Here is a 71,881-nt window from a genome sequence, read left to right on the forward strand (position 1 = left end):
GCTCATTAACTGCACTCCGTATCGATACGCGTGCTACAGGCCGGTGACGGCACGGGTGTGCACGCCTTCAACTTTCGTTAATTCGGTGATTTGACTACCATGGATTTATCTAACGGACGAAGAAATACTGCCAAGTAGTGGAGGTAAGTGAGTACTAGTGAACCTTGTTTTCTTGTCATATGTATTTAACGTAGCAGAGTTGCTCTCGAACTTCGGTACGCGTAAGCAGTTAGCCCTAACGATTTGAGGGACTCTCTTTGGCGTTGCGGAGATTTGTCGGTAGACCTTTGTACCTGGCTGCTGCGTTTGTAAACAGATTCAATTCTCGCGCAATTTCTAGCCCTGTGTTCGGTGAAGTGTTTGTGGTCTGTCCTGTTTTGCTAGGCGAATGTTTTGATATGAAATGAAATAAGGGAAGCGCGAGAGTGCGAATGTAAGCGCGTGTGCGAATATATGCGTGTATAGGTTACACGCACATTGTGTACTTGTAGCGTGGTATTGGTTTTTGTTTCGTTTCTGCAGATGCCATTTTTTTCGTCACAATTATTTTCGTTAAAAGAATGTGCACAATAAATTTAATTATTGCCGGGCGTGTAGCTATAAAATAAAATAATTAACCGAGTGAATTCTTAGTTTAAAATGCCATCTGGGTGCTTTTATCGCGTTTCGATTGCGTGTTGGATCTTTTCGAACGCTCAGTTCGGTCGTGAAATGTTGGAATGAACAACGTGTATGCAACCCGAATTTATTTGTAACGTCAGAACTACACGCATGTCGTAACTGGTACAGTAGTCTGAGCAGCGCTGGTTGTGCTTCGTAATCTTACTGCAGAATCGAAAACGCAAATTAACGTTTCAGAACCTAGTAAAAATATTCAAAAATGGCTGTTAAATTTCTGTCACTTATGGAATTTTCAGCTGAATGAATTTAGTGTGTAACACACCTTGGTGATAAGAGTAAAACACCATTAACGATTTCAGAGGTTTAAGGCAGAGTATGATTCTGGTGTCTGGACTGTCGCTTGCTAATAACTTACATGTTGCAGGCTGCTCACTGGTGCAACTTAGACTATGTGTGAATGTGATTGTGCTGTAAAAAATTTCTTGCACTGCTTTGATGCTTCCTGCTGTACAACGTTTACTTCAACTAAAAATATAGGCCTAGCAGGACAAGCGAACAGGACAACATGACGAGCTTTTCAGCGATGTGCTTTTTGAAGGTTTAGTTATGCATATATACCAAATAGACCACCTCGCCATTCTGCTGCAGGAAGTATACGTCCCAGGCAGTGACGATGTCCGGGTTTGTGCATGTTTCTTTTTGCCACATTTTGTGGACATGGCTTCATCCGTGTATATATTGTCACTTCAATCCACCAAGCGGTTAGGATAGACACACAAAAATATTTTACAAGTCCAAATGGGACATGTAGCTGAGCTAAAAAGTCCTCAGAGTCCCCATTCACGAAATATAGTTCCCATATATAGTGGTACCTCACATTAGCTATCAGAGTGTTAAGGTTACCTTAGTAGTAAATTATATCCGCTCCGCTCTCTTCCTGTCCCTTAATGTTACGCCCATCTTCTAGCGTTCTATTGCCTGCTAGGTCGTCCTTAATTTAAGTTAGACCGTTTTAGTTGGCCTGGAAGTTTCTGCCCCGTAGGCGAGTACCGGTAGGATGCAGCTGGCATACTGTCTTTTTCAGGGACAATGGTAGGCGGCCATTCTGTATTACACCAGTCTTAAAAAGCTGTATTAATAACACCGAGTTTCCTGTAGCCATGCCTAGATTGATGAACTGGCTTGCAAGGGAGGTTCTACTGCAACAGTCTGCAGAAGGCGCCTGCTCAAGATACTGCTGACGGTCAACTTGGCGGAGGACTTCTCCTGGTTTGGGAAACAGGGAACACGCTTTTTTCCACCTGCAAGTGGCATCCTGAATTGTGTGTAACTAGATATCTTCGTATAGTTACATCAAATTCTTTCACCAGACAATGTATAGGGCCTAGATATTTATTGTCAGTCAGATCCTGCGCAAATATCAGCTTTGTCGACAACCTGCGGCTTCTTAGTTTTTATTGCTACAAGCGGTATTAAATTTCTTTAAGCCTTTGGACCATGAAATTTTTGCTCACTTTCCAACCAATCCGGTCTGCAACTATTTTGGCAGTTTCTGGCACCACAAGGAAGAACACAAACTGTTCAAGAATCCCTACCATAACGGATGATGGAGGCATGCACTATTGAACCACCTTTGAATCATTTCCGTGCTTCCATGGGTTTTTATTTTGTGTTATTGTTCTTTGAGCGTATCACTTGGTGTGAAGCACGTAGTGATGTAAATCTGTCTTCTTGTAACTAATGTTCAATCATTTTCGTGTTCCCCGTTTTTTCGTTTGTTCCCAAATCATTTCACTTTGTGTGAAATATTGAAATAGTGTAACTTTGTTTTCCTAACCACAATTCAATAAGTTGTTTCTAAAGTGTTTTGTTGTTTTATTGTTGTCCTGCCATTTCACTAAGTGTGAATCATTTCATCGCCTAAATTTATACTGGTCTTGTAACCGCCGTACAGTCATTTCTTTATACACACCTTTTCTATAGATCATAATCATTTCCTTAGATGTTGGTTTGTTTAAGGTAGCTTAAATTTGTATGGCACTCACAACCACCACTCAACACCACTTTTGTGTTTCCTAGGATCTATCCCGCCGGTCATGAATCGCTAACCAAAGAGCAGGAGCACTGCCTCCGGCTCCTCCAAACAAATACGTTTCCTCATCTGTCAAAACTTCACTTCCTCCATCCCACTCAGTACTTCCCGCTGTGAAAATTTTGCGCTTCCCCAGGCACCCTCTACCATATGGTATGGGAGTGTTCGGCAAACCCCAAAATTCCAAGAATCGCGCACCCTTCCCGTGAGAAGTGGGAGAAGGAGCTGTCCAGCTCCGGTCTCGATTCCCAGCTTAGGCTGGTGGAAAGCGCCGTAGCGGCTGGGGTCTCCAATGGAGTCCTGGACTGAGGGCCCCACACCACAATACTATGCTCTCAATAAAGTTTATTCTCCTCTCTCGTCCAGAAGCTTTTCACTACATGTGAACTATTTAGTTTCGTAAATTTGCTGTGTTTTGATAACCACCATTCAATCATTTCTTTGTTTTCACACTTTTCTGGCGTTGTTTTTCACCCAATTATTTTAATGTGCGATATTTCAAGTTGCATAACTATCTTGTGCTTTTACCCTGGGTTTACATGTTTGCTTTTCTTCCTATTTTTTGTCAACCTTTCGGCGGTGTGTGACGTGTTTATAGTCATGAATGTTTGTACTATTCTTGTAATTGTACAATGTGTACCCTGTGGGCCAGGGCAGATAGGAATGAAAATTAAAGTGGTTGTGTTGCGAAAGCATATTACATAATTTGGAAGTCAATATAAACTGTTTTGCCTGAACTCTTTTGTGTTTTATGTGTACTTTGAAAGCGTTCTTACTACCCAGCTCCAGGTACTTACAGATAAGATGGGAGACTGTCATTTTAATTAGTTTAATTTTTTAATTGTTTCTGTGATAGTTTATTTTCAGAAGGCCTGTACAGCCGTGCTGTATGGCACAATTCGATGACGCTACTGTGGTTACCTTAGTTTCCAGGGCGCTTGTGCTGATCAGAACTGGTTTGCTGTTACTTACTGCCTCTTGTTTTCGATGCTACATTTGCTGTTAGAGCTGTGCTTCATGTGCTTCTGCGAGAGTTTGTGGTCAGCTTGGCACCACACATATGAGACTTCATGCAGTATGCAGCACTTCAAAAGTGGAAACACATTAATCTAGAAACCAGGAGTCACGTAACAGCAAACAGTGCTGAATAGCTATAGTAAAACATGTATTTGAAGTATAAATGCCCACAACACGTAGGCAACCTCGGAAAGGGGGCTGGCCAAACTTCCAAATAATGTATAAAGAATGTAAATTTCAGGCATACGGGTTCATCTTAACAATATCGCACTAACGTACACAAGTTATAAATATAACAAACTAATGCTTGTGCCAGAGACAGAAAACCAATGTAGAACAGACATCTATATAGGTCTTGCATGCGTACCACTACAATATCCATAACACGTACCAATAAGGTAACGTCCCGTAAACAGCATATAAAAGTACCATGAGACGTTTATTGTACGTTATCCTTCGTGTGATTTAGATGTGTTTTTTGCAGATGTAGGGACGTTGAATATATGTAACTCCGACTTCAACTGTACGTCTCCTGGACATCTGCAATGTCGGTTGCTGACGTCTCCGGGATATCTGCACGACGTAGCATGGTTTGCTGGGTTGTTTTTTTACCATTAGAATAGAACTATGTTCGTGACATGCAGTGCACAGAAACAATTGTCTAAGACTCTTACTTCTCATTTATAAATATTATTTTGTGAGACGTTGTGCCCACCTCTTTCGGACACGGCGGAAACCTAAATTAACGTGGCGTAGACAATAGGTGGGCTCTTAAAATCAGATGTCTGAAGATTGTTTGATGTCTGAATTAGTTTGCAACTCCAAAACCTTTCAAGTTTTCTAATTGGGCGTTGCAGCTTCTATGAGCAACCTGTCCATCAGTTGTGGTGTTGCTTACTGATGTCCTTAGGCGTGAAATAAAATCCCTGTAGCCCATGGTTAGCCCACTAGAAAGCAAGCTTGAAGTGTCGCGTCTTTATTACATATCACTTTAGTGTGGCCCAGCATGAATTCTCCGCCATCATAGGGCATTAATTTGCGCGGATTTGTTTAGCTGCTACTATCCTTACAGAATGGATCTTGTTTTTTTTTCTCGTCTAAATATGCGATTTTTGGTCCTCCAATCGTTGACACTGGCCGCTGCTGCGTCTGCAAAAGTGTATAACAAAATATTACACACCGAATTTATTGTAAATCGAACTGGGTAACGATGCCTAATTTGCAACTCTCCCCAAGAATGAGATAATGTATTCTTTGATTCGCTTTAGCAACGTTGTGGGAATTGGCGGTACGTATACACGCAACCTTGTGGCGAAAGCGAGGAGTAAATGTTCGAGAGTTGTCACCAGCCCTAACTGATGAGAACGTACCATCTTCGGTGTTTCATATTTTTTTTTGTAATTTGAAGTACTGATCTACCTGCTGTGTCCATCAGTCTTCGTTGGTTTAAATATCCTAGAATGTCTCGTGCACTAGCCAAAAATTGAATTTCGCGTTCATTTAGCAGCAATGGGTGTCTTGCGCCTCATGTTCAGGCACATTGGCGTAAATGGTCTTCGAGTGTGATCGCTGATTTGCTTGCCCTCTGCAGTTTTTACACAGGCGCTTTGTTTATACCTAAGGCTTGTTCTCGCAATGTTTGCATTAGGCGCATGACAATGCGAAACGAGTATAAGTGATATTTATACAAAACCGTATCCTGCGTGCATTTTGCATAGAATGTGTTGGGTGGCGTACTTTGTTGTGGACAACTGCGCAAAAGAATAGCAACAGTGTTCAAAAATTGTGTTTGTTGACCACAGTCATCTTTGTAACTCTTATTTTGGTCAAAGGATAAAAAAAATTATAGAGCCAGAACTACACACAGCCTATCAAAAATCAAGGGAAGGTAAAAGCGAAATTTCAGCTTTCTAACTTGTGTAACTCTGTGAGACTTGTAACTGAGGAGTGCTGTGAGAATTTGACGTCAATTAACACCGCCGTCTTTGCCGCAGTGCTTTGCTCTACGCCTTCCATTGAACTTGGACACTTAGACGATTGCCTTATATGCCCTCTCTCGCCTAGTTTTTTGTCGCCAGTGTTGAATATATACTTAGTAAGGTGTGTACACTAATTTTCTTCCGCATTATTTGCACGGCTGCCAGTATGTCTATCCGAATGTTCCCTTGAAATTTTAATGTAGTCGGCCTCTGGGCGTGGAAGCTGCTTTCGCCTCGGAAACGCTGCAAAAGCTTCAGTTACTCGGTCACACAATTGGAGACGTGTTCCCCGAAGGTGACTGGTTGAATGCAGGCCACGCACACGTCCTCTCCAGAGGTCTCAATCTTCGTATGCTTCCCGACAAGGAGTTGGGACCCCACAAGACGGGCCGGTCGCTTTGGTGTGGCATCGATCCTCGCTGCAACGGTGCCACAATAGGATATTAAAATTGGAAAGCGATACTCACAGTCGTTGTCGCTGTCGACCACTTTCTCCCAGTGCATGAACACCTGCATAAGATGGCACGTTTTTGTGCGATATTTTTGGTGTGGCAAGCCCACCAGCCTCAGTAGGCACAGGTTGGTGCTATTGTTGTTCATTTCTCTGTAATTCTTTTCTGGCCTCCAAAATAAATGCACTCCTATAGTGAGAATACTAAACACACTGATTCCACATCTCACAGTATACTGAAACTGATTTATAAAGGGCGCCCACAACACGACGAAGAACGGACTGATCGCATTTCCGCAGGCTCAAAAATTACACTTCTTCCCACTCTTTACGGGAATGCGCTCGTATCTAATAGTCACCAGGGTATAAATTTGTTTCGGGAATTCAATCTTCAATACTTGGCATCCACACCTTCTTTCTAAATGCCGCCTACTAACACCGCAAACAAGTCAGCATGCTATAGTGTCGGGGAGCGAATACCGTGATTACCTTATCTGAAAGGAGGGGAGCGATGTTTAGAACCATAAGCTTGCCCATTCATCGCTCTTCTCTACGTTCATGCACATAGCGGCCACTTGGCCAAGATGAAAATCTCAGCCCTCCTGTACTGATTGTTTTCATGGGTAGTGTTCAGTGACACACCAGGCTGCCCTCAATTACCCGCTGTCTAGTCCAAATTTACTTCAAGCACTTCTGTCTTGCACTGGCATCGTCCGTTTGTACTACTGCTCAATGTACTCATTTAAAATATTCTGAAGCAAGCTTTGCGTTTGTACATCCATAGCATCCCGGTAGAAGTCTTACCAACTCCAGATTTAAAAAAAGACGTTTGTTTGTTTCTAGTAATTCTTATCAGTTTTATATTGCATCACTTTATTACAGGCGGAGGGATAACAAGTAGGTGTAATAAAAAAGCAAAAGGACTCTGAGAGTTTGTTCGCAGTTTGAAAATATCAAGGTATATAAAGGAAAATTCCAAGACATCGATAGAAGTGCGTAAGGTCACGGGACAAAAAACGCAAACATCGGACATTTCTATCTAACAATCCGTTGGTGGGGTGGAGAAAAGTTTCAGTTCATCCGCCGTGCAAAGGCATCACTAGTGGTGGAGAAGCCAACATACTGGCCATGACTGCGTGCGATCCGTGCCCGAATGCAGCTTTTATGAAGTGCCTAAATGATGGGGCGTTCGTCTCGTCTTCCTGTTCAGTTTCCTTCCTTTTCCCCTCAGCCGGTGAAACAGCTCATCCTTGGTCCCTCTCACTGACTGCTTCAGACTGTTTCGCAGTGCATCCTTCAAAGTTGTGTCGCCGTTCACCTGCCACGCACCTGACCGCTCCCGGAAATTATTTTACGACCCACATAGGGCGCGCCTTTTGCGTACAACAGGAGAAATTCGAGAAAAAGTATCGCCAAAGAGTCCCAAAAGAACTTGGAACAGGGCGCACCAACGTAGCGCGGTAATTCTTGATTTCATTCACTAAAGTGTGCGATGCCGCAAGGTAGCGGCTGAAGGTCGTACGTTGCTCTTTCTTGAAATGCGACACCACCGACACTCTACCCTAGGCCGCTATAAAGGGCAACGGTTCGACGCCCTCATTCAACAGTTCAATAAAAATGGCGCCAATTCATCGCCACAAACATCGCTTAGATAAATATTTCTGAAACAAGTACGATATCAGCTCGTGTCTGTTCACAATACGCATCGGAAGCACGCGCAGAGGACTGCTTTCATGTTGGCCACATGCCCTTCGACGACAATATATGTGTACACAAACAGGTACTGAAGAGACAAGAAGAGGCTTACATCGCGCCCTGCTTCGGTAAGTACAATGAATGCTGTCTGCTCTCGAAATTAGTGTAAGAAGGCTGGGGGTGTATTAAGACACATCGCTCGACAAACAGCTCTAGGATTACGGCCTTTGTGTCCGGGGTGTAGTTGAGAAGTTTATGATGCGCTGCCTCTACACATGCGTTATTGATGACATTCACTAATTGAGAGTTCGATTCCTAGTATCCGGTTCGAATATAAAAGTTCCCCTGGCCCATTACGAAACGATGTCAGGTTAGTTTTCCCTCCATCTCAGGGTAAAAAACGCTGATAATGACGCCCCTTACTTCTACATCGCTTCCATGGAAGCTGCTTGGCACTCCCTACAGCTTTGAAAGGTCTTCGGAAAATTCGCTGGCTACACAGCGCTTCACGGCAGGTGCAAAATGATCGTCATAAAAAACAGAGGCAATCTGCTTGTCCAGTCAGTCTCGAGAGCACAACGTTCAGCGGTTCAAAAACGGACTGTTTTGCCGCGAGAGTGAGCTGTTGTTCGCCCGAAGGCTGGCCATTATCCTCAGCTTTCAGGAAATCGACAAACATTCATTTTGTGCTTTATGTTTTGAATTGCGAAAGGCAACAACAATTCTGCCACCGCCACATCCCAATCATCGTGAAAACGCATCGTCTGCGACATTTTGACGCGGCAGTTGCTCAAAGTGTTCCTGGGAAACACAGACATGGACGAATTCGACAACAAACCGACCAAAAATTGATCCATCCTTACTGCGCTCTCTTCGTGACGACCTTCATCTATGGTATAAGGAAACATATCCTACGCTAGGTGGTCACGTTTGCACTGTTTCCGTAAGCGACCTTCATCGATGGCATAAGGAAACTTATATCCTACGCTAGGTGATCATGTTTTGTGCATTCCTCAGCTTGGGCCAATTACGTTTACCGCCGGCTCCGGCTTGAGCCAATCGCAAGGATATCATTTTCGCTTTCTGTTGCTGAACGTATTCATGTTAAATGCAAGGGCATCCCATTTCCCGGCACGCATGTAGTCCATGGCAACGATCGGTAAACAAGAACACCTGTCGGCAACGATCACAGAATTCAACCTCAGCAATTTAACATTACCCGCTCATCTCCCGGCAACCAGCGCTGCTCATGGTCTAAACAGTACAAGTGTCTGCATCGGTGTCAAAACCCAAGCTCCGCCATTTACAAATGGGCGCTCATATCTCAGCATGCAGCGCGGAGTAACAACGGTAGCGTCTATGACAACGACGCTGCCCTAAACAGTAACGTGTATGCAACGCCACCCCACAACTTTCGAATCAGCATCTCATTTCCAGCATGCAGCACCGCCCGGGCAGTGCGCAGCGCAATAATTACCTCCAACTCTTGGCAACTCTTGATGCACTAGCAAGAGACCCCCGGGTGTTTTTCTACATTTCAATAAACGTTGAAAAAAAAAACTCTTTGCATAATAATGAGAACCTTACTATGTGGAGCAACTGTATAGACGCCAGACTCGTAACCCAAGTGTGCCTGGTTGGATCCCGGCCCAGCGGGGAAGCAATTTCCTTTTCACAGCCTCTGCTCGCGCTGAGCAGGCCTACTACTTCATAGGTCACGTGAACGGACAAGTAATGAGTTAATCACAAACTGAAGCCGGGCGCCACTTTGACAGGGGGCGCCACTTCCACCGAAAGAGGGCGCTACGGTCATTGAGACTCTCCCACTCGTTCATAGATGGCGCCAACAGAAACTGATGAAAATGATTGGCCGCGTCCTTATTTGAAATTTTCCGTGCACCTCCCGCATGCAGCGCGCGCTACCCAGGTTTCAAATTTCCCCCGCTGGTCCCCGCATGCACCATGCAAGGTCGATGATAATGGCTGATGCGACGTAGGAGTTCAAGAGGTGCTCAATTATGGATCACTTTCCACTACTGTCGACAAAGGGAACTCTCCGAGCGCAAATTTCACTAGCAAGTGCCATTTGCGAGGGCAATTTTGTATGGACGACGAACGTCTGTTTTGTTTGTGAGCCGTGAAAAGCATCTTCATCGGACGCGTTACAACGACGGTAACCTTTTAGAAGCGTAGGGGTGTGGCATACAGGGGGAAATTGATTTTTTTATTATGAGATTTTATGCACCGACGCCACAGGCGACGAGGCGCGCCGTAGTGGGGGACATAGGATTATTTGGAGAACATAGGAATCTTTATGTGCGCCGACATCTCGAACACATGGGTGTTTTCACCTTTTGTTTCCATCAGAAAAGTGGCCACCACGGCCGGGAATCGAACCCGCATCCTTGGGCTCACCAGAAAGTGGTAATTGGGATGGATAAAAGCTAAAGCTCTCTACCACAACCCTATACGAAAAGAGAAGACGGAGATGGACAAGCATTTTGAGAAGTTTGTCGCAACAAGGGTCCAATTCCCTTTCAAATAACACATCCTCTTGACCAGCTATAGCGGAGCTGTCGTGGAAGACAGAGCAAGCTTGCATGGCTTTAAATAAAAATTCAGATATTCCGGAATGTTGAGCAAAGAGTGACATATGCTGTGTCATTACAATGCTGTTTACTCTTTTTTATCTCAGATGTACGACATGCGCCTGCTTTTTTTGCTGTAGATTTAAAGCGCTCTGTCAACTCTGTAATGCCAGTGGTCCCGTGGCTTCGCGAGCAACACGCCGAAAGGCGGCGGGAAAGTCATTGTCTGACAAAGAATTGAGTGCAAGGGAACAGCGCAACTGTTAATTCCCGGCTAACTTCATAGTTTGAAATTGCGTACTTTTTTTCGTGGAAGAGTGTTGTAGAAGATAAAGTTCTTATCAAGATACCTCGTAACGTTAATAGGCGTGTTTTGGTGATTGAGCATTTTTCTATTGTGTTGTCATTTACGTGTTCAAACACACTTTTGTATTTAGGCCATTCTCTGTGTGCTGAAAACAAAGCTTTTGCATTTTACATTGAAATGGTCGCAGAGAAAACGAAGAAATTAGAGCCCAATGCGTTTTTTCGACACTTCTGAAGTAAAATAAAATATGGGATGTGCGCCTAATAACACCTCCCAAGCACAGTTTTAAATACCACTACAACACTTCTATACCTTACCTAAAAGAGCTTAAAAATACTCTAAATACAGCTGAACGGTACTCCGTACACGTCTCCTGGAAACTTCTAGTGGGAGAAAATAATATACTCCCATTGCTCCCTATGCAAACTCCCATTTTATTGGCAGTGAAACCCTAGTCCTGCATGTCACTAAATAAACTCCGAAAATTATGGGAGTAAGTGGATACTCCCACTGGAAGGAGTCTGCCATACTCAGACTTGGCATTCAGTTTGTGCCCCAAGCCGTTTACTCGAATTTTCGGTTATTTGTATTCTGTGTGAAGATGTAACAGGCACTGTCATTTTCACCAAATATTCTACCTGAATTTTTATATAATGCTCCCGTTCAGCTTCGCTTTATCCCGTGGTTTCGTTATTGTTCACCTTTGCGACGTTCCAGGCGGCGTCACAATCGTTCTAAATGGAGCTGCGTGTACCTGTTGCCGAAGTTTTTAGAGTCGAGTTGAACTGAACTCCCCTCCGCTTTCTTGGGTATTTTTGTTTCGGTAATTGTTTCCTGCGCTTGGGGGTTGTAGCCACTGCCACGTCGACATCTCAAGGGGAAGGGGGCCTTCTTTTTAACCTCCGGTCAGTGACTCAGGCGTCTACGACGTGTCGCAAGCGGACGACCAGCCTTGAACCCTCATAAGCTACCTATGGCATCAAGGCTACCCTCCTCGCCGACCTCACCATGCATGTAGCGAATCAAAACTGGAAAGGAAATGAGCGACTTGTAAAAGAAACACAGACCCAAAGGGCAGCCGCCAACAACCCCAAGGAAGCCAAAGAGAAAGGTGTCATCCGTTTTTTCAAATATTTGGTACGTTTTGTTTTCTAATGAAAGATATAAATTGAAAAAAAACATGCTCTCCCGGTGGGAGTAGGACAGAGGAAATATAGAATACCGGTCGCCCCAATGCGCCATGACCTCGCTGCTCATGTACGGCTATGTGATTATGACAGTGGTTGTACAAGTGAAACTTTATACACCGCTGCGTACTAAAGTACCTGCTGATAAAAAAAATTACAGCCTTTTCACTCAACGTGAAAGCATTCGGTAGCACAGAGCAATGATTCGACATAACGGGCTGTGGTGCCTTTATCCGCTCCATGGTACCACACATCACGCTTTTCCTCTCCCTGTCCCACTCCTCTCTTGATGAACTGAAGAGAGCTTTGTCCAGTGCAATTCAAATTTCCCGCCCTCGCAGGGCTCGCGCGCCCCCCGCCTAGAACAGCGCGAGCGGGGGTTCTTTTTTTTTCTTGCTTTCATGTTGCACGCGCAGACGCCTTACTGGGCACTTTGAAACACGCGTTTTTTGGCTGCCACTTTTGTCGCTTACTATCTTAAAAACGAGCGCAACGAGCGTTCCTGACTGAATGAACGCGGGGGGTGCTGGTTAATCATATTTATTTGACATGGAGGAAAGAAAAGGTTAGGGGAGGCCCTGACGTCACATTTGTGTTGCCGAGTCCCGCCATGACTTGAGCCCACGGAGCCCAGCACTCTATCCCATCATCCTTTGCTGTCTCCGGTTTGATTTGATTAACATGGCGTCGCCCTGCCCTCCTGCTTCGAAGCGAAAACAGCTTCGTCGCTAATTCCTCGGTGCGATACCATGTTCTAAGCTGTTGATTTCGCCTTCAATTTGCCCATTCTAACCCTCACCCAAAGTTTCAATCGAAAAACGGCCTTCGTTTTTGAGATAGAAGGGCTATTTTTCAGCTCTTAAGCCTGGCAAAGAAGCGTTTGTCGTCGTCATAGAAACAGGCTCGTGGTGTGGCGAACACAGACGACGGAAGCATTGTTTGGGGTGGTACATCACTGCGGTCTTTGCGCGCTACGTCTCAGCAGCGATAAATTTCACTTCACTTCACTACGAAGAAACACACAGTGAGCAAAGAACGAACTGTGGCTCTCGCCAACGCTGAGCGAAGGGGATTTTCCCGGCGGGTCGCCGGCGGCGGCAGCGGCTCGCTCTGCCGATCTCGACGCGACGTAAACGCCGTTGCGGCCTGGGTATGAGCTAAGGCCGCCTCCGACGGCGGAGTTTTCAAACTGGCCTAATCTAAAAACGTTTGTCGTAGCGACTGCGCTGGTTTGCAAGCGTAGCGAGGCAGCCACGTACCAAGCGCCTTAAAAAATTTGTCCGTTCTATTCGCCCAAATTTGGCCGCCGCAGTTGTAAACAAGTAAGCAACATTGGCCATGGGCTCAAGAAAAATGACGTCACTTCCTCCACACTTTGCGCAATGCATTGGGATGCTAGGGGCCTCTCCTGAGTATTCTTTCCTCCATGATATTTTAGATGCGACTGCATCTCATTCACTCGCCTTGTCCCTGCATCCGGCGTCGGCGTTGTTGTCGGTGTCTGCCCCTCCCCCATTCTGCTCGCCGCGTGAGCTGCGCTCTCCGCCGCTCACCCCTCTCCTCTCCGATAGCGAACACTCTCTCGCGAGGGGCATTGGATTCGATTGGATTGGCTTGGATTGGCTTGGCTTGACTTGACTTGGCTTGGCCTGGCCTGGATTTGGATTGGATTGGATTAAAGTTCATTGTGTTGGATTGCGTTGCGTCATAGCCGCGGCAGACGCACTGGCGCCGGCGCGTCCCCTCACCGTTATGCGCGCTATAAAACGCGGCGCCTGCGCCGCTCCGCTCCATCGTTCAAGCGCCGTTTCTCCGCTGTCCAACGCTGCAACGTGAACCCCCTATGCGTCGCATCTACACAGGGGTTCCCGCGAGGGGAGGTGGGATTTTTTTGCCTTAAATGCACCTGCTGTTTTCTTTTTTCTTTCAGCTAAACAACGGAGAGATGTATTAGAAGTACCAGCGGTTTACCAGTTTTGAACGGTTATGACTTTATAAACCGCTTGTTTTTCGAAGCTTGCGTGATGCGCCGTTAAGGTTGCGCCATGTGGCTGTACTTCGGTCCGTAATCTCGCGGCGCGCCTGATTCCGTCAGTCGCTTGACATCCAACAGCGTGACAGCGAACGAGCTACGACGACAAGGCGAGCCCTTAAAGTGGTGTACACTTGAAAAGATTTTCCGGCTGGCTCTGCTCGCACAGCTTCAGATGCCGTCGAAGACGATAGCCTTCTGCAGCCCCTGCTACGTAACTGCCTCTTCTCTCTTCCCCGCCCTCTGCACACACTATTTCTCTCCTGAGCCATTCCTACCATGATGAACGCCATGCAGTTTTAGTGAATTCAATTCAATTCGCCGCCATACAAACTACTGGCACGCTATCTTTTGGTACATTTTCTTTCAGTTGTTCTTGGCGCTCTCGTCACGAGCTGCAGGCTTGGAGGCTAGCACGTTTCAGATTTATGGTTAAAATAATTTTTTAACGCGTTGTCTGTGTCCGCTACCGCAAAAATTACGCAAACGCCTATCTTTATTATACCAACACTGCTAGTATCAGTATGTATACACGCCTGGCTTCAAATATGATAATTTTCTCGTCTTTCTGAGCAAGGTTGAGAAGTATAAGGATGCTACTATACGCAATAATTTGCAAATGCTTTGCCTATATAGACCGCTCGCTAGACAACTGTTATAACTTGTGGATGAGCGGCTCAATTGAGGACAGATCGACAAAAACAGACAGACCACAATGTTTGTGTTTAAGAAGACCAAGACATGCCATCGTCTTTAAAGAAGCATACATGGTCACCCTGTGCTCAATATGGGTTTCTTTAGGATAAAAGCCGCTCTGCACAATCGCGTTCCCTTGTCTACTTCGTTTAGCACTAATAGACCACTCCTTTATGCTTTCACGCTTTGTTCCTGGTACTCAGCGAAAATGTGCATTTGTTGACAAGTTGGCCCCACAATGCCTCTGCAGACCGGTAAAGGTATGCGCACAGGTTTGAGAGTATTCATTTAACTGTTCTTCAAACAGCTCGCACACTTGCATGAATCAAATAAGTGATTTGACTGGCGCTCTCCCAAGGGGGAAAATGCTCGCGCGGGCAGCGTGGGTGCGGCACCTACCAACAGTAGAAAGAGTAAAAGTGAGCTCCAGGATATGCGCCTAGAAAACTCGTGCTGCCAGCTTTCTGCACGAGGCGATTGCCTGGCGCAGCCGTTATGGAGGAAATAGCTCATTGTGGATACATCAGTCATGCCCGAACAAGCTGAAGCATGATAAATGGCCTCGCATTTGCTTGCTTCACTCCGTATGACCTCGCGAAGTATTTTGAGGCGTAGGCTTGCGCGATCCAATCCGCCGCTTTCGTCTGTAATCGATCCGCACTCAGGAGCTGTTGTGAGCACGCCGGACACTGTTTTGGACGCAGCGCGCCGGTTTTACGTTGACCTATACACGGCGGAAGATGAGTCTTCTAATGGCGAATTCCATTGAGAGAACAGGAGCAGTGACGTCGTGCAGTGAGGAGTAGGGGAAGAACACTTGGGAGCAGGCGAGATCAGGGCCACTGCACCTGCCATTCGAATGCGGCATGCACCCGGCGAGCAGGTGGGAGAGGGGAAAACGACGAGGGGAAAACACGGTCCCGACCCCACTGCCTAGGCTTGTGTCCCTGAGATGTGCATGCACGACAGCTTTTACCAGGCTAAATATGGGCAATCCGGCTACATTGTAGTAATATCAATATGGGGCCCGTCTGCATGTTCGACGAGTGAGGAACAGGCGGCACCACTACGACGGCCTCTCAAATACAACAAGCAGCACCCAGCCCGATGTATTGAGAGCCCAGTATAAGACGTTGCATTTTGCACATATGCGCCATCTCTCGGGGTATAGTAGAGGTTAAAATGCCGGTTCGTGGCCTCCGCGATTTGCTGCCGGCGGCGCGCCGCCGGTAGCGCATCGCGGAGGCCACGGCCGGTTTCATGTTCTTGTCGTCCCTGGTTCGAATCTTTGCGGGCCATTTGTTTGCGGGCCGTTTGTTTGAGGCCGAGTTTTGCCCGGCCGTCACAACAAAAAACCTCGAAGACTCAAGAAAAAAATCCCGGGCCATCTCTACTAACGTGAAACCAGGGTAGGGGCGAAGCATAGAGTGCATAAGCGTGTTCTTACTGGCGCCTTGGCGTTTTCGCCAACGGAGATAAAACTGTTGGGGGTAGAGGTATACATCCTTGCTGTAAACGCCTCTTGTGTTTGAGGCACGAAGCTCTCTAGCGCGAGTCGTAAACGAGTGTTCCGGTGTTCTTGAGTACGCGCTACGTTCAAGCCCGAGGCTTGAACGAGTCTGCCAGAGTTTTTGTACCGTGACTACATGAGACGACGATTACGACGATTAACACAGGAGGCGCCAAAAGCCCAGCCCCCAAGGGGCTTCGCCCCTAAAAATATAGTATAGGAGGTCGCGGGATTCGAACCCAGATATTTCTTTTTATTGCCATAATCTGACAGAAAAGAAGCACACAAAGCAAGGAAAACAGGTGCCCAATGCAGAAACATGCGCAGATAAAACTGCTAACAGTCTTTTGCTAGCAGAAAAGGGCTAAAACTCTTTAATTTTTCTGAATGACTCCATTACTGGAAGCCATTTCGGGGTGTCAGGCTGAGTCATTCAAACCGCTACAATCAAACGAAGAGACTCACCAAAGTTTTCCTTGGAACACTTCGGCTCAATATCGCGGTGGCGTGTTGCCATGCGGTGTTTCTAAACACCGTGCCGAGCCAGAACCACCATCAGATCGTACGGAAACGAGCGTCATTCTCGATGGGTATAAACCGAATACCGTGTGCGTTTAAAAGGAATTCTTTTTTTAACTCCGGTGAAGCACGTCCCAAAAAAAAAGACCCCATGCCAACCCTCTACAAGCACCTATTCTACTGTCTCCGGATTTTCCCACGGGCAACAGTCGACCCCCCATGAAACCTGCAATCCTTTCTCTTTTTGCCATGTTTTGAATGATAGGACGCCAGCGTGGGGTTTTTAAAAAACAACGTTTTAACCCACGGCGGTACGGCCATAGATTTCACGCGTCTAAGCACCTCCTGTCCTTGCCATGCGCGGTACATTGACTGGTACAGTGAAACTGTAATTGAGATGGCAAGATCATCGTACAACTTTCTCCAGCGTGAACCGGGCACGTAAAAACTTGGTCGCTTGAACAACTTCGCGGAGTAGCCCTTCATTTTCAAGACAGGAAATGTGCTAACGCTATTACAAAACAGGGTAACACTGCAGACAACTTCGTCTTGCAACGAGTACGCAAAAAAGTGTCCCACATCCCGGAGGAAGAAAAAACGATTGACGACCTGTAGCAAAAACAAACGAAAAAAACAAAGGCCCCCGCGACGCACCCGCCGAAACAAGTTCATTGGACTCGTTTTTCTCCACGTGGACTCCCGAATAAACACTGCGAACACGCGATGCTAGGACTGCACATGTGCACGCGAACAATGCAACACTTGGAGGACGTACCACATTTTACTTATCAAGAATACAGTACACACTGAGGCTGTAGGAAAAATGGAGAGCTTAGCGCCGCGATATCTTCCTGCTTTATCGCGCAATTCAGCTGTCTGTCTGCGCCAAGACGGATCACTGTCCTCATAGTTTTCGAGAGGCACCCCTAAGTATCCCCTAAGAGTGCCATCGTCTGTCCGCTTATGTTTTCAAACACATTCAGCCCGTCATCCCATCAGCCGTGCCAAAACTCTAAACATTTGTGCCAGTTTACGCTGCTGGTACTGTATTTACCGAATGCTTTTGATGTCTTTACAGCAACACTTATGCTGCTTTTATCAACAAAGAAAAGTGCAATGTCGTCAGCATAAGCCAACACAAACACCTCACACGACTGGGGTCGAAAGCCGTCTATGCTTTTGCTTCCAACAATACTCAAACAAAACGCTTCTATATATACACAGAAAATCAATGGAGACAACGGACAACCCTGACGTACGCCAAGGTGAACCTGCACTACTTTGCTGAGTGACTTGTTCACAACAAGGCTAGTTGAACACCCACTATACGCCAAGCGCACTCCCTCAAGAATAAGAGCCTCTACATTTATGTGATCTAACATGGCTATAAGAAGATCGTGTGATACCTGATCGAATGCCTTCTCCAGGTCTACCTGGAGCATTGCTAGAGAACCTTCAGTGCTTTCGCAACACTCAAGAATACTTAGAGCAGTATGAATGTTCGTTACTATCGACCGCCCATTTCTCCCTTAAACACAAACCGACAAGACGCCACCAATCAAAAGCACTAATTTCGCACTACGCGAGAACGAACACATTCAAATTTTTATTTTCCCACGCACTATATCAGATTGGAACCAGGTAACCGAATCACGTCCTTCCGATACTGCGTAACTGTGCATTGCTTCTTGTGTCAGTGGTGTTGTTTTGTTCTTTGCATTGTACCACACCCTCCTGCTTGGGCCGAAGTCTGGTCCGCAGTATGCATTAAATAAATAAATAACAGGAAAGAGCAAAGACAATAGAAACGAATCCAAATTCAAAATGGAGAACGTTAAGTTTATATAATGAGCGTCTGTTTAACGAGGGTCTAGCCGTAAAAATCACCCCACATGCCGAAACTTCCGGTAAGGGGGGGGGGGGGGTCGGCCCCGCTGTCGTCTCCCCCCTCCGCCTGTGTACGCCAGTGGTGCTTGCCGCCCAGTGTTTGACAAATGCTACGTGATATTCAGATAGAAGAACCGCCTAACTAGGGAAATACTATAAAACCAGGAAATACTCAGAGTGCGTAAAACAGCTGCATCAGCGTGCCATCTTCGCACCTATCAGGCAAAGAAATTGAATTTATTGGGTTTGCTAGCGCACGGTTGATGACGGGTGTGCCTGAGCTTGAAAACATCATCTCACGTGACCACATTTTGTTTCCCCTTCTGTTGCTTTTTCATGGCTTTGTACAGTTTTATCCGTTCATGGCGTCGTTATAAAGCAAGTGTCTTTGAAATAAACCTCAGTTGTAGCAGCGCTTTCGTGCCGTGCCCTGTTACAGACCCCGACTATTTCTTGCGCTCAACTGTTCGGAACAATGGTTAAATATCCCCCCAGATTTGTCTCGTGGCTAAATAGAGTGACATGCAAATATTCATGTTTCGATAGCCCAAGAATGCCTACCGACTATAAATGTTTTTTCGGGCGCTTGTTTTCAATCACCCTTCGTGTATACGCCACTACGGGTGCTAGCGGGAGCAACGCTACCCCGGTCGGTCCGAATTCGCCGCCTAACTCGGGCGCTCTCGCCCGGTGAACTTGGCCTTTGGCGTAATCGCATAGGGCGGCGGCCGACATTCCGGTTTCGCAGCGAGCGGAGAAGACGAGCCGAGCGAAGCGGAGAGCAGTTCGTACTGTCTGCATTCTTTCATGAGGATGTTCTCGCGCCGTAGTTGTGTGCAGTGGAATGAAACGTCCCGTCCTGTCTCGCTCTCCCCCACTGGAATTACCCCATTCAAACCATATCGTTAGCGCCTGTTTAAATGTTCGTTTTTATTCACCGGTGTTCCCGCGTTTATTTACGCGAACGGTAAGTAAATCGGAACAATCTTAGTGTCGTGCCGCCCCCTTTAATTGCGTGCAGTGGTGAAACACACTGTTGGCCATTGGTTGCTTGTCAGTTACCTAATTCGCTCGCATGACGGGCCTCGTTTTCGCCTATACTAGAAGGTGTTTCAGTGGAAAAAAGAATCTTCAATCGTCTGGGGGCATGCGTTCTTGGGTGTCCCGTTGTACATAAATTGACTGACTGCGTTGCACAAACGACCTCGCGTCACTCCGCGGCACGTTCAAGGACGACGTCTAGCGGAGCCAGGGGGACTCTCTCCCAACCTTCTCACACTAAAACTGTCGTAGAAGGCAAGTGAACGGAAAGCCGGGCGGCCACTTAGAGGAGTCGCGTCGCACATTCAGATAGCAGGCACTCGTGTGTCAGGAGTGCTCAAGATGCCTTACGTTCTGTACAACGTGTACGGCAGCCCACCGTGCGGTTTGGTTCGTATGCTCGCAAAACACTTGGGGATCGAGCTCGAGCTCAAAAATGTCGACTTGTTCAAGAAGGAAAATTTGACACCGGAGTACCTTAAGGTAACGTTCTTTTTGAAAATATGCGGGTGTTGTTTTCCTTGTTGTGTCGCCCACTGTAACGATGAGTTCACCCACAGTTGTGCGAAATGTGCGCGATATTTGACGACAGTATTGTACCTTCGTTTCTTATACTGTTTTTAAGGCTCTTGAAGTAGGAACCAGGCTCTGTCGCGAAATGGAATTTAAAAATTGTGCCTTTGTTGGAAGCTTTAAGGGACAATTTTATTTTGGGAAATTGTCTTAAGAGATTGGTTGAGTACGATACGGAAAAAAGAGACACGCAAAGCGCAAAGATGCCATCAAATGTATTGGGTCACAGTGGGAAAATTTTAAACTGCACCGCCGTCGACTCCGCACAAGTGCATGTTAGGAAAAGATATAATAAGCCTGGGCGGCCGCCACCAAAAAAAACAATTCGGTTGGCGGCGGTTTCATCTGGCATTTAATGTATATTGACAGCACTTACACGCACGAAGAATGCTCATTAAGTATGTAATTTTCACTCTGTGGTGCAATACATTTCCCTTATTCTTGAGCTGTCGCTGTTTGTTGTTTCTGTCGTGTGTACCTGTTCCAGCTCGATAGTGTTCAAGTAATGAAATGTCAATGCGTTCATAATGCTTTTCTTGTTAACATTGGACGTTTAACGCGAGAAGCTAATTTAGGAATTAAATTGGAGATGCCGTAGGCCTGACTTTCATAGTGCTTTTATTCGTAATTCTATTCTAAATGTTATCGCCCGTCTCAAGAAAACGTTAGAAACTTCTAATGGGTTCCAGTTCACTTTATTAGCAACCAAAGCAGTGCAAAAAAAATTTGCCCGCAAAGTTAAGCATTACATATCAGTAAATTGTTTCTCGAGAAAGAAAACCAAAGGGTCCGAAAGCGAGAAATGCATGAAGGAAAGAGGCCCGCCATGATTCCAACGGTTTCTTGCGAAGCCGTAAAGAACTTGCGGTTTTTCTCATCCAGCGTGTCGGCAAAAATATCACGCCGCCAATATCGGCGAAGACACAACACTTCAAATATCTACGTCGGTCTGCCCACAGTGGCCTTGAAGATACGGTAGGCACGATAAGTAGGCACTGTAAAAGGTAAGCACAAGTGACGGTTGGTTTGAGCGGCGAAATACTGATGGAGCCGAAGAAATCAAGAAAGTTGGACCGTTACCATTTTTAAAGGTGGTGCTGTTAACGGGACACTGAAGTCAAAACCTTAGTTGTTCTAAATAGATAGGTTGGTATCCCCAGAAAACAAATATACCACTCTCTCGCGCAGTACCTTGAAAATATTCCTTACGTACTCAAAACGTGCCCAGCCGAGATGACATAAACGGCGACTGAGCCGATGTGCCAAGAGTCACATGACGATCAGCACAGCGAGATACAAGCTTTTTAAAAAAACACGTAAAATCTTATTTGCACGTTACCTATTAATAGACATACACAACTGTAAATGTACAGACATAGTTCAAGCCTTGCGGACAGTCACAAGCTGCCAAGACGCGGAAGCAGTGGCGGTTGCGGTTGTTATTGCAGGTTAGGTTTAGTCGCATGTTTGTTATCTCCTTGTCTACACCACAGCGGCAAGTATCGCGGCAGATTTCCACTGCTCCGCTGTTCTGTGGACAGCAATTTGCGTCTGATAGCCCAAGTTCCTTGCTCCCTCAAGTAGCGCCGTCTGCCCGAACGAACTTTTACCCCCAGCATGGCGGGGGCCAGAATTGTGTGTGTGTTGTTGAGATGCGACCGAGGGCTCTCAAGAATGGACTGTGCTTACTATCTTGGCATTATCACTGGCGGCGACTCAACCCGCATCGGCCTTGTAGAGTGTGCGTCATTTTTTTTACACCTTATCGCCCTGCGGCAGAGTGAACTGACTTGTTCGGCGCTCTAAATCGCCACAGGCGAGTATACCATAACGACAAACTAGAGGCAGTCAATCGCCTGTTAATTTTGTGCATCGGCACGAACGCCCATGCCGGGGCGATGTGTTTGTTGGTAAGTATTTGTTGATTGTCTTGAAATGAAATAAAATGTGTGCGGCTAAGCGGGTTTTCCATTCAGGGCATTGTGTTCTGCTGTGCTCCCACTACGGTGTATAGTTCGGAAATATTATTTGTATCATGTTATGCACGTTCTTTATTCCGCACTGGCGCGCCAAGGCGTTTGTTCGTAGTGGTTTGGGCCTTGTAAAACTGGTAGGCACACACATCTGGCAGATGGGTTAATAGGTAACTCGCTTTGAAAACCTTCAACAGATGCCGCAATAATGGCTGCAATACCGCGGTGGAAAACTGACGAACGTTTCTACTAAACCTCACGTCACAATTGCGCACAGTAACTGAAAACAAGCCGGTTGGGGAGTTTAATTGACTGTATGCTCCGGTAAATCCTCCAGTAGTGCAACCTTTACTGCGTACTGCGGATTGTATAAAGCACTATATACGCCTAAACACTCCGTCAACCAAGTGACGGTGTAAATACGAAGCGATAACAAACCATTGCTCCGACCAAGGACGTAGTTAAGCACATAACCTCCAAAAAACTCAGGCTGAGAAGATTCACGCCGGGAAAAGCGCCGTCTATGAGCTGATTTATCTCGGCGTCAACGACAGGGCAGTCGATAAGATGGCCGCTGCTCCCGGTGGACGTGCAAGGAGACAGCGAGCTCCGATATAGGACACATGGCCTGTACCGTGAATTTTCCGAAAATTGACGACCTTGCCGCCTAAAAGGCATACAACCGTACAATCAGCACGATCAACCAAGACTGTTCCCGACACATTGTGTGGTGGGCGCTATCGCTTCCCGTTCGTAGAATGCGGCGATGTGTGCGTGCGGGATCACGAGCAGGACACTTCAAGTGGCGATAGGATCCACGACCAGTGTAGGACTCGTCCACGCATAAAAGTGTTTTTTAAGTGCGAATGCACTTCTTAAGCGACCCTGAATCACGCGTCCACCGCCGTCCGTCCATCCGCACCACATACCAACTTAGGGCGATTGGCCAAGAAGAGTTCCTAATTTCTTTAGCACATACCCACTTAGGGCGATTGGCCAAGAAGAATTCTTTCGCATCACCCGTGCATTCCCACTTCCCCATCGACGACTGCTGCTTCGCCAGGAGCGGAAGTCGGGGCGAGTACTGCGGCGTCTACCTCGTCGGTCACGTCTACGCGAACCTCGTGTCGCACGCCGTGTCCACCTCTCCGGTCAGGGACGAGTCGCCGTACAGTGCCGTCTACACCGACGCGTACTCGGGCGACGGAATCGTGGTCGTCACCCTCTACCTCGCGCCAAACATCTCGCGCGACGACGTCGTCGAATACGTGGACGCGGCGATGGAGAGTGTGGCCAGGCGCGTAAAGCCCTCGGACCCGGTCGTGGTGTGTGTGTGATCTCCTCGAACATACACTTTAATTCACCAAGATTTCCAGAGAACGACTAACGGGGTGTGTGAATCCCCACTTGATCACGCGGGGGTGTTAAATGCAACTAACGGGCGAATGCCAACACAGTTCAACATAACTGCCCCTCATAGCATCACCCGTGCATTCGCACTTCCCCATGCTCCCCTTCGGGGAAATGCGGGTGAATTTTTAGCCGTCGCCCCTCCCCCTACCCCATGATTTAAAAAAAAAACATGAAACCTGAAAACGAACAACACTAAGTATAACTGGTATAGTGCTGTTATTTGATGTACGGAAGCGAATCGTTAGAGCTCGCCCTCTCCATTTAGTGTGTGTTTGGTTTTGTCAGTAGTGTAATCAGATATGCGCGGTGGAAGCAACCAAGACTCGCTATGGCAGCCTGTACTGAATGCGCGTGGCGTCATCATGCGCGCTTTGAATAATGTCGGAAGTATTATAAATGAAAATAAAATTCTCGGCACGTTAAACGACTGCGGGGATGGCTGCTCAGCATAAACTGATGGTTGCCTGCTTCTCGTTACAGATAAACCCGTTTCACAAGGTACCCTCATTTTCTGACGATGGTTTTATTATCTATGAAAGGTAAGGCGTTCATGGGAGAAATATTGTAGTTAGAGTTATTTTCCAGGAAAATCTTGTGTTTATGTGTTTAACAAAGGTCTAGCATAGCTATTATGTCAAAGGCGGTCCTGGCTCTCTTAACTTTTTTGTCTGACACGGGTTTAATCGAGGTTCGTTTACATTAGCATTCTCAGATTTTTGTTTCCTGGTCCTGGACGTTTTTTTCTACGTTCCAAGCTGATTTTATTTTATTTTCCCTATAATTCAGTGTTGCTGCGCACGTCTTCCCCTTTTCTATTCTTTTTTCACCTCACTATGTTCACCCCCACTTGAAGTACAAGCCCACCATTTGTGGGGCTAACCTCTTCAGTATTCATTAAAGCTTTCTCCCTCTCACTCTCTCTTAGTTTCGGGCGTGTTATGGCGTGGAAACGTACAATAATCACTACAGCAATCTGCACAACGCTCAGACAATCTGTGTACACAATGGAACTTCGAAATTTGTTTGGAATGATGTGATTTGAAACCAGTAATATGCCGTACGCTTCTGCCGTGTAAATGCTGTTGTGAAAATTTACGGTTTTAGTGACACTAATGTTTGGTCCGTGTGCCGCTCAAGGGACAGTGGAAGCAGTTTTTGAGGCATCGCTGTAAATTCGGCGCACTTGCATTGTCCTGCAGAAAGAGGAATTGCTGCTAGGGGTGTGCGAATATTCGAAAACTTCGAATATTACTTGAATAGGAAATATGTTATATCCGCACTCGCTTCTACAACTATGTATTCGAAACATTTCGAATATTTGAAAGGATTCGAATAATCGGATGTTGTCGAAAATTTGGATAGATTAATGTAATTATTGTGGACACTCGTTAAACGGAATCACTAGGGACCGGGAAAATATTTTCCGTTTATCAAAAGTTTCTTTTAGAGAGAGAATGGGTTCAGCATCGCACAATGGTATTCACGACGTTTGGTCCCGAAGTGAAGTGAAGTGAAGAGGCTACCCTTCACCGCATGCGAAGCCGTCTATGCCGAGGTGAAGGACGAATTCTCCTTTCACACGAATGAGTGGCCCGCTTATGGGGATGTTCTCACTGCGAGCTCTCCATAGCCAAACTACTAAGCGCTTCTTAAAATCTTCCGTGTCAGACACACGCACTCTTTTCTGTTTAGGACCAAAGCCTCCCGCAGCTTGTTCTTGTCCTTTAATATTCTCGTCAGGCTACTCTGAGGGACACCGTACTTCGTCGCGAGCGTCGGTTTTGTGAAGCGGCCACTCTCGAAGTCGTTGATTACCTCCATCTTCCTGGACAACGAAAGCGCATGCGCGGTCATTTTTGCGCTGCCATCATATGCTGGCTTCGCGACGAAGTGTCGCATACGACACCGCACGAAGTCATAAACTGCCGCAAAAAGTCAGAGAAACCGCACAAAGTCAGAGAAAATCGAACGCCGGAGACAGGAACCGGAAAATATCCGGGGCTATGGGGGGACAGTGATGCATACCGCCATTGCGCTGCTCTTGCCCAAATATTTGCGGTTTTGAGTCAGTTTTCGGTTCCGTTTATGCGGTGGTCGGAAAATTGGAGTTCCGATTAACGAAATTTTTTTTACATTGACTTAATACAAAAATAACCAAGTATAAAACGTTTGTTCCGTTTAGACGGTAGTTCCGTTTAATAGATTTCCGTTTATCGAGATTCCACTGTATTCGATATACGATTCGATATTCGAAGCTAGATATTCGTATTCGCTTCGTATTTGAAAAATGTGATATTCGCACACCTCTAATTTCTGCATAATCGCACTCCTGGGTACCCTGCTTTTTTCTACTTGCGTTCATATGACAGGTCGCATGATATACGACGTAGATGTCATGGTGGAAGAAAGTTATGTATGGGTGTCTTGTGCGTGTGTGAAAGGGGGACCTTGAATTTAGAAGCCTCCTACCTGACTTTAAGAGAGAACTGTAAGGAAATAGATGGTCTGTTTAAAAAAGTTGTAATTTTCATGTGTCATTAATGTTAGGATTTGAAGTATGGTTTGTGAGAGAAACAATATTAGATGCATGCAGCAAGTGAACATATAAAGCTGATGCTCTAGGCACCGTTTTTCACACTCTTCATGCAGGCTGTCGACAGAAATAGTACGGAAATCGTCGCATGAAAGGCGAAGGCCAAGATGCAGCACTGGGCCGAGCATTTTTAAGGCAGTTTTTGTTCCTGACTCGTATGCAATAATGCGATACTCGAGCCGGGATCCTATCAAGGCAGTATGGAGACGCAAAAGCAGCTGTTCGCCTGCACTGTAGGATTAGTGCGAGAGGACGTTTGTAACGGTCATTGTTTTTAAGAATTTTCGTTTAAGCAGTTTTAAGTGGGGGATGAATGCCAGACTGTTATGGAATAATATACTTAAGAACTGGTGTTCCTCATTAGCGGGAACTGACACTCCATTTATAGTGATGTGAGGGTCCAGATGGATCCCGCGAATCCGGATGAACACAACGCAAGTACTTGATTAAGGGTTCAGTTTGAAACCTTGTGTGTCCTCCCAGCCAGCAAGTTTCTTCACCCCGAGCATTACTTGACCCTTACAGATTGACATATTACGTTATTACAAAAATATTTGAACGTCATCTGAATACACTGAACCGGAAATTGTTTGTGCAATGCCTTCCGGAGCGAGTTCATCTTAACTATGGAGAGTGTGCAACTCAGAGCACCGCATTGAGGCACGCCATTTTCCTGAACATATACATTGGAAGGTGCATTACCAATTATTACACGGAAAGTTCGTTCATACATGAAGCTGGCAAGGGTGTTCAGCACGTTAAGATAATTTGGAGAAACGGGAGTTAGCAATATGCGCATGACTAGTGCTTATAAGACGTAGGAGCTGGGATAAATAATCACCATGCCGCAAATTCTGCGTGAAGGCCCGGAAGCATGGAAATGTGAACGCTCGACGAGCAAACGCGAGCGTTCTGAGCAGAACAACGTTCAGACGTGTGCAAGATTTGATGCAGTTCCCCAAGGAATGCGGCATTCCTTCAAAAGTAAGAAATGCTATCACTCTTCTTGCAAGTACGTGACGTACGATGTTGTAACCCGCCCTATAAGGCTTGTCGTAACGGTTTCTGCGCTCTTACGCAGTAGCCAATGTACACCGGCTGTGGAAATAATTGATTGGTCTCGTTAATAACTTTTAATAATCTATGCCATATTTCGACTGCCCTCATAATGTCGACGTTCTACTTCTGGACCTATATGTCCTGTCTACAGGCGCCAGGAACAAACTTGTTTGTTACCTTTCTTCACGTCTCAGAATAATTGCTGACGCAAAGGGTAAGTGTTACGCACAGCATCTGTGTGTACCAAGTTTAAAAGTTGGAGCTCCCCACAATGTGCCCCCTTCTCTGTTTGTTCTGAGTTCACCTGGCTAAGTTTTTTGTAGCATTTAATTGTTCTCTACCCACCGCAGCTCAGCGATCTGCTACTACCTCCTGAGGAAACACGCACCGGACTCTGAACTCTATCCCAACTGTCCCAAAACGAGGGCGCGCATCGACCAAGCTCTCGCTACTGTCACCAGCACCATTCAACCATTGTACTTTGATTTTATGGTACGTGAGCGCCATCTTTTCTTCTAATGCCGGAAAGCTTGTTTGAAGTCAAAATGTGGCTTTTGACGCCGTTATTCTTCTATTTGCTGTTGAAGAGGCTAGTGGCACGAGCTCGCTTGCTGAAGCACAGAGGAGTACAGCTGCAACCATGCCTCGAGGCTAACACAGAATGAGCCCTTCATGTGTTCACCATATCACATCATCGTAATGATGTTGAAAGGCCAGTTGAGGTCACCGGTCGCCCGGAAAGAGCTAGTGTCGTCAGGTGCCATCTATACAAAAACACCACGTTAATCAAATTGGCGCTCTCGATGCCCTTATTCATGCAGGTTTTTTTTGTGATGTAAGCGCACTCGTCATTTTATTTGGGTTACTCGCAACGGTCCTCAAAAAAAGCTTTCATACCACTTGCTTGAGGGTGCATGTACTGAGAGGTTTATAAAAAAACAACGAATTTATGGGTTTCTACAAAGCGGTCGCCTAACAATCTTCTTTTTCACAGTTTTTCCCTAGACCATGCATCCTCATTTCTGCAGACCAAGGAGGCCTCTACGAAATTTGAGGGTCATATAAAGAAATTCGCAGTGGTCATTATTACAGACCTGTTTTGTGGGGATTTAAACGTTGATTGAGGCCTATCGAGGGAATACATGCTTCACATAAGGAACTGTTGGAAGGTTCTTGTTTATTTCTTTATTTAAATCGAGAGTACTGTACAATAGAGCCCAGGTGGCGGGTTCTTCAAATAAATTTCGCCTTATACAGCCGGAGTGTCGCACTATTACTTTACAGCAATCACTCAACCACATTCTATTTTCTAGCGGGATTTCTGTCGTTCGTGTATAAAAACCACTGTGAATATTATTTCAAGCACCAAAAATCCCTCGTTGGTTTCACGCGCCCATTTCTATCTGCTCTGTATGTTACGGTGCTAATTGCAAGCAGTATTAGGTTATACTGTACTAGCCGCAGGCTGTTTTTTTTTAAATGTCTTTTCGTAATTTTCTGCCTGGAACGAAAAGTCAGCAGAAGGAAATAATAACATCTCTAAAGTATAATAATATCCGCTTGGATGGCTCAAATGCGCGATTACCACTCACTCACTCACTCACTCACTCACTCACTCACTCACTCACTCACTTACTCACTCACTCTCCCTGACTCACTCACACACACGCACGCCAACACGCGCGCGCGCACGCGCCACAGTTGCGCATCTGATTTCCACATGCCACGGGTTCCACCTTACGAAAGAAAAGCTCTCTTTCAGTGCTCCGTAGAAGACCCCTGTTTCCGCCAGTTCTCAACTGAGCGGCGCCGGTTACAGTGGCGGCGGCAGCGGCTGGGGCTCAGCTGATAAGTAGTCGACTATCCCATCAGCTTCGTTGCCCCGCAGATGCTGGCGCACGCCTGCGCCGACTCCTTCCTTCCCGCTGCCGCTGCCACTGGCGCGGTGTTCCGGCGGCGGCTCCTACACGCGTCACGGGTGGGCTTCTGCAGGTTTTTAGAAATCAACATGGCCGATAGACGCGCAACTCTGCGCCCTGCCCCCCCCCCCCCCCCCCCCCCCTTCAACCCACTAGAGCATACAGAAACTCTACCTCGGGGGTGCCATGAGCGATCACTTGCCGCCCCGTGATATTCACTTGACAGTCTGCAGGCTCTCTTGCTACAGAGGCAACTGCTTCTGGCGTTTTGTAGCTCTCTCGATGTGTAATAGACCAGTAACAGTAGTTTTAACCACAACGGGGACAGTGTTTCAAACGCTTCGCTGCCCGTCACCCTCACGTGACTTGTATTGTCTCACTCTCCGGGCTATGTTATTGAGCAACATTTAAAAGGAACCCGCCGTTCTGCCCCTGTGGCCTCGAGGTGTTTTGCCGCTAACGGCCTGGGTTCCAGCTCCAGAGCGTTTAACTCTTTTTGGCATTTTAGTGCGTTCTGTACGATCAATTCTACGCGTTATTTTTCTCAACAATGTTTATTTAGTATTTTTAGGAAGAATGGCATTTGAAGCACAGCCTACGACCATGTTTAGCAGTGCGCGGCGCTCGTCTCTGTACTTGTCTTCTATCAGTGCGGCTGCTTTATCTGGTTCTGCTACTGCCAGTTATTGTGGTCCACTCATGAAGTGGCACCTTAGCGTCCTCATAGTTTTTAACATTCGAACGGAGAATGGCGCAGATGTGCCGTTGAAGGGCTTGTTGTTATTTTCCTAAGTGGGGAAGTTGTCTATAAAGGGTCATGAAAACAACCAATACGGAGCGATGTTTCGGAGGATCCTATTTCCTGACGCTAACTTTACTACTTTGCGAACAATTAATCATTGCTGTAAAACCTTCGGCCAGGAGATGGCCTACGTTTTTTTATGATGCGTTGAATTTAATTTAGAGACCTGTACCGTCTATCCATGGTAAGTGTAGTGTAGTGTCCTGGACAATCCGCTGAGCAGATGGCAGCGCGCTTGCAGAAGAGAAAAAGTCAGCAAGAAAGAAAACAAGCAAGAAGGAGTTCGGAAGCGGTCGTTCAAGATGACAGCAGGACGGCGCCCTCGCGGTGTAGGCCCCAGGTCCGTCGCCGGCGCTGCCTTCCAAGTTATCATCCGTCGCGGCGTAGGCCCGACGACAGCCCTGGAAGCCACCGGGAGAAGCCGGTGTCCTGCACGGCCCACGTGTGAGGGGTGTGCCGGTGACGCGGAGCGCGGGCATCGAGGCCTCGTTTCGGGCCTAAACTCTCTCCTCCTGCCGCTAGTCATCGGCACCGCCCCGTTCTTCGCGGTGGGACCATAAGGCCGGTTTGGAGCTCCTCGGCGCACAGAGCTCAGCAGCCTCGCGGACAGCGCCGCCTCGCATCGACTCGCCCAAGCCACTGCCCCCGTCTCTTCGTCTCCGCTTCATCCACTGTGCCAGCCCCATCGGGCTACAGTACGTCAATGCCTCGCTAGTTCTCCCTGAGCCTTGTAAATAGATTTTTCCCGATTCCCGTTCCTAATCATTGGATTGTCTGTTGAATAGAATGCGTGTGTTTGTGTTGAAGGAGTGGCACGGCTCATGGGCCTCCGCGCCATCCTGCCCATTCCTTCATAACACTAAGATTATATTTGGGAAAAGCAACCAATCCCAAGCTGATCGTTATGAAGAACGAAGTGGCGTTTTGGGATTTGCAGAGGCCCCGTTTCTACCAATTGAAGAAGCCAACCACCGAGGAGCTGGCCTTTTTTGAGGAGAAGGTTGTCACGGGATTCGAGCATGTTATCGGAGACGGCAAGTTTGTGCTTGGAGACAAGCTATCCCTGGCCGACCTGAGCGTCGTCGCCCATCTAACGCTGGCCTTGGAGGTACGTATAGCTGCTATCATTTGCAGTACACTGCGTTCGATTAAATCAGTGCTATGAAAAAGTATTCAGTGTGGCAGTCAGGCCGAGCAAGGGCTTGTTTTCTGGGTCTAGGAAGTTCGGAAGCTTATCTACGCCCCCCCCCCTCTTACGCCCCCCCAAAAAATACTCTTTTTAACGTGCGGAGCACTTCGGGTCCAGGCTTGTTGTCATAGCTAGTTCGCCGCCACGTTATCTGGCCACCGCAGTCACGCATCCAAACAGGGTCTTCGAAAAGATATCCGTCTATGCTTCCATTCAGCCTCCCGGCTGAAAGGTAGGAGAAAATTGAGCAAGAGATTTGTATTGGCAGAACCATTCGAAACTCCTGGAACTTCTGGCACTGGTCATAAATGTCCCAATTATTCAGCGCAAAGAAGACTGCAGACACAGTTGAGTCCCCGCGTTCATTTAGTTATAATGCTCCATGGGTTGGTTTTTACGACAGCAAGCAAAAAAAGTGGTGTCGGAAGAAAAAAAAACGCCCCGTTCAAATGGAGCCGAGAGGCTCCAGGACGGGCGAGATGAAAGCAAGCGCAAAAAGAATAGAATTCCTGCTGGTGGTGTCCAAGCACAACAAGAAACAAAAGATAAAGATGGGGATACCGGCTGTCCCATTAGAAGGCGCGCGAGCTATGTGAAGGCGGAAAGATTGAATTGCATTGAACCAACCTCCGTTCAATTCATCAAGAGAGGAGCGAGACAAGGCGGGGAAGAGCGTAAGTGTTGGTAGCAAAGACCGGAGGACGGGTTATATGCCAGAGGCTCCAGACAACTACCGTCTTTCTACGATATTTGCAGGGAAGCCAGCAAATACGCGGGCAACAGAGGTTTAACAAAACCACCGGTTCCCCTGGTCGGCATGGAAGATGGGTGTCTCGCGTTACGAAGCCGATGTCAATCCCATTGTTCCACAGACCCACACGTTCCTTATATAAGCAAAGTGTCACGACTGGTCTTTGCGCTGCTCTGTTGCCACGGAGTCTGCCGTTGGTACTCCAAAAAAGGTACACAATGATATATAATAACGAAAAAATCACGATCTAACTGATAAGTCGCCGCAACACAATACAAATTCAATTCGCTGTCTCTTTATAGGCGTTTTGAGCGGCTGCGGTGCCTTCTCGTGACTTCTTTCGGTATCAACGCCAAACTGATACCGAAGCCAGTCAAGAAAGGGCGCCACAACCCCTCTGACGAATCACTGCTCCGCACCTCCTAGCTTTGACGTTGAGTGAAACTGCTTCAACGTTTACGTACTTCATCGTTTGATTCATGGCACTTTGTTACAAATAATCTAATCTCATTTTTTATATATACACTTCCGCCAATTACGCAGACTATACTTAATGCTGGTGGTGCCTTGTACACGATTCGACAGTTATATAAGCGTTATTAAACATTGCACTCGGGAGCAGCGAGTCGGACCTAAATGTTAATTGTTCCGGTTTCTGTTTCTTTCCATAAATAAAACTGCCGTTTCGGTTCCGGTCCAGAACGAAATATGACTCGTAACGGTCCACAGCGGTTTGTGTTCGCGATTAAAAAATGATTTTTATTAAATTATGTCAAAACATAGCGTAATATAAAATTACGGTAAAAAGACGAAATGATCTTTACTAACGTTTTGTAAAAATATCCGTTAAATAACTCAACTTCACAAAAAAAAAAATCCGAACACATTTGAGCACTCCTTGTCGTATTCCTCTGGATGGTACAGCTACAAATGAAGCTCCAACATTACACCGTGGTCCCCGGAAACTACTTGACGGCAGCCCTCAACCTAACACCAAGGTTTAATCTAAGAGGCTGTCATAGATGAAACATCGTGGAGCGCTATTGGTTTTGCGGAACCCCGTTGGGGTGAAGTACAATGTTTAGGTGCGAAAACTCCCAGCGCGCTGAAAATAGCCTGCCCTACGCGTAAGCTATGTTCTTTAGTTTTGCCGCCTTTATCTGGAACCAGAACATGAAAATTCTTAGAAGTAAATTTGAGGCAATTCAAACTCCTGCTCTGCGCTTTATTACTAACTCGTGATGTTATAGTTAAAGTTTAAAACAGTCTGTCTCATGGAACACTATAAACGCCAACTCCTGTGTTTAATGTTGAAAGAGATTATGTGAGAGGAAGTAACAATAGACCAACATTAGTACCTTTCGCCCAAACGTGTACATCGAGACAAATGGATAACAGACAAACATTGGTGAATATTCATGCCGCACCTCCGCACTGGATAGGTATTTTTCTAAAAAAAATATATTGAGGAATGCGTTTACTGACACCATTGCGTCCGCTCCTTATGAAATGTTTTCCGCTGTGCTCTGGAAGCACTTGCGTACAAGTGAAATATGACTTGTAGCTGTTTGCATTGAGTGTGTGGCTGTAATTTGTAGTTCTCGCTGCTAGTTCTGTATGCTAGTGTTCACGCCAATGATTGTAGTGCTTCTTTTTTTATTTTTATCTTGTGTTATAGAATATTCCTGTTTCCTCATGTATCGCCCCCCCCCCCCTACAACAATGCCGTAAGATTTATGCGGGTATTTTCGCTAAATAAATAAATACATAAGGCCGCGACGTCCGCATCGCAGTCTGATGCACGTGGGGATCACGCGGAGAGCTCAGCACGGCGCCTATTGACAGAGACGGAGAAAGCATGGAAGCAGCCTGCCGCAGAAGATAGGGCGCCGCGTGACGAAAGGCGATTTTATGCCGGCGGATCTACGGCAATCTCCAGCCTCGCAACATGACAATTGAAATGAATCGTGGCCTGAAATATATGAAAATGCCGCTGAAACTGAAAACTGAAATGCCATTTAACGGTTTCGCTCTTGAACGAAATAATAAATATTGTTACGTTTTCGTTGGTGTTCCATCCAAAACTATAGTTTTTTTTGTTGGTTTTCGTTTCTGGTTTTCATTTAGGTCCGATACCCTGCTCGTGAGCATCATAACAAGGGCATCATAACGAGGGGCCGGAATAGTTATGAGCATGATAACGATTCCGGCCGCAGCAACCGTTTTCCTATACAGCCGGAAAACAAGAATGCTGTCTTTCTTGACATTTGGGGGTAATGTTTACCGTACCGTGTGTTAGAAAGCAACCTAAGTACCTTCATGTTTGCCACATAAAAAAATGTAATCAGCAATGCAGAACAACAAGTATGACAAGAAAGAACAGAAAACCGCTCTCGCGTTAGGCTCTTTCTATTCGTCCTTCTGGTTCTGCTCTGTAAACTTTTGTCTGGACTAACCTGCAAGCTCTAACGATCTTATTGTCCTATGCCGTCAGAGTGGCGAAGGTGTGTATGGAACGCGCAAGTCGGACGTAATTGAGAAAAATAATCATTACGCCGTACCTAAAAAAAGAACATTGTTTGGATTGACCCTCTTTCACGACCACCAGTGAGCTGCCGAGAGAAGAGATATCAGCAGCGTGCTCTGATATTCCGATTGATGAGGCCTTCATATTATGCCTAAATATGCTAGCCATGTTTTCTGTAATTTGGGACTGTGGTTGTTGAGAAAGAAGAACAAAAAATTGGCGCACCTTGCACTAGTGGTGCATAGCTGGAGAAACAGCAGAGGGGGAGGTCGACGTAGCTCTGATATCGGATCCCAGAAGAAAGGGAACAGCCGGGCCCCAGAAGGGCAAAGCCGTAGTGGATGGCACTGTAAAGCAAATGCCATTCAGTAGCAATCATTGTCACTCCTTTCGTCTTCGTATTCCAACGGCACAGCCGTGCAAGGCAATTCCTTTTGTAGCACTTCCTCGCCTTGGTAGAGCTCCACTTCTTCCTCAACTGATGCGGTGGCCATTTCTATGTGCGAATTGTGAAGGCAAGGCTAGACAGATTCGTCGTCATTGTCTTCGCGCTGCGGACCTGTGGTGCGCCGGTTGCTACACCATGACGACGAAGGCTGGAGCTTTCCTTGGAGCGGAAGCCCATGCACACGCCTGAACGACGACGAACGTTTGCCGCATGGAACGCGCTCACGTGCTCTCGGGGTTTTCGGTCTACACCGGACGGATTTTTGTCTGCCTAAACGGCTCTGCTGTTAAAAAGAAGAAAGTGGTCAACACTGATTGCTCTACGTTTCTGCGGATCCGGAGCAAATCACGTACGGCCGTCCAGTTGCATTGCTGTTTTCTAAAAAGTAGCCGCCGTGTGCTGCTCAGTGGTTGCGGTGTTTCACTACTCTTAAGGACGACGTGGTGCTGTCGCGGCCACGCCGGCATTTGTAGTCATTCAGGCAAAAATTGAACACGTCTTTGCGCCAAGTTTTTATAGCTGCCTAAATATGTGCAAAGGTTTCAGGAGCCTCGTAATTGCGGCTCGCCCTTCATTGCAGTCATAAGCATCTTACAAACAACTTGGGTATGTCACCGCAATACTGCGCACAAGGCCATATTTGGCACTTTGTAGCTTCAAAACATCAAGAATAGTGCAACATGATGTGGGTGAAAGAGAGCAACCTTGGCTTGAATTTGTGAAACTTTGGAAAAATATCGAAGTTGCTTTTCTCATAGTGAAGCGTCTTGACCACATAAACTAACATGGCGACGAAGATTGAACAAAGATAGAAGAATAACACTAAAAAATTACAACACCGTATACCTTCTTTAGATACCGAGAAAAAAAGCCTCACCTTTGGGCAATGTTCAAAATTTTTGCCAATTCGGGAATTTTTGTTAAAAGGAATTTGCTTGGGAAGCCCAAGACGAATACGATAAATCAGTTAAGAGTATGCTCAGTCTTCATATAAAGAGAACCAGGGCAATCGCGGCAGCCGTTTTTGTTTTGCAGCGGTAAAAGTTTCCAATTCTCCGCTGGCCGATCAGCGCGCCAGTGACCCGGTCGGCTTTGGGAATTTTTTTGAGCAAGGGAAAAGTTTTTTACACACACACAAAAAAAACTTCACACATGTTTTCCCCTGTGCACAAGAAAAATTTTCGTCAAAAAAAAGATGTCGACCGGACGGGCCTGTTTGATCTCTAGTGAAACCCCGTTGTAGCAGAAGGGTAATAGGATTTAGTGTTCATTCAAAGTTGCATATTATCAGACCGCCAAGGAAAATCTTCATAGCGAAAATAATAATACCTGTCCTGAATTTTCGCTTTACTGGTAGGTGTAAGCACTGGCACCGATTGAATTGAAGTTTGCTATCACATTGTTTGATTTCGCTTTCTTTATGAACAAAGACGTTGCAATAGAAATAGTTCGGTGTAGTGTTTAGAATATTGCGTTAGCGCACATAACAGAAACAAATTATTTGATGCGGCGTCTATGCGTTTAAAAGAATTGCAAGGTGTTAACATAGCTCATAGAGGTGGTATGATACAGACGGAAATTTTCTATGGTGAAACACGCAAAACACTGTTCTAAAAAATTTGTAACAAGGAGGTGAATTCTATTTTTGCCTGAGTGGTTGTGAGTACTCTTGATGAGAAAGGTGGTATTTCTTGCAACCCTTAGTGACTCATTGTGTATGCGATTTTATTTGTGGCAAATCGTCTGGCTTCCAATGATTTTGCCCGCAAATTTCTTCGCATGAAAACTTTCTCAAACAGTTTCAGCCAACTTCCATTCTTTAATAAGGTTTGATCTCTTCCACAGGATCAGAGAAATTTGGCAGAGTTAAGTCACACACAAAAAAATTCGGCAATCCTCTTGACACCGCTTTGATTTTTTGGTAGTTTGAAGTAGTTTAAGACGGCAAATAACGTGTTCAGTAAAGCATGACGTAACGCAAAATTTCATTCATTTAAAAGTGAATTCTTTCAGCTGGTATGTTTTGGTTTAAACTGCTTTTTTCCGTTCAGGCCCCTTTCCTGGATGCTGGCAAATACCCGAAGCTAAAGTCTTACTACGAAAGAGTCAAGGCCCAACTGCCTTACTTCAACGAAATCAACGAACCAGGCATCGAAGCCCTTGCTAAGCTTGCAGCCGAATTGAAGTAGACGGAAGAGTCACAAGCTTCTCTCCTGGGGTGCTCCCTTGGACAAGAATAAAGTCTCTTAACATCTGAACAGTTCACAATTTTTGAGCACTCATAGTTCTTCCTTGTGGAGTATCCGCGTCTGGAGTAGTTACAGAGCCACTGAAAAGCTAAACGATAAAACTTCAGCGCGAAGTTGTAATTTTTTTTATTGTGTAAACAATTTCAATGTCAAGTGTGTGCGACGTCCATTTTTCGCGGTAAACGTAGCTGTAAGCAACGTATACGCAAACCAAACAATTTCTGTAACGACGTTCATACAAATGACTTAGAATAGAAAATGGAGGGTCATGATGCCATTGAAGTCGAGAATGGAGAAGGTAATCCCCGATGAGTAAGAAGGCACGGATGAAAAGAAGCAGACAATAACGGTCGTTAATTTGGGGCGCAATGTGTTGCTGGGGTAGGGTTCCTCACGGGACACCCAATGAAGCACAATTAATTACTACCCATTACCGCTTCTCCTGCCGTAGATACGCTCCCGCCCATACAAAACTCTGGTATTCCTAAGAACACGCGCGGCGTTTTCTCCAGACGAACACGTTCCGAAATCCCGCAAAACTAAGCCTTATCTAACCATCACTATAGCCCTACACGGAATGCCTTGCATGAGGTGACCTCGCTACCCTTCCTCACATCATGTAGGGATGTCCTAAAAACCCCTTTTACTCAAATTTCTAGTGAAGAGCAAGGGGAAGAGGTGTTGGGGAGCTCAAACACAGAGGTGCAAACCGCCTTAGTGAATAGAGCTAACCAAGTTGCCACACGGAAAAAGCGTGTGGCCACTACAGCCCCTTAGGCAAAAAAACGTTCAATAAATAGTTTTTCCTTCCCTCTCTCTGAAGGTAAACTTACCGAAATGGTTGGGGCCTTCAACATCAAAACGTGTGATAGGGACATGGACTCCCAACTGCAGTACAATCTTAGGAATGGTTATTTCGCAAGTAACAATTCGAGTGCGTAGCGATGCACGTTCCTGCTTGTTGCGCAGTTGTAAGGCTTAGAAAAGTGATCCCCCGCGCTGGCTCAGTGGCCAAGGCTTTGTGCTGCTGAGCGTGAGGACGTGGGTTGGATTCCCAGCCGCGCCGGCCGCTTTTGTAAAAGAGGCGAAAAGCAAACTCGCCCGTGTGTACGAGCTTTCGGCGCACGTTAAAGATGTCCAGGTGGTCAAAATTAATCTGGAGCCCTGCACTTCGGCGCGCCTCGTCACCTGCGTTGCGCCGGCGCGTTGAACCCTACAATCAGGCTCAGGAAAGCGGTTAGACAAGCCTCTTAGTCGTAGTAACCGAAACAGGAAGAAAGCATGGCAAGGAAAGGAGTGCCAGTTTTAATAAGCGGACACTTGCTTACCACTGAACATGTGCCACTTTCGGCACCACGTCATTACCGTGTGTAGAATAAATTCGCGGTCTTTCACGTGGCACTTGTTCCAAATATTTCATCAGTTCAGTGTATGTAGTGATGGACTGAATCATTCACTTAAACACCAGTTGTAAATCACGGCGGCGCATGCGATACCGACATCCTATTTTACAATTACACGCTAGTCTGTTCGCATTCACAGCGCCCGAACGAGATTATTATTTGTGTTGCGTTTTCTATTCATCTGGAATACGCGGACCGTTCTATCTCGCCGATTCGCGCGTTCGGACACTCTGCCTTCAGAAGCGAAATTCACGTCCTATTTATCAAAATTAATCGTTTGCAGATATAGCAGGCGATGATTGTGTGTACCAATAGAACGCTCCAAACAACACACACCCATTCATTCCGGTGTCGTTTTGTGGATATTACTAATCAAAGAAGCACAGCCTTCGAAGGTGTTAAAGCTATTGTCTGTGCGGTATCTTCACAGCCGTCCGGCTAGAAACCCCAGGATTAACCTTGTGCACGACAGGTGGAGATGCAAGTATGTTTTAATGCGTAGCATTCCTTGCCGAGTACCCCCCCAGCCAAAACAGTGTAATGCCCTGAATTTCTACAAAAATGCTGATGGCGCGGAAGTTCCACCTGTAATCACTATAATGGCGTAAATGAAGATAACTATTGGCGCAAAATTTTGAAAAATAAACAGAAATTAAGAACAATATAAAAAGGACCGAAAATGGCGAAACACTCCTGCATTTCAACAATAATGCTCATTTCGTGAAAGTTAAACCTGCAGTCGTTATAGTAGCGCGAATTGACATAATTGGTCGAAAGAAATTGGGAAACATTAAAAAAAAACGAGAAAGATATAAATAATTACGGAAAATGGTGAACCGTGTAACGCCCTGCATTTCCACAATAATGTAGATTTCGGGAAAGTTTGAAATGTGAACGTTGCAATAACGTAAATGGAGATAACAGGTCAAACGAAATTTTTAAAAACTAAAAAATAAGAAAAATATGCAATAATTACGGAAAAGGATGAACCGTGTAACGCCCTCCATTTCCAGAATAATGCAGATTTTTCGAAAGTTCCACTTGTAGTCGTTAATATAGCGTAAAGGGAGATACTTGCTTAAAGAAAATTTTGAAAAAATCCCGCCATCTCCATGAAGTGAATGATGATGAGAGGGGCGCAGCTAAAATGCTGATCGGTGAAACCATGAAACGTTGTATAGGTCTTCTTGACGGCGCGCACTATCTGAATGAGGGAAGGACATAAGGCGGGTTCCCTGCTCGCGCCTCGGTTTGTAGCGCAGTGGGAATTGCGCCACGTACCTCTCGTCGCGGCGAGAGTCGTGGGATCGAAACCGGGCGCCGCCGCGTCAAGACCACCACTGCTTTCTCGCAAAGCTTGAGACTTCCCACCGCAGCGCTCCGTTGACAAGCCCGTCGACGACGTCCAGGTTTGTGGTGATTATGTAGGGCTTGTTTGGGACGATGAGAATCGGTGTGTGACATTTTAGCCACCTTGGCCGTCACCTTCTGCAGAGCGTGTTGTGTCGCGTACCCCCGGTACGTGTCTTGAGCTCGTAGGAGATGTATGACAACCTCTTCTTCTTCCTCTCCTCCTTGTTGGGTAGCAACGAACGCGTTGAACTGTTTGACCTCTTCGGCCAATCTTTGGTTGGCCAATCCCTAGGGGGATCGTGCCGCAATCATCATCGTGGTGCCGTGCAGCAACGAGCAGCAACGAGGGACGGGACAGGGCCCGAGCAAGAGGAGCTTCGCCCCTAAAAAATGTAAACAACAAAAATGTGAAAGATTACGAAAAATGGCAAATCGTATAACGACCTGCATGTCCACAATAATGCAGATTTTGCGGACGTTTCACGTATTATGGGTATATTAGCGTAAATGAAATAATTGGTAGAAAGAAATTTTGAAACACTAAAAAAATTTAAAGAATGTAAAAAAAGTTCGGAAAATGACGGCCGGTATAACGCCTAAATTTTCACAATATTGCATACTTCGCGAATGTTCCAATTTTAATTGTTATAATAGCGTAAATGGAGATAATTGCTCCGACAGGATTAAGAAAAACCCGAAAAAAATTTGTCTCGAAAAAACTCACAACAAAGACAAGCGGCTTAAGAATGCTACACATTAGTAGATAATTCTCTGAATTTCTGCAGAATTTTTTGCTGCAGTAGATGGGCACGAAGCCTTGTTTCTAGAACTTTGGCGAGTAGTCCGCCTAGAGCTTTGAGAGGAAATCAACAGCGACTTGTTACTCGGCGGGGAGAGGGGAACGAATAAGAGAAAAAACCGTATAGGTAACAGGACAAAAGAAAGTCGACTAAAGACGAAGAAACGAAATCCCCGGGGCACTTCAGTCCGCTCACGTGCTTGGAAGGCGAAAGCCTGCCAATACTTCTTTACTTCTACTGCGCCCGTTTCTTCGCTTTCGTTTCGTTGACTTTTCAAGCCAATCACTTCTACCGGCTAGTTTTCTGCTACAGCTTCCTCTAGTCTGTGTCTCGGCTTTCGTTTCATCGTCCTACTTCGCGAATTACATCAGCAAGCTGATCGGTACACGCCATAGCCTGGCTAGAACCAGTGTTCTGCGCTGCTGGTGTGCAGCTGTATTACTCACGTGTCATGACGTTTAGGAGCCACGCGGCACGCAGTATAATGCAACCTTTTCGTTACCTGCTTACAGTTTGGTGAATTTCGTAAGCGTACAAATTAACCCCTCCCTGCACTGCCCCCCCCCCCTCCCAAAAAAAAAGCTGTCGATCATGAGCCAATCCCCAAGGTTGCAGGTTGTATTGAGAAATGAACAACATACTTTGTTCTACTTCTTGAAGGGTTCTGTGATAGTACGATAGTCACACAGTAGCAAGGGACAACAATGTTCTATATGATCGTTTTTTAACTAGCCTTCAATAGTCTATACGAACTAGGATGACGGACTGTCATGCTGAGCTTTCCCGCTCAAAGAAAAGCCGATTTCAAGACGAGATTGCCCTAGTGCGCAGTGTCTATTAACATTCAAGCGATTTTCTTGACTGTTTTAAGTGTTTAAGTGATTAAACCGCTGCCTGTAAATGTCAGACATTTAATGTGATTTATTGTGGTATTATGACTTTTGCTGCAGCTAGAGTTTTGTTGTACTACGTTTGCTCTATTGTTTGCCGCGTTTGATATGCGCTTATACTTCGCCTGCTTCTCACTGGGGTTGCTCGAGTTACAATATCTTCAAAGTAGCGAAAAAGTTCTGTGATAGCCCTGTCGGTACAGCATCGCGCTGCCACTGCTTTGGCCCGGGTTCGAATCAAACCTGATGACATACGTGTGTATTGGATGTTATAAAATTAGTCTTCTCTATGAAAAACCAGGCCATGACGTTGTGGATGGCTCCTCTATTTTTACGAAAACCGTGTGTAGTGGTTTGTATCGGTATCATCAGCACTTGTGCACCAGCAAAAAAAAAAAACAATTCTGCGTGTAACACCACCAAAAGGTACTTCGTGTTCGGCTGCAGTGAAAGGGGCGATAAGAAACTAAAGAAAATTTAAGTAGAAGGTTTGAGATCTTCAGTTTTTTTCGTTAAAGTTAAATCTCAGAGTTCGTTTTGCAAATTTGCTCACCTAAAAGTCCAGGCGAGCCCAGCGGGGAGGACAGCAGTTGCGTACTGTCTGCATTCTTTCTCGAGGCTGTTCTCGCGCTGTAGTTGTGTGCAGTGGAGTAAATCGCCCCATTCATCTCGCCATCTCACCCGCTTCACGGACCATATTCGACGCATACCTTCCATGCATATTTTAAACTTCTTTTTTCATTCATCCCTTGTTCTTTGTTTTCTTTGATTGGTGGTGTGGAAGCTCGAACAGCCTTCAAGTTACGCCCCTCAAATAAATGGTGTGCAGTGACTGTTTGCAAAATATATACCTTCTCGGCTGCGTAAACGGCTAGCAAGCCGGGCCTGACGTACACGTCTAATATGCTATGCTTCAGTGACGAAGAGCGTCTGATATCGTCCACAGGCGTCCGCTCTTCAGTGTTGCGTCGTATCTAAATTGACTGTCTGCGTTGCACGAACGACCTCGCGTTGCGCGGAACGTTCAGGGTCAACGCCGTGGAAAGGGAGCGCCAGGGATACTCTTTCCTATCCTTCTTACACCCAAGCTGTAGGCGAAGCCGAGCGAACGCCAAGGCTCGCGGCCACTTGGAAGAGCGGACCTTCATAGCAAAGACGCGCCCGTCTCTCTCTCGGCAGTGCTCAAGATGCCTTACGTTTTGTACAACCTGTACGGCAGCCCACCATGCGGCGTGGTTCGAATGCTCGCAAAACACTTGGGGATCGAGCTGGAGCTCAAGACTGTTGACACCTTCAAGAAGGAGCACTTGACACCAGAGTACCTGAAGGTAAGAGTTGATTTTGAAAATATGGGTGTGGTTTTCTTTGTCCGCTCGGCCGGTAACGATGGTTTTGAAAATATGGGTGTGGTTTTTTCTCTTCGCTCGGCCGCTCGCACTTGTGCGGATTTTCCACTATATTTAGCGAATCCGCCGGATGTTCATTTCTTATGCTGTATATAACACAATGGCATAACAGGAACGGGAAGTTAGAATATGTCCCTTTCGTCTGTATTCGAAACCTTGGGTTACAATATCAGCCGAAAGGCCGGTGTGTTGGCGTGTTTGCATGCAATGTTGTGCTTTTGTGCAGGTTGGTGCATTTCAAACGAAAGGGCAGTCTCGTCATTACGACGGATATGACATGTGCTTAGTTTTTCTTGTTTTTTAAATAACGTAGCTGCTCAAAAGGCTACCCACGGCCCCTGTAATTATTTATTAATTCTTATTGTTTTATGTGTACAGTCTTATTTGTGAGTAAATGTACAATTAACGATAACTTTGTCAGAAATGCTTGCACACCTATGGCCACACATTATTTCATGGTCTACCGTGAAAAAAAATTCATTCGCAGCAGGTTAGCGTCAACGGATCTCCCACAAATATGTAACATTGAACCATGCCGCGGCTCTATTTTATACCTTTTTCACATCACAGACATTAAATCTTTACTCCCTATCGTCCTGCATGGATGTCCAAATTTAAGCCTACCCTGAGGTGTATATAACGAGAGAAAAAGCTTTGAGCGCTTTTATGAAATCTCTTATTTTGTCGTTGTTTGGAAAGTCATTTTACCTCGGAGCCCTGTTTATCTAAATCCAGCTTTCATTTATTGTTATTCCAGGAAACTGCTCATGTAACCCAATATGTTTTTAGTATTCTGCGAGACTAGCGAGAGAATGCAAATGATTTGTATTTGTATACAAATACAAATCATTTGTCCTCACAAGATTACAGTCTTGTTTCCTAGCGAAGAAATATTTGAGTTTTTTTATTTCTCAGTCAGGTAATTTGTAACTTATCTGTTGGTAACGTCATCACCACCGCGACAACTAAATAACCACCCTTTAAATATTGCCATTTGTGTGCTTGGTATTTTGTACTCTTCCTGGCCGTTACTGATTACGCCGAAGTTTATTAATTTATACAAAGAAGGCACGCCACCACTGGGTATATAACACATAGGCTTGGTGAAAACTAGGAGCTGCCACTCAAGATCCTAACCACAACCTGAAAAGTTAGAGCGTTCGCTGAATACCCGGTACACGTCTTTTCGGAATTACCAGTTCACTCAGGCAAGAGCAGCACCTAGGTGGCCCTGTCGTAAATGACCATTGACTCCATCAATAAGGATCTCTACAACTCAGTGAAGTAATTTCTCTGCCTTTTGTTTCGGCTTGGAAATATGCAACTGTTTGAAAGCGACAAACACGCGGCGGTTATAGGCCCACCATGACTGTAACCGATTTCTTGCGAGCCACAAACTAACAAAATTGAACTACTTTCACCCAACTTCATCGCCAAAATACTACGGCGGCAATAATCGCGCAACCATAATGGCTGCGATAGTTATGTCGCAGCACGTTTTAATGACACGGTCATCACAACAACTGAAAAGCACAGGTGGCTGTCGGGCTCAGAGGCAATGTGCACATGTGCACTCAGCAACAAAATGGCTCGTTAACATTTTTTTAAAACCTAGGAACCATTAGGACAAAGGTTAATTTCTTCGAGCAGCCCTCTTGTTTTTTGCCTAGCATCACCTAGATGATAGAAGGGGAGCATGCTTGTTCTGAAAAGCACTCAGTGCACGAGCGCGCATTTGACACGCTGTTATCTTGCCTATCACGTAAAGGTATTAATGTGGGGAACAAATGCAGTTGATGTAAATGTGGTAGTCTTTCTTGGGTTATCTAAATGCGAAAATTGTGGTAGTTCTGTAACCCCTCTCAGCCACACGCGAGACCGACTGACAACAACGCAGCTTTGCCGATATGCCAACTGGCAGCAGGAGAGGTTGAAGGTAGGAAGCGTTGAGTCATCGGAAGCTTAGCACCGAGAGAAAGAGCGAGGGGGAGAGCGAAAGACTGAGAGCGAGCTGTAATTCAGCGAAATCAAAACTATCTCCGTCTTCCTCGCGCAACACAGGTCCTATTGTACGACCTCTGCGCTCCGCGCCAGAGACGCACAGGACACGGATCCTCTGGGATTGAGCTTGAGAGTGTGGCTTCCCATGGCTTACCATTTTTGTTGAATGTTGGGCAGGCCGATAGCGTGCGATCAAATGATGACTGCGTTTACCTAGAGCACAGAAGTTTGGAGAAAAGGGGTGCACTAGGTTTAGTGAGCTTCAGTTACGAAAAATGTTTCGGGGATCGGACATCTAACATCTGCCTCGTTGTTGAAAGATTTGTGAGGAGGTTGTTAGGAAGGTGGAGGGATTAGGCAGGGAGCTGGAGGATCAACTTGCGGGATAATGGTGTCGCTCAGAAGAGGCTTTGGTCATTATTATGATCCTAACTAGCATTTTGAGGCAGCAAACCTAATTTTGCAGTACCACTGCTTGCCGTGCGTCAGGATGAGTTTGAAATTCTGTCTACTGAGTGGTCGTCTTCCAGCCGCATAAAACACCGTAGCAGCCGGTTTACTACGCTCTAGCACGTATTAACTTATTGCAGTACTAAGCCGACAAGGCACAACCTAAATAAAAACTAAAAACAAGCGCCATTTACAATTGCATTTACCGCAAACATCTAACCTCCTAAAAAGACCTTTATGCGGACATTTTCATGACCGTGGTGGTCGGAGCAACGGCAGTACAGAAACAGCGAGATGCAAGAACGAAAAGTTCTTTCGTGCACGTACAGAAAGTACACACCTGCAGTAAAGATAGATAGTCTGAGCAATCACCATAAATTATGAATTACTTGTGTTGGCGCTGCCATTTGAAGACTAGAAAGCGCAACATTTCAAATCTGCATTTGTGGGGAAGATCAATATTGCTTTCGCACCAAGTATAGGCGAAGTAAACGCGTTTGAAATATTCAAGACTTCTAGAGGAATCGTACACCTATTGTGTACCGCTTCGTGGAGCATGCTTTAAAGAAATCATGAAATATTACAAAGCGCGACAAATGCTGCTCCGCACGTTAAATCACTATCGCAATCGCTCCCCAAGAGCACACACTGATTGTTGCCTGCTTTTCATTTCAGATAAATCCCTTTCACAAGATACCAACGTTCTCAGACGACGGTTTCATTATCTATGAAAGGTAAGTCGTACGTCGACTGCGCACCATGCGTAGCAACATCGGACCAGCACATGCACAGTTTTGAAGTTAGGCACCCTTGAAGATGGTGTCACTTTTGCGGCAATCGCAAATGACACTTCACAGACACGGCTGCGAGTTGATTAAGATTTCTTGGAATGAATACTACCAGTTACCTATCCTGAAAAGTTTGTTAAGCAGCGCAGAAGTGGCGCAATACTGCTTTTAAACTTTGAGCAACATTTTACATGGTGCGGATAGCAACGAAGAAACATGATCGCGCTGGTCCCACAATCTGTGTCGTGCAGTTCCGTGTGTCTTTTTGTTGCGCCTCGCACTGCGATATTTAAACACACAGAACTCAAAAATGTCGGCTTGAAACTCGGAAATCGGTGTACATTTTTCCTAGAAAAAGAAGATGCGGATCGTCTGAATAGGCGGGAGGGCTTAGGCTGGCTTTTGCCCAGGCTCTGAAAGTCACGGCTGAAAATTGGGCCACCCACTTGTGCGCACTCTTTATAAGGCATATTTGCGGGTAAATTAAAGCTCCATCTTTCTTAGTGAGACCAATGACGTCCTGTCAATAAAGTAATGCGTTTTCCCATGTATCGGTTGGGAGACCTAAAAGCTTTCATATATGTACACGCGGCGTGTGCGTACCGCGGGGCTTCTACTCTGTCAGAACAGTCACTTAAAAGTCGCGAAAAGGCAGCGGTTCTGTGTAAGAAAATACAGGCATAGATCATGAAAACGAACTCAAATAGTATAGCTTGATCTGATAAACCACGTATCGTTACACATTTAGACCCAGATGCGTTTACTTAGTGCTAGCAAAATCTTCGCATGGGCTCGTTCTTCGTTTATGATTTGCGTTTCTGAATGGACGATTGATTGGAAGCACTATAAGCAAAGGTTGAAGACAGTTTTAGCGAAGGTTTTGACGCACTTTAGACGCATTTTTGCTGGGAGAAATGTTTCACGCTTCTTTTAACTTTCCTTAGGAAGGTATGGTAACCAGGTATAGTCTTTTTCATTTTCAACCGTCGCCTACACTTTGTAGCTCGGCCATCTGCTACTACCTCTTGAGGAAACATGCGCCCGAGTCCGAGCTCTACCCCAACTGCAACAAGACCAGGGCACGCATCGACCAGGCGCTTGCTACTGTCACAAGCACCATCCAACCAAACTACTTCGCATTCATGGTAAGTGGGCGCATTTTCCTATCGTATTCGCGGGATTTAATGGTGACAATGTTGCTTAGAGCCGGAACGCGATATATAGGCCACTGTTCCGGCGTTTGTAATCGAAGAAGGTTGTGGCACAAGCTTGCTGCAGCCGAGCGCAGAGGGGAGTAAAACTGCAGATGGTTTAAAGCAGGGGACTACACGGACGTGCGCTGTTGCTGCGTTTGCCATAGCACAGAAGCTTTCTGCCATCGAAATTTCCGTTGGAGGAGCCGTTTCTTGGAATGTGGTGGCGTTTTCATTCCATATGCTTCCAAAAAAGCAAGTAAAGATACGCAAGGCGCTTCGGATAATCGGCTTTGCGCATGGTTCTGTATTATGACTTCACTCCGCCTTTGTAATCCCGTTTGGAACTTTATTAGTGCGTTGGCAGCATCACTCAGTGTTTCTCTTCATTTTTATTGCTTTATAGAGCGTACTGTAATAAAGGTACACCAGTGCAGTTCTGCAAAATGCCCGATCAATTTGTGCCATTGCACTGTTTAGTCGTTATGTAGAGAAGCACTCATTTTTCTAGCGGGTCGATCTCAAGTGGAACCCAACATGTTTATCCGGATAAGCAACACTGAACTGTAAGTCTTTGACCACAATATATGCAAAACTAATTCCAGGAAGTCACGTTTATGCTTTTGAAGGATTGCCGTTTATGGTGAATACACAGAGTGCTTACATTAGGCGACAATAAAAAGAAAGAGTAACTTTTATTTTACGGCTGTTTTTACATGAGATAAAGCTCAAACGCGAGCGAAAGTTCTTCCCCATAGGTTACGTTCCTCTATGTGCGTCTAGTTTCTGCTGGTCTGTGAGCACATTCTTTTGTCGGCTCATTTCGGACGCTTTAATTTGCGCATAGAAAGCCCTCTCATAATTCAGAAACCTTTCCTGAGTTTCCCTCTGATACGAGTGTCGAGGATCAGACATGAGGATCAGAGTGACGAGCACCTGGTGAGGATCAGATAACAGCAGACCTCTTGAAGGATGGCGGAGAAATTGTACTTGAAAAACTGGCAAACCTGTATACGCAATGCCTAATCACCGCAATAGTACCGGAATCTTGGAAGAACGCGAACATCATCCTAATTAATAAGAAAGGCGACATGAAGAACTTGACAAATTACAGGCCGATCAGCTTACTGTCAGTTGTCTACAAGGTACTTACCAAGGTAATCGCTAACAGAATTTTTGCAACCTTAGATTTCAGTCAACCTAAAGAACCAGCAGGGTTCCGTAAAGGTTATTCAACAATGGACCATATTGGCACGATCAATCAGGTGATAGAGAAGTGGGCTGAGTATACTGAACCCCTATATATAGCCTTCATAGATTATGAGAAAGCATTTGACTCGGTCGAAACCCTAGCAGTCATTCAGGCATTACGGAACCAGGGGGTAGATGAGCATTATGTAAGAATACTAGAGGATATCTACAATGGATCCACAGCTACCATCATCATACATAAGGAGAGCAGTAAAATACCTATAAGGAAGGGTGTCGTACAAGAAGATAGAATCTCTCCAATGTTATTTACAGCATGTTTACAAGAAGTATTCAGAACGTCGGATTGGGAACAGGTGGGAGTAAGGGTTAATGGAGAATACCTCAGTAACCTCAGATTTGCTGATGACATTGCCTTGCTAAGTAACTCGGGGGACGAATTGCAAAGCATGCTTTCCGCACAGGACGAACAGAATAGAACCGTGGGCCTGAAAATAATATGCAAAAAACTTAAGTAATGATCAATAACCTCGGGACAGCACAGCGGTTTGAGATAGGCGGCGAGGCAGTGGAAGTGGTAAGCGAATATATCTACTTAGGCCAAGTTGTGACCCCAGATCCCAACCATGAGGCAGAGATAATTAGAAGGATCAGAATGGGGTGGGGTGCATATGGCAGGCATTCTCTGATAGTGAATAGCAGCCTACCATTGTCGCTGAAGAAGAAAGTGTATGACAGCTGCATCTTACCGGTACCTACCTACGGGGCAGAAACTTGGAGGCTCACTACGAGGGTTCAACTTAAATTGAGAACGACTCAGCGGGCAATGCAGCGTAAAATGATAGGTGTAACATTAACGGACAAGAAGAGAGCGGAGTGGGTCAGGGAACAAACACGTGTTAAGGACATATTAGTAGAGATTAAGAAGAAGAAATGGACGTGGGCAGGACATGTAATGCGAAGGCAAGATAACCGCTGGTAATTAAGGGTAACAGAGTGGATCCCTAGACAAGGCAGGCTTTGCAGGGGGCGGCATAAAGTTAGATGGGCAGATGAGATTAAGAAGTTTGCGGGGATAAACTGGTCACAGTTGGCACAGGACCGAGGTAATTGGAGAATAATGGGAGAGGCCTTTGCCCTGCAGTGGGCGTAGATAGGCTGATGATGATAATGATGGTGACGAGTGTCTATTTCACATTTACATGAGGTCATGCTCGGCTATCGTGTTTTGCTACAGACGGCGTTGCTTAAGTGTTCTTAACGTTCTTGACGGTTGTGCAAGCTGACCGCCGCACTTAAGTTGCCAATAATTTGTTTCTAGTTAATACTTAGGAGAGTTCTCAAAATAAGGACCATTGTTAGCAGTCCCGGTGGAGGGGTGTATTCTGTGCACGCCGAGCTGCTCCGGTAACTTCTTCTGTTTAGCGACGCCTTTATTACGGCAGTCAAAGATCCAGCTGGAAACGGGCTACAGTTTCTGTATGACCCAACAACGTTACGAAAATAACCATCTGCACTTTCATAGCATTCGCAAAAGGACAAATGCTCATGTTAATCACTGCAAAATACAGAATGACATTCTCTTACTCGCAGATGAAACGTTTCTACGATTTGAAGAAGCCCACACCCGAGGACCTGGACTTCTTGGATGAGAAAGTGATCAAGGGTTTTGAGCACGTTATCGGAGACGGCAAATTTGTCCTTGGAGACAAGCTGTCACTCGCTGACCTGAGCGTCGCTGCCCATCTCACCTTGATCCTCGAGGTATGGTATAGGCGATGAGAATTGCCGTGTACTGGTACTATTGCATGCGGCGCAACAGGTACATTTTCTGGGTGGCAGTCAGACCAGCAAAGAGCTTGGCTTTTAAGTTCAGAGCACTTTAGGGGCTCGCTTTGTAGTCGTAGCTTACTCGCTGGACCCCAGTAGAGCCACACGGCGTTCCGTCGTATTGGCTGTCGTCGCGGCGTAACCTAGGTGCTTCGAAAGCCAAGCGGTTTATATAGTCATAAGCGTTCGAAACTCGTAAACCGTTGGGAGTTGTCATACATCTCCCCATTGTTTAGCGAAAGAAAACTAAAGGTACATTTGAGGCACAACATACGTAATTAACCGGCAGCACCCGCGTTCATTTAGTTAGGAACGCTCGTTGGGTTCGTGTTTACTATAGTTAGCGAAAAAAGTGGCAGTGCAACACTGCAAGCAGCGGGAGGAAAAGCAAGCACAAAAAGAACAGAACTTCTGCTTGCGCAGTGTCAGGCGGGGGGGCGCGAGCACTGCAAAGCGGGAAATTTGAATTGCATTGGTTGGTAGCAGTGAGCGGATAACAGAGCTGCACCCCACTATGGCGAAACACTGCTCTGCCCTTCCTACAGCTTTCATATTGAGTGGAACGGTATATGTTTTTGCCATAGGTAGCTGGGGCGCTTGTATATTGCTGAAAGAGAGTTATGTACTCACTTTTCTTTAAGTTTGGCGCGGGGTCCTTCGCTGTAAAGTAACTAAACCTCGACTTTTTTAAATATTCGTCCGCGCAATAGCCAAACGTTGATTAGTACGCTCCAGGATGATTTAGTACAGCGCAGAGAAGATATATGTTGTATGATAATTACTTTGAGAGCATGCTAACGTGACTTTGGTTCCGGTGGTTGCGATAGTTTTACAGATTAGGTAAAAAACAAACACCGCACTTTCGTTGAGATTTCGGCGCATGGAAATGTAACTAGGCACGACTGACCTCATTTCTGAGGTTTAGGTTCGGCTCTTGCGACGCAAATATTTTGTTGGAATTCGCGATAAATGGGCAGAGGAGATAGAAAAGTGCAGGTTTGGTAAACTTGGAGTCCAAACTCTGCAAACAATAAATCGCCCATAATTTCTCCGAACACCTGTGAAATTGCCCTTCCCATTATAATTGCAAATGAAGGCGTGTATTAGGGGACTCTACATTGGCTTTCAGTTTTGAGATGTTTTCTTGTTACTACCTTGTTGGCCAAACAATCTTGTCTTTTCGCATGCTTGAAAACGAATGTTTATTGAGCAACTCACAAGAACCACCAACAAATTTACCCACGATGCCGTGCCAGTGTAAGCGCAACCCGATGTCCTTTGGGGTAAAAGAGCACTAAATTTGAGCCTACAGTGCCACCGGACTCATTCCGGAATTTTCGTGGCCACTAGCCATCCGCTACCAACCGCGCTCATTCGAGCCTCCGGAGAAACCCGTCATCCCCGCAACTGACGCTGGCGGCAAGATGTAATTAAACTAAAAACATAGTTGCTAACAATAACGCTGGGCTCTCAAAAATCAACGGAAAGCCCACACTACCTGCACAAACCAAGCGAAACATTCCTTATTTCTAAACCTGACCGCCGAAAAGTAGCGTTTAATTATACACTTGTCGTTTCGTTTACAAATGTCTCACGGGGTGGTTTGTGTCGTAAGCGGTCTGGGGCAATGCATGAATTCCGCCACATTACTTATCAAAAAAAAAAGGGAATTGCCAAAAAAGTATTTCTAGGCTATCAAAAACCATCAGAAAGCCTATTCTACGAACATAAAGAAACTAAGCTTTTAACAAGTAAAATGAATTGACCAACAGGATCTAATTCAACGAATTGGCAAAGTTTTTTTTACAAATTTCTCGCGGCATATAGTCGCCACAAGCTCCCTTTGGAAAACGATACATGACGCATCGTGGACAGGCACCGGCGAAAGGTCACGTCGTAAACCCTGAGAACCACCACGAAGCTACAGCCAACACTGTGAAAAATGGAACTGCCGCCTTCTCCCATAAACTGACCTATATCATTTTGCCGCATGATTTCACGCTATCGGAAGCGACGCAAGCGCTGATGCTATTTGTCTTTCCAGTGACAGGGCGTATAAAAACGTTGCGGTTAGTCTCGCTCCATCAGCCCGCATTCAATGCTTGAGGACCATGAATGCTGAATGCAGCCGACGCGTTGGGAAGTGCTCCATGGACGATGTAATAATGCCATCGCGTCTTCCATATTAAGTTCGAGACGTAGATTTGACCTATAATAAAATAACAGGAACGAAAAATTGATAAGGCCTTTATGCCATGTGAGTAAAAATCTGTCGGCGGCCAGCCGCAAGGTACAGTATCGAAGAGCCTCACAAAGCGCTGCGCCTGATGACCAGTGAAGAGAATAAGTGTGCTTGGTGGCACAAGGACCACTAAATCTAGTCTTTATTGAGGCGAGTTGTCGATAACCTGCTTCTTTAAATACATCATGCCGCGCCCCGGGTCTTAGATTTGCAGCTTTTCAGTACGGAGTTGCAAATTTTTCTCGTGTGGTAACCAATAAGAAAAATAAACGCAGTGAACCAGGGAACTCAAACACAATCGTGAACTAAATATAGCTCAGAAAGCCCTAATATCTTCTCACAAAAATCACATAAGAAGACGTATATTTACCGAGTATGTATTTCCTTCTCGCTTCGATTAGCTCGGCTGACGGCCTTCTATTACGTCTCTAACCTTCCGATCTGTCGTCTCACCTCGCCCCGATGGCTAAGCAACCACGAAGAACCAAAGTGGTGGCTTGTAGAATACAGAATATGAATAGAGGCTTCTTTTAGTTCGAAAGCCATACTAAATTACAAACGTCGCTGCTGTCTACGTCTCTATCAGTCCTTTTCTCAGCTAGCTGGTACGTCTTCGTGGGAACACCGAAATAATATTCTTAGAGTAACAGCTTTGATAGTCTTGCTATCTCGATATAAATCTGCTTAAGTTGCAACCGGAAAACAGCTTCACAGCAAAGCCTTAATGTATAGTAGTGCAGCCAACTTCAGTAGGCTCATTGTAGCTTGATGGACCGATTGTTCACTGCATTTTCTTTGCAACAGTTTTGTGACAGTTGTAATCGCAGCACAAAGGCTGCAATATGTGTGTGTATGAAGGGGGGTGCGTTGTGCTGATGATTTATTTTAGAGCTGCTACTTTGACAGGATCGAATTAATTTTATCTTGTTTACAGGTGGTAGCTATCCTCTCCTACATTATTCTTCATGCTCTCCGTTCATCACCATTTCAACCGTTCTATTCTCAACGCTACACCCGTATAGTTATTTTCTGGGAATTACATTCAAACCTGAGGTCTTCGGGAATGCGAATACCTCCGCCATATATACTTGAATCACAATCATATTCTAACGGAATGTGCTCAGATATTTTCGTTGTCCATCTTCAGAACACACATACCCGCCGTTTGGCATATACTTCCCAACAAATCTCTTTGTTCTCAGGCACCGTGTTCTTGCCTCGAGAACCAAAGCACGTCCCTTGTAATTACAGAGGGGTCTTTCAGCCCGATACCAAATTTCACTGCCTGCACATTTAAAACAACGTTTCGATTGAATTTTTTTGAATTTATTACTTTAGGTACGCCTTGCGTTTTTGTTGTATTTTTTTCTTATTCCCCAGGGTTTGCTAGTTATTTTATCCTTACCCTTCTAGTCGCTCTCGAGAGGTGCCTAAACATTTTAGCTTTCCATTTATGTAGATCCCCTCCGAATAACGTCTTGTGAAAACACATTCTACTGTGAGCTTCATTGAAAGGATACTTCGCTCATAACTCTCGGCACTGATTTGTTCTTTTACTGTGCGAACCCAAAGCCAAACAAAAATGTGAGGCGCGGAACCATCACGTCAGTATCCATGGTTCATTCCCCTATGTCGAACATTTTACGAAGCGTCGCCGTAAAGTATCTCAATAGAAATTTCAAGAATTTGGCTCAAATTTGGCGTTCAAGAGGAGCCTGAGAAGCGTATTATCTCTCTTAGGTATCACGTGGTTTGTACTTCGCTTTCAGTATGCACCGAATCTTTAAACACAAGCAGGGCGCAAGCTTTAAAGCAGAATGCGTTAGTGCACTGACCCCACTCTGAGCAAAACCAATCATTTTATGTAGTGCTTAGTCGATGAGCATACCCTCGAAATTCAATCAACCGTCGTGGAACGCTCGTATTTCGATTGAAAATTGTTGATTAGCGTTTGTTTTCACCATTCATGAGCGTTTGTCTTCAGCGCATATTATTCATTCTTTACCTCAAATTCGCGACAGAGTCTTCCTCAGAGAAGGGGTAAACTTTGGAACACTCACCAATTTATTGCGTAGGTTAAATCATATATTAAACATAGTTACCGCTTCTAAATGTTTCGTGGCTTCAGTGTCGTAAAGGTTTTCATCATCATCATCACCAGCCTATCTACGCCCACTGCAGGGCAAAGGCCTCTCCCATTAGTCTTCAATTACCCGTGTCCTGTGCTAACCGCGACCAATTTATTCCCGCAAACTTCTTGATCTCATCTCCCCATCTAACTTCCTGCCGCCCCCTGCAACGCTTGCCTTCTCTAGGGATCCACTCTTTTACCCTTAATGACCAAAGTTTTCATACAAAAATTAAATTGGTAGTATGTTCTGTTCTCCTGTAGTTTGTTTAACTAGATTTGTGTTTCAACAAGTTTGGAACCAGTGCAGAAGAATTGACAGTACGTGTTGAGCCAGCTTGTTGAAAAAGTTTACACTGACATTTCATTAGCTACCGTAAGAACTAATTTGTGAAGCAACACATCCCGCACAGCGTAGGGAAAGGCACAAGGGTTTCTATCATAAATGAAAGAAAAGCTTTGGGGCGGCCTTATTGGCCCCCAGCGGAGTGGTAGAAGTGTGGCGGAAATAACACGATTTTTTCGTGGCCATCAAAGGCCACTGCAACCGCGTCCTAATAACGGCGCCGAAGTCCGGCCCACCGATGCACGACGGCACTGCGCGACCCAGACGGTAGCGAATGGTCGCAGGCCGAGGCAAAGCAGACGGCAGGGGCGCAAGTGAAGGGGGAGGAGATACAAGCAAAAAAAGGGCGGTGTCCGAAAATACCCTTTCCAGCGTCATTGCAGGTTACTTCAGGGCCTGTGCTAAGTTTTTCTTTCTATCATGGTTTCCACAAAAGCAATTCGCTTCACTTCCTGTTCATAATTTTGATGTCCTTTCTTCCGTCAGGCCCCTTACCTGGATGCCGGCAAATACCCAAAACTGAAGTCTTACTACGAACGAGTGAAGGCCGAACTTCCATACTTCGACGAGATCAACGAACCAGGCATAAAAGCTCTGGGCAAGCGCGTTGCCGAAATGAAGTAGCGAGATGGAGTGACAGCCCTCATTTCTGTGAAGCTACTTCGGGCAAGAATAAACACCCAAGAAATACACGAATGTCGGCAATTGCTGTGCAAACATATCTACTTCTTTGTTAAAGAGCTGACGCCACGAAATTTTGGGGGCCCCGAAAAAAAGATCTCTTTCAACAAAAATATCAGGTCTTGAACTTTGCAGAGCGTTGCATTGTGTAATCGATGTGATTTTGATTTTTGGGGAAAAACGCAGGCAGGAGTTGTTTTGGCGGGTGAAATTGAGCTTCATTATGTCGATGACGGCAAAGCCATTTGAAAGCAAACCAACGGTAAACACGTGTTTCCGGGTGGCATTAGCGGATGAAAGTTCTTGTTAATCAGAAGGGACGGAACAATCAGAAGCGGAGAAAAATCTGGTTGAATTCGGTCACCGGCGAAGGAAGCTTCAACCGACGTCTTGACGCATTCCTTTCAGTGATGCGAGCTAGGCATACGACGCCTAAAAGCGGCGATCCCGATTCAAAAAGAAAGCCTAATAGTCTACATGCCACAACGTTTAATGCTGGGCATGAAATGCTGGACAGAATTCTCGACAGAAAATTTATTAGAATACATGCATTGCTTTCGGATGTTCCTCAAGTGACTGGGTGGTGGACATCAGTGAGGCCTCATGCGCTTAGTACTATCTTTGCCACAGTTAGGGTGAACACGGGAGCACGTGTCATTCCGTGTGCGGGAGCCGTCTGTCGGCGTTCCGGGTAACTTCGCACGCATGCGCAGTTCATTTGCAACGAGGCTAGTGATGCGCGTGCGAAGTTACCCGGAACGCCGACAGGCGGCTCCCGCTCACGAAATGACACGCGCTCCCGTGTTCACCCTAACTGTGACAAAGATAGTACAAGAAAACGCTGCGGGGGCACGGCATTTGTTGGAAAAGACTAAGCGCATAAACATGGAGGCGATTCCCTCGCTGCTGCCTGTTGTCACGCTTGTGTTATTGCTAGATCGTGGAACATAGTGCAACTGTTGTATGGCCCTCTCCTCGCCTGATTTTATATACGACTTTATACGACTTTTATTTTATACGACTTCGGAACGTGACTCTGTAGGTTGAAAGGCTTTTATTGTTGCGCATCCCTTACTGCACTCCAGCGAATCTGTGCCGTATTCTTTGTGTAGAATGGACGAAATGTCTAATCTAGCTGTCCCAGTGTTTGGCAGCAGTGACTTCGGGAGGGAGAACCGCAGCACTGCAGTCAAATTTAGCGTTTCCAGATGCAAACAGGGTGAAGAATGCGTGCATTTGCAAAAGAATTCCTAACGACTATTATTTCTTCAGTATTTGACTAAACTGAAGAGAAACTGCTTCGAAAAGGTCAACCCCATCAGTGGTTTAAACCCTTCTGTCCTGAGGGCTATAAGACCCAAGAGTAGGCTTACACACAACGAGAGAACGCGATGATCTGTTAATTGCAGCAATTCGCCTACACATAGTCCCCTTTTTGAAGTGGTGGTAAATAGGTAAATATGCTATGCGGAAAAGTGAGAAATGTCTATTCGAACAGTCGAACGGTCCATTTCTACTGTAAGTGCACAGCAAACAAGGCTTCCGTATGGACACCCAAACGTCATTTTTAATAAACCTTTGGCCGCGGCCGCACGTTTTTTACCATAAGGCCAATATATTTTATGTCTTCAAACATTCGGCGCAGAGCATATTTCTTGACCTTACAGTATTAGTTCTGCAACAACACGTCAGAAAGGTGTCTGACCCCGAAAAGGTGCCAAACCGCCAAAAAAAGGTGCTATACCTGTCAAACGACCCCAATATTTCAAAGTATCAAAGAATAGATATGCACAACGCTACCCGGTATATTTTGTGCTAGAAAGAAGCAGCTTGACTATAACCAAAGTACCACAGTTAAGTACAGAACTGTTCAAACAGCTTACCCACATATTACTGTTTTTGGGAATATATTCTACTTTACAGAAGGCACGTACAGTACTTCCGATTAAAGCTGTCGAAAAGCTTCCACGAATAGCACGTATTGCCTTTACCTCTACGACTTTAACGCTTCTTCAAATCGAGTCTAAATTCCCCTGTGCTTCGCGGTTGTTCATTTGCATTATTCCTACACTTACAGCTTACTAGGAGTAATTTGATGCCTCGCCATGCCAATATTCTACTAAAAAATACGAACGATGTATATTGAGGTGCACGCTAACAGTAGTTTTCGAATAGATATTGTGGTGCCTTTTCAGATGCCTCTTCAGACTCTTCAGATGCCTTTTTTTCCTCCAAAAGGCATTTAACTTATGATATCACTCCGCAACTTCCGAGCGTTGCGTCCGATTTATGCACGAGCGGCATACAAAATGTGGCAATCATTTGGACACAGGTTGTCATTGGTGCGTGCTTAGGGCAACGGCTCAAAAATTGCGCGGAGCCGCGCGGAGGTCTAGCGCCACGCCGCCGTGTATTTACCCCGTGGCTGCAGCTGAAATGTATTACGAAGAAATGAAAGAGAAATTCTCAAATATAATATGTTGCTGCTATCAGCCGTTTGTCACATAGCTTGGGTAATGAAGTAGCTACCGTCGCCTAAACACCGCTGATAACGCTTAAGGTTGCAATAACATATATTCTTGCACAAAGTTGAATATGATCTCCGGGATTATGGACACGTTTTTAACATGAAAGATATATCTAGACAGTATTTGATATAAATGTGTTTCCCTGTAGTACACACGAGCGACACAGGGAATTTGCTCTAATTAAGGCCTCAGCTAATTGAGGAACGTTAGCCTAGCTACGGACTATCCGTTTGCCTTGGCCGCTGCCTAAGGCATCAGCAAGCGCACTCTAAGTGTGCGAGTAAACTTTATCACTATTTACGCCGGCTGGGAGTTTTCTGAAAAGAGTTTGTTCGAAAACAAGACTCATGATTAAGAGAAAGCCACCAGTGTATCAAGTGCTCGAGACGTCCATTTTCGCGTGGTATGGAGGCGGCGACAAACTATCGCGCATTTGTGCCACTTGAGACTATGTAAAGGCGGCCACGTCAAGGTAAACCGTCGCAACAAACTGATGCCACGCCGTTTGAATAAAAGCGTTTATTCCGAAAGACTGGGTGTCAAAACCGCCTAGATTTTGCAATTCTCGGCTGCGTGAAATGGCCCACAACAGGTCTATTTAGCTTTATCTGAAAAAAAAAAAACACTTATAGGCAGTGTTGCACTTTCGAAAGTTCCAATAGGCCTGTCTATCTAAGAATGAATATCCACAGTCAAAATAGCTACACAGCGTTGCAGACGGTACCAAGCGACAAAACAAGGGAAAGGGATTCTATTCAAGGTACTTGCTCTCCACTGATGGGCATCTTTCCAAGAAGACTGATTTTTAAGGCAGCCACACAGGGATGAATAAACAAATGCTTCATGAGCGCACTTTAAAAATTGAACTTAAGTACTCCGCAAACTTAAACAATCGCAGAAAAGGCGCCGTCATGATTTATGTTCTCCCGGTTATTGTTGCACTGGTACCATAGGAAGAGTTTGAATAAATTCGCCAAAGTAATGGTGTACTCTGCTGAGGGACACAGATGCTTAACGTTCTGTGCACCGCTGAAGCAGCCAGCTTTGCGCCAAATTTGCATACTACCAAAGCTAGTTGTGGTTGAACAGGAAATAAAAGAGGTCGCCACTTTCAAACAGGAGGATTTTGCGCCCAAATTCCCCAAGGTGAGTTTTCGAGTCTGTTTTCGTGCATTCCAAATGGGCTTTTGTGCTCTTCGCCACTACCTCTTGATGGCAAAGTCTAAACGTGTTTTTTTCAGCCGCCACGTCCTTCGTGGAAGCAGCATAACTTATTTCCTACACGTAATGTCTGCGTTTAAGGTATAGTACGAAATTTTTCGAGGCAGCTTACCCCGTGTCGATGGTTTACACTAAACTGGTGAACTATTTTAAAAAGTGATGAAACTCCTCATTGAATCTCCACGTTGAAATTGGCGCAACAAGTTTATTTTGTGTTAATTGCCGCGCTTCCCGTTGGCCCAGCACGTATTCTGCCAGGGCCCAAAGACCCCGAAACGCATTTTGGAAAGCCTTACTTGTGCAAAATCCAGCCTTGCTAAAATCAAATAGTTTACGTAATAGTAATCGGCTGGGTACTGTTAACCAGTCCAATGCGGGTGTGTGCGTAACTGTTGGGCCTATGCATAGTCTATCACACGCAGATGGTTTTGTAGTCTGCTACGGAGTGAATGTAGGACGATAAAGCGGACATGTGTTTTAACAAAAAAGTGAAGTCGGCTTTGCGGGGAGTAGGCGGTTCAAAGTGCAATTTGGTTCCCAAATGCTATTGACAATAAGTGCAGTGAAAGGTGCAGAGGGTATCAAATCACGTTTTAATGAGACGAGAAGGCCAAGGCGTTTCATTTGGTTATTATATGCCGATGGGTCTGGTGCAATGTCGCGGCTAAGCCTGTCGCGGCTAAGCTTTCTGGACCAACTGCGGCTATTTCTTTTAGCATCCCTAACTCTGCTGCGGCAATAATTCCAATTGATACTGCAGCCCAGTGCGTGCGATCACTAAATGTCGTTCTTGCGGTTTGTTGTTTTTTCTGACGCATGCTCTATCCATCTGTGCTATACATTTTACGGCGATACTTCGCCAAAGCACTGCCTCGGTGGTTCTGGGTGTCTACGACTGCTGCCCATTCGGTTTGGTCATGTAATTATCACGTGAGGTTCGGCTCCCGCATGCGTAAAAAGCTACCTGAACATATCTTTCGACGACATCCTTTGAGCTGGCACTCGCTCTCACCGGCCACATAACTGTGCTTTCTCTCTAAGAAACATCTGTAACAACAATGTCCAAGTGCAGTGATGCGTTATATTAGGAGACGACACCACCACCCCCGCGTTTTCTTCGAAGACTCTACCTGCGCTCCAGGCCTGAACAGATGTGAACAGCAAGGGTGTTTCACTGTCGATTACCAAGAATCCACGCTTTCTCTCTTCTTTCCTCCCCACAGAGTGCCTGACAGCCAGTGGACGAGCTTATTTTCATTGTGTAATATTTTTAATGCACCATATTGCGCAATAAATCGTGTTCCAGTCAGTGCGAAGCACGTGCTTTCAGAGAGTTGCGGCGGAAAGTGTTGGTGCTATTTTAAGTTACGTCGAATGAGGTCACGTGATCTTAGGACACAACTTTGGTGAACCGACTTGGTAAGTGCCAGCTGGCAACGCGCTTTTGCGATGAAAATCAAGTCGTGATTTCGCAGCCAAGTAGCCCACAAAGTACGTTTTTGTTGTCTGTTCTGGTTTTAACATCAGAGCTGTTTAAGCTAGAGCTTGTCCGGTGGCGTTCGCAAAATATTCCAAAAAGAACTACGGAACGCATGTGAGCGCGCGCCTTGTGAGGCGCGCCAGTGTTCGTCCAGGCTTCCGTGTTGGCTTGTGCCACGTAAGGAGCTCGCAAAAATACCTTTAATAATGGCCCCGGATCCACTCCTTTCGCTGCAAATGTCGGCGAAAGACGACTGTCGACAGGCAATACTGCCAAGTTAATGCCTCCATTCTCTTTCCCTCTCGCCGCTCATGCTGTTACTCTCCCGTCCCGTTCCTGTAAAAATAACACGCTACATGTTTGCTCAAGACAATTTAAGTTTACCGCGTTCCACTGCTCCAAGTCGGGTGCATTGATGCCAGCGCTGCCAAACGGCGGAGATGCGCGTGAATCAAGCCACCCAACTACAGTGTTTTTAGAACCACGCTGCACCACTCCACGAACATTCCAAGCGAAACGTGGAACCTATCTAGTGGAACCTTTCGTTGCTGTTGCCGTTTGATTTGTTGAATGCAGCCAGGAGCTATAGCAGCGCGGGAAACAGCACGCCGCAGTTTCGTGCAGCTTTTGTAGTATTTCATTTGCTATTCCAAAAACAAAGCATCCGTGGACTTTCAATAAAGAAACAGTGCGAATATCACTTATGTATTTATTTTCTGCATTATATTTGCGTAATGTCTCGTTCTTGTTCACCAATGTTGACGAGTAAGAACCTTAACGCCGGAATTAGAAGTTTAGAAACGTACTGCGCAGCTTCTGTTTAAGTTTGGCCGGGTGGCTCAATCGAGTCAAAGACAGACAGACAAACAGGTACAAAGACAGATCAAAATTTCTACGTTTAATTAGGCCAAGATATACTATCATCCTTAATACCGAGCGTACATGACTGTGAGCCTCATGAGTAGCGCAAGGCTTCGTCCACATCAACTTTCAAGAACACTCTGCCAAGTTTTTGTGACCTGATCTGTCACGTCATCTGCTCCTCGCCAGTTTAAGTGATTTCGCGCCTGAAGTAGGGAGCACAGAAGTCTAGATCGCGCAACGAACGTCCGTTTCTACAGACGTTCGACGGCTCTAGAACATTCACTGGTTCTAACGCGTGATAACGCTATCCACTTTAGGAGACATGTGAGAGGCTGTGGGCAAAACTATCCGGGCCTGCCAGTCATAAAAAACTTTCGACGGCCAGTTCAGAAATCCATGTGAGGTGGAGCAGCCGGGTCTCTAACGAAGGAGAGAGGCTGCAGCTGTGCTGTATTTCCATACCCTGCACCACACAGATCTTCAAACTAATTGGCAATCTGTGGCTTGGCTTTTGCTTCAGACGAACCCGTTTCCTACACATGTGTGACAGCTCATGTTCGCTGAAAAGACTTGGGCAGCTGGTTGGCCCCAAGAAACTGCGCATTGCGCCATGCTGGTTCCGTGTCATCCGACCAGCGCCACCAATCTGGGGAAGCGGCGCTCAAAGAGTCTAGCGCTGGTTCTAATCTTGTCATCATCATAATCATCATCATCATCATCATCAGCCTATCTACGCCCACTGCAGGACCAAGGCCCCTCCCATTAATCTCCAATTACCCCGGTCCTGTGCTAACTGCGACCCATTTACCCCCGCGAACTTCTTGATCTCATCTGCCCATCTAACTTTCATCCGCCCCTGCAACGCTTGCCTTCTCAGGGATTAACTCTGCTACCCTTAATGACAAACGGTTGTCTTGCCTTCGCATTACATGCCCTGCCCACGTCCATTTCTCTAATCTTGTAGCGGGCCTAATACTGCCGTGTATGTGTGTTCGCATGTGTGCATTGAACTTCCAAGGATCGGCGACGGGACACCAGTCTGTGACCCTTCCAATAAACGGTCGAGCGTGCTTCACGGGCACGGCGTATCCGGTGCAGTAATGGTAATTTCGGGAGCCTACTCCTGGAGGCGATTGCGTTGGGAATCGCCAATGACTCACCTTGCAGAGGGCATCTTGGTACCGTCTTGGAGATGCCACACAAACGCCCCGATAAGAAGAACTGCTTTTGTGACAGCCAAGGTAGCTCATGTGCTCAGTGGACATGATTGGGAGAGTGGTCACTGACGTCATGGGAGGAAAAGTAGAAGAAAGCCATGAAAGGTATTAAAAGAGGAGCCGGAATGCAGGGGGCCGGCAGGAAGAGACAGGGACAGCAATCCTGGGAGTGGACAAGACGAGTAGCGAGAAGCGCTAGGCAGAAGGCAGGGGAACTTAGTGCTCCAGAGTCTACCTATCGCTCGAGGGCGACGTGTGACCACCGGCTTCCACACTTAGCCAACTGAGGTCCAGCGGCGCTCATTGCGGAAGACTTCTGCCCTTCGATCAAGCCCGAGCCGGAGCAGCCTCATCGCGGCGAGCGCCACCTCTTCGTACGAGCCTAGCTAAAGCCGCCTCATCGCGACGGGCCCTTTGATCGAGCCGCAGGTACAGCGGTGTGACCACAGTGGACTTCACGCTTAAGCCCACAGCAGCCTGGTTGCGGCGAACGTCTGGCCCTTCCTATAAGCCCGTCTCACATCACGCCGAAGCCACCGAGCGACGCCGAACCGTAAGCGAGATCGAGACAGTTGATCCTATAAAATACTACCTGAAAACGTGCATGTGTCTGTGCCCCCATCTCCTCATGCCCAGTGTGGACCCAGAGTCACTTTAATAATCCGGACCATCACCTCTGTAGCCTACAGCCGCTGTTACCCTGGTCTGTACACAGCTGAATGCAAAATTTGCAGAGGCAGAGTGGACCTCCAGCACATGGTTTAGTCGTGCTACATCAACAGTACACAGGTCCAGAAAGAAGGACGCCCTTCCTCAGACATTAGTAGCGTGGAGCAGTCAGTAGGTGACCAAGCTGCTCAGCGCCGATCCCGAAGTGCACGTCCAACTTGTCCGCGTTGCTGAAGACGCCACCGGGGTCCTAAGACACCTGGCTGCCGCCTTATGGTGGGAAGAAGACCAAAGAGGATCCCCAACCTCTTCCGTTCTCCTTGACCTCATACAGGGCACATAATAAAGTTGTTCTCTCTTCTTCCAGATTTGATCCAGTAGTGCCAGCTGCGGCTACTTTTTCATACGTTTTATCGCGCTGAATAGGTAGGTACTTACAAATATATACCAGAAACTTTCTGCAAAAAGGGAGGGCTATGATAGTGTAATTTTTTCGTATCTACATGAGTAAAGAGCCCGAGCTCCAGTTATCGCTCTACGCAGTTGCCCAAAAATATTCTATCCAGTTCACGTGTGAATGTTTGGCGTTTCTAAAAGTTCTTTTTGTCATCCAACCCTCTGTGTCACCTCCCAGGTTCCACATTTCAATTAATCGGAGTTCTTTGTTTGATTAGATGATAAAGGAGTCCCTTGCACGGGGTTCTCACCTTCTTGCACAAGGCTTTGTTACTTAAAGTGGTTTCATGGGCTGGTGTACAAGGCAGGCAATACCGAACGAAACAAGACAACTCACCATTGGGTCACTATTTAAAATGGTCCTTTTACTCCGGAAGAATATTCCTTCCAGTGTGGTCAAACTAATTCCTTGCCATTTGTTATCTTGGTGCTGTTTACAGCGCTTGTGTTGTGTCTGTCCTTGCTTCGTCCTTGTGAGCATGTTGCCTGTTCAATCTTCTGGGTAAATTCATCAACTAGCCTTGAAATCTATATTATTGTGTTATTACTACCTTTCAGAAGCAGCTACGTGTTGCTCAGTAATGTTTAGGCTCCTCAACGGGGATGTTACATGAAGAATACGTTCCAACTAATAAGAATGAAATCACGCTGGACCGCGTTCTATTGGCTTATTTGCACCTTCGCTAGTGGCATCATCGGGGTATAGACGTTTAGATATTGCCGTTAGCGCACCTTCCTCATTTGGCTACGACAGCACAAAGACGAGAGCCCTTATTAAGGAACATTGAACGCTGAATGAAATTCTGTTTAAAATAATCATGCGCTTCGTAGCTCTCTCGGCTTTTGTTTGACTAGCAACGATGGTGAGAAATAGGTAAATAAAGCTGGCATTTCTCTCTCCCCTTGTCCTTTCATTTTTTGCGACGTAGCTATCGCGTCACACAGTAGGAGCGAGTCACTGGTTCGGTATAAAGCATAACTGTTGACGCCAGGTGCTCTCACTTTGGAAAGGGTAGCTTTTACGTGTCCGACCCATGGCCGACCGCCGAGAAAGTATCTCTGGCCGGGAAAGCTGGTTTGGCCTTTTCTTATTTGTGAATCGCAATTGTGGTCAGTGTGGCTAAAAAGATGAACTTAAAAGCGAGAAAAGCTTTTAAATGCCCAGGCGTCTGGTGCCCAGGCCTACTCCAGAAACCCTGATCCCAAGGAACCGACCGAGAGCGAAGACCTGTTTGAAGCGACCAGAGCCGTTTCGAATATAGTGTAAGCTCTGTTGCCTGGCAAGGCGCCGCTCAGGCGGGCGCCTTCACCTCGTCTGGTATGGCAATAGCGACCATGTCTTATTCTTCTCGCGCGCGAGAGGAATAAGACATGGCCACGTAAACACCGCACTTGCTTCGCGTCACCAATCTCAGCATTCCTCGTAGCCGAGGGTACTCCGGGAAGAAACATAACAACAGGCTGTACAAGTGATGCAGGTTTTAAGGAGTGTTTGTCTACTGCGGCGCGCAACGAACGGAAGAGGACAAGGTCGGCAAGATCGGCTAACCACATGTCGTAAGTACCCTGAATCTTGCACAGGCAATGAGTTTCACGCGCACTAAGTGGTTTTTTCAGAGTTGTGTCATAACATTTCCTGTAGATTTAGTGAAAATAAAGCTTGAAAGACCTATTAAGCTCTCATTGCGAAACAGAAGTATATGAAACTCCAAGGCCGTAGAAAACAGTTACTCTGCATGCAATTTAAGCAACTTTAAAATTGTAAGGTATTAGAAAATGGTCATGAAGGGGCTTGGATATCCGGTTCTGTTCCTTTGTGAAAACCATCATCGTGGTTGTCCCTCGTACAGGGCGAGAGTAAAGAGAGTTCTCACACGTATGAACTACGGTAAGCGACCGCCTTGACTTATCACTTGACACGATAACATATTGATAAGAGAAATGGGTGTGAAGTTCGGTCTTCTCACCTAATTATGAAAACGACCCGGAAACTAGAAATCTTTCGTTGGGGTTAGCTTGTTTACCTGTATGGCGTTTGTTTTCCCGCCAGCCGAGCTGAGTTCGGCGTAAGGGTTGTAAGAAGAAACCGCGCAGGTTGCTTTGTTATTTGCCGCGCTTTTGTTTCCACCCGACGAGCGGGCCCAGAGACGACGCATACAAACGTGTAGGTCACCTCATTTTAGCTGAAAGTGATGTAAGCTTTCGAAGGAAGATTTCCTTGCGTTCGTTCGAGAAGCCGGCGGAGGGGGACCATTGACATTTTAACAACCGCGATTACCACCACGAGAATTCTCAAGCTGGACAGGAGCTGAAGGTCAGTCAAGGGGTCAAACCTTTGGTGAAATATAGGAAGTGGTCACCAGACGTTCTGTCTGTGATAGTTGCACTGCTCAAAGTTACTAGGCGAAGTTTCAGTTCGTCACATGTCTCAATCTGGCGACACGGCGGCTGGGATGTGTCCATGGGTAGGCGACCAGGCTTTGTTAGGCGCTCCACGTGCTAACAACAGAAAGGAATTTTTGGCGGCGTGGGCACATTGATAGGCGGCATATTATGCACAATGCTTTAAGAAAAGCTGTCCGACAACCGACGGCCGGTGAAAGGTTTGCGTTTAGTTGGTTGGTTTTATGTGTTATATTGGTGTTTTGCTGAACACCTCCAGGTTTTTGTATGAGGGTGAGAGGTGGGCCACGCGACTATTCAAACCCGCCTATCCTTGTTTGTCACTGTGGCTAATCAGTGGCCTAGTGCGGGCTAATGAATAAGCCATCGTCACTCTCAAATTGTGATGTCCCTGTTGTGAGTGGGCTTTTCTGGATAAAACCGAAGAGTTTGATGATTTGAAATGCACGGAGTTCAACAAATCTCAGGAGCAAGGGCGACAAGTTGTTCAGAGGTTAAGCCCGGCCGGGCAACTGTACCCAGAGTAACGAGCACGCGGGTGCAACAACAGTTCGCAGGTGTTCTCCCGACTACTGGCCTTGCGATAGACGGAGTTGACTTTTACCGTTGGGGCCGCAGAACCATTCCCCACCCATCAGAGTTTTAGCGATACACATGCTCAGGGTCTTTCGTTTGTACCGCGTGGACCGGGACCCGACTGGCAACTTGCGCATTCGTTCTGGTAGGGTGGATTAGCTTCGCGGGCTGGCTGTCATCATTCCCACGCATTCGTTACAATGGAGTGCGTCCCATCGCCATGCCCTCGCGCACAGGCGCACAGTCAACACGGTAAACGCGTAACGGGCGGAGCACACGGAGTGATAAAACTCCCTCGTCTTTTCTCCTCTTTCCTTTTTTTTGGTGTGGTTTTTATTATGGTCGTTAAGTGTATGTACAGGCTATTCGGGCAAGGGGTAGCCGGAAAAAGGTTTGATATAGTAGCGGTAACCGAGTAAAGTTTTGACATGTGTGCCAGGATAGTGCCTAGTTTTGAGAAAAAATCTGCAATAGAGGGGGTTGTATTTTAATGGGCTTTTTAAAAAAATTTCATATTACCGCGGACGTTTACGTCTGCTTCTATTTTGAAACACTGAACAAATTAACCCCATGCATATTCTTTTAAAACACCAGAACGCTGTTAATTGGCGAAAAATCTTTTTATATATCTCTGTGTCTGCCTAACACATGATTACTGCTTGATGAACATATCTTCATCATTTATGTAGCGTGTGTGATGAAGTGCCGGTGGACGAGGAGGAAGAGGAGACGGAGCGCGCAGCTGCAACAAGTGCGTGCAGGAAATCGAATGGGGCCGCGGATCAGGGGACGCATGTGACAGGCTTGGATGGATAGCGGGGCCCTGTGATCGTGTTCGGGTGAGAACCTGGTCGTAATCGCTGCTGGGTCTGTGAGCCGTCCGCCGCTGATCACGACAACCTGTTGGCTGGCCGTTCCTGGAGCTGGTGACAAGCTGGGCGAGAGAGCGCGGGTCCGGATTCACCTGGATGTGGAACCCTCCGCTCACGCCCGCTGCTACGCCATCGAGCCGTGACTCATCTGCAAGGTCAGCGATGCCTGCCCGATGTGCCGTGCCTGGATGCGATGTGGCCTAGAGCCGGCCATCGAGCCAGTCTGGCCGTGACGTCCCCGTCGACCCCGCACGTGTCGGGACTTCAACACCCCGAGGTGCTAGACAAGAACCCGTAAGATGTTTCTTTTCTTTATTGCGGACATTTTCCTGTTAGCCTCTTGCCTCGTTTGACGCTTATATCTTTATTCTCGCATCCTTGGTTCCGTGCGCTATCTTCTGCTTCTTCTTGCATCATGCATGAAGCAGCATTTACTCGCTCACGCACTGGCCACTAACTCGTGACTTTCACGCCAATCCTGGGCCCATTCATTACAAAAAGTGGCGGGCCTGCCAGGATTCCTTAATAACTTCTGAAAGAAGTCAGTGAGGCACGAGTGCGCCTGTTCGTTGGCTGCAACAGCATGGATATAAAAAAATAATGGCAATGGGGACTCAGCTGGAACTCTCGGTACAAGAGGTTAGAGCGTGGATCGAGAGCGAACATGCTGAGAAACGCGCCGCTAGAGCCGCCGAGAGAGACGCCAGCGAAAAACCGCTGAAAGAGAGACAGAAGCCGCGGAAAGAGCTAAAGATGCAGCAGAAATAGGAAAGGAGCTGTACTGCTAAATATCAGACTCCAAGAGGGTGCTGGTACCAGACAACCAAATGTCGCCGCGTGACGTGAAGTTGTTGCAACACCGCCTGTCATCAACGCGCAGAAACTGCTTCCTCTTTTCGACGAGAAGCGCGATGAATTGCATGCGTACCTGCAAAGGTGTGAGCGCGTGGAAACCGCACAGCAGTGGTCTCAGGACAAGTGGGCAATAGCTGTAAGCATGTGCTTGAGCGGGGAAGCTCACACCATCATAGGCCCTATGACCGCCGAAGAGTCTCTAGATTACGTCAAGGTCAAACAGGCGTTGCTTCAATGGTTTCGGTTCACGGCCCCAGGTTACCAAGAAAAGTTCAGGAAGGCGAGGGCAGAGGACGGCGAAACCAGGAAACAACTAGTGGCAAGGCTTACGGGTTATTTTGATCATTGGATCGAGATGGCGAATGTGCAAAAAACATTCAAGGCTCTTCACGATCAAATGGTCGGCGAATAATTCATCTGTTGTAGTCATCCCAAGCTCGTCATCTTCCTGAAGGAGCGCGAGTGGAAAACACTGAACGACTTGGCCGAGGCTACAGATCGTTTTCTAGACGCACCATACCTCTAAAACCTTGGGAAGATTTCCGAAGACGTCCGCGATACGACAAAAACCGTGGGCGACTCACAAAAAAGTGCCGCCCAAGTGCTTTTATTGCAATCCGCCATGACACCGAGCTCAAGATTGTCGTAACACCCTAAGGATCCAGCAAAATACTCTAATTGTGGTCGCTGTGGTCACAAAACCGACAACTGCAGGAACCATCCCAATGGCAAAGAGCAGGTTGTTGCTTGTGCTGCGAGAGGGCCTCAGAGAGCCCCACAGATATGCACGGAGCTTGATGGGGACAAGCACAGGGGTCCTAGTGTCAAGCCTTCTCGGGGCATCCCCGAGCAACCATGTACTTTCATTGTCAAAGGAATGCCAGTTGTTGAAGGCCGTCTACTTGAACAACCTGTCACTATCCTTAGGACACGGGCAGTAATACCGTCGTTGTTCGACATGACCTGGTCGCAGAACGCCATGTAAGGGAGAAACCACCCGGGGGCTGCTCATTGACGCAATGGTTAAACCGCTACCCGAGGCGAACATCTACGTCGAAACCCCGTACTTTGTGGGTGAGGTAAGCGGTGCGTGTATGAAACAGCCGTTCTATGACCTCGTGCTCGGGAGCATTCCCGGTCCCGACTCGCATCTAAAACAGCGATATCCCGAACGCAGCCCTTTATCAAAAATGCCACAGAGATACACTCAGACGTGTTGGTGTCCGCTGTTGTCAAGTCAAGTTTGGTGAAGACTTCACCGTTTATGGTACCCGAAATGAACTGCGCAGACATCACAAGACAAGAGCTGGCCAGGGAACAACAAGGAGACCCAACTCTCCGACGTCGTTTCAGTAAGTTAGGAATAGACTTTTTAGACCTTAAGAAAAGAACAGAAATATTATTTCGTCAAATCAAATGACGTCTTGTACCGTCAATACAAGCTTTCCACGGGCAGACCGATTAAACAAGTCGTTGTCCCCAAGAAGCTGCGGGAGCCAATCCTTCGAGTGGCCCATGAGAGCATCATGGCGGGGCACCAAGGTGTACGAAGGAAGAGCTACCGCGTTCTGCAAGAATTTCACTGGCCTGACCTACATGAAGATATACAACGTGTCGTAAAACCTTGCGACTTGTGTCAGAGAACAACGCCGAAGGGAAAAGTCCGACTTGCGCATTTGGGGAGCACGCCACTAATTAGAACACCGTTTCAACGGGCTGCTGTCGACATAATTACATAATTGGTCCATTCTCCCCCAAGCCCCAGAAAGGAAACCGATACGTGCTCGCGCTTCGACTTCGCTACCAGGTACCCGGACGCCGTAGCTCTCCCAGCGATTGACTCAGCACACGTCGCCGAGGCCCTGATTGAGATATCCTGCCGTATCGGAATCCCCAAGAAAATCGCCACCGACCAAGGGGCAAGCTTTACATCAGAACTTATGCGAGAAGTTAGCCGTTTACTGGCAGTCACGCTTCTCCGCACTAGTCCCTATCATGCCATTGCAAATGGGGTAGTAGAAAAGTTTAACACGACCTAGAAAACACGATACTAAGAGACTGTGTCAGGAGGAACCCTGGTCGTGGGACCGATATCTTGCGCCACCTATTTTCGCTTACAGAGAAGGGCCCAAGTAATTCTCGGCTTCTCCCCCTTTGAACTTATCTACCGAGGACATGTACGGCGACCCTTAACCGTACTTAAGGAACTCTGGACAAAATATAGCAGAAGGTGAAGTCCGGACTACCTATGGATACCTCGTCGATCTGCGAGAATTACTTGAACAGACGGGCCAAATTGCCACGAGCAGGTTGAGAAGGCTCGAGAAAAACAAAAAAGCTACTACGTTAGGAAAAGTCGCCAAAGGAAGCTTTCCGTCGGAAACAAGGTCCTCATCCTGCTTCCAACCGATTCAAACAAACTGCTCATCCAGTGGACGGGGCCGTTCGAGGTTACCAGAAAGAAAAAAACGACGTTAAGTACGAGATCGGCTTGGGCGTAAAGAGGAAGGTCTTCCACGTACACATGTCAAAGCTGTACGACGAACGGCAGCCCTCACCACCTCCGCAAGCCTCAGTTGCCACTACAATTGATGACACTACAGATACGACGGACAAGCTTGACGACGAACCACTGGTTCACAGTCTACCCACCCTTCCACTTCGTCAGACGCAGTCCTGGAAAGACGTCAAGTATTCACCTAACCTCGATGCAGACCGAAGGGCTCAAGGGCAGGGCATAATACTCGAGTATAGCCTGATCTCCTCGGACCTGCCCCTGAAAGCAGACCATGTACCGTGCCCGTTGAACCTAACGTCCGACAAGCCTGTACACGTTCCATATCATCCGCTCCCTCTCGCACATCAGTAGAGATCGAAAACGAAGTTCAAGAAATGTTGGAGA

At 46.3% G+C, this 71,881-nt stretch overlaps 2 protein-coding genes across 2 annotated transcripts; both read left to right on the top strand.

Annotated features, from left to right (window-relative positions):
- Positions 1-19,875: 19,875 nt before the first annotated feature.
- On the top strand, positions 19,876-37,127 carry LOC144146880 (glutathione S-transferase 1-like). The gene is made up of 5 exons (XM_077678841.1): positions 19,876-20,105; positions 24,062-24,120; positions 27,584-27,725; positions 30,892-31,062; positions 36,921-37,127. The coding sequence occupies exons 1-5, from the start codon at positions 19,965-19,967 to the stop codon at positions 37,056-37,058; spliced, it is 651 nt and encodes a 216-aa protein (XP_077534967.1). The 5' UTR covers positions 19,876-19,964; the 3' UTR covers positions 37,059-37,127.
- Positions 37,128-42,657: 5,530 nt separating this feature from the next.
- On the top strand, positions 42,658-55,853 carry LOC144146881 (glutathione S-transferase 1-like). The gene is made up of 5 exons (XM_077678842.1): positions 42,658-42,892; positions 46,097-46,155; positions 47,213-47,354; positions 50,205-50,375; positions 55,644-55,853. The coding sequence occupies exons 1-5, from the start codon at positions 42,752-42,754 to the stop codon at positions 55,779-55,781; spliced, it is 651 nt and encodes a 216-aa protein (XP_077534968.1). The 5' UTR covers positions 42,658-42,751; the 3' UTR covers positions 55,782-55,853.
- The last annotated feature ends 16,028 nt before the right edge of the window (positions 55,854-71,881 follow it).

This window comes from Haemaphysalis longicornis, unplaced genomic scaffold (genome assembly GCF_048455015.1).
Source record: "Haemaphysalis longicornis isolate Haplotype H1 unplaced genomic scaffold, Haemaphysalis longicornis Haplotype H1 scaffold_7, whole genome shotgun sequence".
NCBI classification, from domain to species: domain Eukaryota; kingdom Metazoa; phylum Arthropoda; class Arachnida; order Ixodida; family Ixodidae; genus Haemaphysalis; species Haemaphysalis longicornis.

Excerpts from the sequence above, each read along its gene's own strand:
- LOC144146880 (XM_077678841.1), top strand. The coding sequence starts at position 19,965 with ATGCCTTACGTTCTGTACAACGTGTACGGCAGCCCACCGTGCGGTTTG. Across the intron at positions 24,121-27,583 it reads GGTTTTATTATCTATGAAAG|CTCAGCGATCTGCTACTACC; the intron begins GTAAGGCGTTCA and ends TACCCACCGCAG. Across the intron at positions 27,726-30,891 it reads CATTGTACTTTGATTTTATG|AGGCCCCGTTTCTACCAATT; the intron begins GTACGTGAGCGC and ends TGGGATTTGCAG.
- LOC144146881 (XM_077678842.1), top strand. The coding sequence starts at position 42,752 with ATGCCTTACGTTTTGTACAACCTGTACGGCAGCCCACCATGCGGCGTG. Across the intron at positions 42,893-46,096 it reads TGACACCAGAGTACCTGAAG|ATAAATCCCTTTCACAAGAT; the intron begins GTAAGAGTTGAT and ends TTTTCATTTCAG. Across the intron at positions 46,156-47,212 it reads GGTTTCATTATCTATGAAAG|CTCGGCCATCTGCTACTACC; the intron begins GTAAGTCGTACG and ends TACACTTTGTAG.